This window comes from Ptychodera flava, assembly GCF_041260155.1.
Source record: "Ptychodera flava strain L36383 chromosome 23 unlocalized genomic scaffold, AS_Pfla_20210202 Scaffold_23__1_contigs__length_28996876_pilon, whole genome shotgun sequence".
NCBI classification, from domain to species: Eukaryota; Metazoa; Hemichordata; class Enteropneusta; family Ptychoderidae; genus Ptychodera; species Ptychodera flava.
The window spans coordinates 14,050,403-14,122,491 of record NW_027248277.1 but is presented as its reverse complement, the minus strand read 5'-3'; the positions used below and the strand labels follow the sequence as shown (position 1 = coordinate 14,122,491).

Below are 72,089 nucleotides of genomic sequence, written 5' to 3'. Positions count from 1 at the left end.
ATTATTTTTCCATACAGAAATGCTAACATCATCACAGTTGACTGGGAATTTGCAGTTCACAAGTTTGTTTTTGCACTCTTCCCAAGTCTTACAAGTCCACTGAGCTTTCCTTCATTGACCTTATGGAATCCTCTGACTCCAGTGACCCCTTTGCCTGGTTCATGTAGCTTCGTTAGTCCCTTCAATCTGCGTCTGGCTGTGCGTCGTCTATCCGGCTTGTCAAATGGATGATCCTAGAAAATGGACACGAGGAAAACCAAATAAACTGACATCTTAATGATTTGAAAGTGGCTTTATAATTTAAAACATCCTTTCCATAAAGTGTTGAACCACATTTTGGACAAGATTTGAAAATTTGGTAACTATCAGAGTCACAGGTAACATGAAACACACCCCTGTCCCTTTTTGTAGTCTGAACACCTAGATAGAAAACTAGATAGTACAAATGTACTTGTAGGGAAGTACATGCAAAGCTGGCATGGAAACAAAAATAACCTCAACTTGCAAACAGAGCATTAAGTAAACACACAGCTTGACAGAACTTATGCACTAGTCAAAGTCTACCTGGGGAAGGGAAATAGTGCAGCTTGTTAAAATTAACTCAATAACACTCTAGTACATGTTCCCTCACCCATGTATCATGAGCACAAGGTATGACACATAGGTATTCATTTGCAAAAATTAAAAAGGATGGAGGTACTGGGTTACAACAGATTTTTTTCAGAAAGTGTAAAGGTGACACAAGAGGCTTGACCAAAATATAGATAACATATCATTATCATGTAGAGTACAGTCTCCACTATTCTGTAGTGGGGTTTCCTTGAAGTGTGACACAAGCCCATTGCACCCATGTATGTACATGTATAGCTATTATGAACAAGACCTGTATAAGCATTGCAGTATGCCCTGGAGATGGGCTTTCAATGAAGTGTTGCATTACCATAAGTGTTATCTCTGAAATGTACGTTGGTGGGTCCATTGGCTGAGTACTTGGAGAAGAGGCAATCTCTAGTTCCTGCTGGGGATAAATGGAGGCTGACGACAATCTCACTGGAAAACCTCTGAAAGAGAAAATATAATCAAACATGATTTGTAACATATCAAAGGGTACTCCTATTTAAGTAAATAAAATGTACACATGTCAAGGTCGAGTCAACAAATGTAAAGTTTTGGACAATGTGCTTAAAAATATAAAGTTTTTCTTGGCATAAGGATAGGTTTAAAGGAATCAGTATGTATCATATAGTTGACAAATCATTTGTGTTATCATACAAAATAATTACACCTAACATGATGAGAGCATTTATGTAAACTTGTACCTGCAAGGGTCATAACGTACAACCATTTCTCCACATATCTTAGCAAAACTGGTCTCCAAGTCAACGCAGTTCGGGACACCATTTCTTGAACTTGAAAGTGATGCCAGACTTCCAAACAGACTCTCACACAGCTGACTGCTTACAGCACGTTGATTGTATGTCCGCCTTTTAACTAGCCCACACAATATCAGCTCAGCATCAATACTGGCAATGGTAGATTCCCAGAGTGCCTTAGGATAGCCATTCACAAACATTCCAGGAGGTGGAAAGGAATATATATCAACCATTGACAGCAGAGTTTCCCTGTATCTACCAGTAAACAAACAATAAAAAACAAACAAACACATGAAAACAGATAAAATAGTCATTTAAACTTGATATTTACAGAAGAACTTGCTATCAGCAGATGGGAAGAAAATTATTTTTTCTGACAAAATAATAAAAATGTACAAAGGTTTTACACCAACCTCATTTTCATTTTGAATCTTTCTACTGCAGGGATTCCTGGTTCATCCATTGAGTGAAACCATTCTCGAACAAGCTTGCACCATCTGGCAGAAGCACTGTAGCCTTTATGTTCCAATTGAGTCTGAACTTCCTCAGAAAAAGTAATGAGAGCAAAATCAGTACACTGCATATCCAAACTTTCTTGTAGCATGCCTAGTTTGAGAGAAGTGGTATTGTCAGCTGCTACTTCCAGGAAATGTTTTCTTTCAGCATCGCCAATGTTCCTTTTACATAGAGCAGACCTATGCCTGGTCAACAAGTGATGGGGGTCAATCTTCCTGACAAGGAGTTCATCTCTGTCTGTTGAATATTCTGGTATATAGAACCAATTTATTGGCATTCTTTCATCTATTTCAGGAATTAGCATACTGTGTTTGATCCTGGATTCATTTTTCCAATTTTTTACTTTTTCTGGAAATTTCCAATTGGCATACGAGACAAAGAGAGCTTGCTTTGGGTAAATTTTGCTGCACAGAATCCTTACACAATGAACAGAAAGACTGGGTGGTGACTTTGAACCTGTTGGAGTATCTATATCACCAGGAAGATGCAGGACATTCTTCAGACTACCCACCAAACATTCTTTGCGACCTGTCATAGTAACACTTTGGTGCTAGTGATCTTTCAAGTATTTCAGAATTACTTTAAGTTCTGAAATCGTCATCTTGCAAAGACTTTGACAGTTTTGTATTTGTTGTTTCAAATCTTCAACATCTTTGCAACTCCATTTCAATGTCTGATCTTTTAACAGTGTCAGAATATTGTGAGCATCAGTTTCACTCAACAAAGAATCTTCTTCTGTATCACTCCCCATGTGAAGATGGTAAATTTTGGGCACTTTGTATATCTGAAGCCAGCTCACTGTTGTTGACATCACCTTCAATACCTTCTTGGACAGCTGCTTCACCTTGAGCAGAACCTTGGTCATTTTCATTCTGTACATATTCTTCTTGTTGTTGATTCGTCTCACTCCCCATTTCCAAGTCATTGTTGTCTCCTAGTGAAATCACACACTCTGGAATTTCTTCCATTATTTGCTGAACATCTGTACTACCAACCTCTTCCACTGGTACATGTACTGATAGTTTGTGGTCATGGCTGTGAGTTAACTTCAAACATGCAAAGGCTGTCTGTGGAAGTTTATTACCTTGCGAAACTCTTATTACTCCAGCTCTCAAAGACATCCTCAATATTTGTTATGGTATTAATACTCTTCATTTCAGAGACAATTTCGATTTTTGTCTTGCGACAGACTTCCTTCCAAAACGCCTTTTGTAACTCTAGAATAGTTTGCGGGTTCCCATTGTTACTGGTCTGCAACAGTGGTAGGTACTGCCCATCGAAACTCTGCACTGGGCAGTGAATACCTTGGCTGTGACAATAATTCAAGACATCTTCCAAAATACTTCTAACGACACTTGTAGGCAAGCTGTACCCTTGAGGAAATAAACAATTGGTGTGCCGTGGGTCAGTGCTGAAGACCACAATCTGTCAGTATTGCATGCGACAAAAGCAATCACTTCTGTTGCTTTCTTCCTTGATAGTAGGTAGTGTTTCTTTAGATAACAGACTACTTCATCAAGAGTATCTTCAAGTTTTAGCAGTGGTAGGTCTTGCATCTTGGGGGTGGAGCATGTGACAAAGTTACCATGAATCACATCTGTTGTGTATGGGTTCAGATTCTCTTCTGATATGGTCACAGCATTGTCTTTAAAGCAACAAGAATGCACAGACGACAATTCAGCAATAACGCTGCAATATTCCTGGCTATTTTTTTTTATCATCTTCCTGATTTCTCTTGCTGTGATAGAAAGTTTAGTGGGACACCGTGTAGCATCACCTCCATAAATATGGTTCAATTCCTGCTGAACAAATGACCAGATTTCATCATCTTTCTCTACCCTGAATACCTTTGTTGTTTGCTCTGTCCATACACAAAACAGACACCACTGAATGCCTGGCTTGCACCTTATATGCGCTTGCACTTGTAGGTAGTAGCGTGGTGGTATTGAATTTGGCACTCTTCCACTCTTTGGGCACTTACACTCCACAGCTGCAATATCATTATGGTTCAGGTTATTATGAATAAATCCATCAGGTGATATAATCATATCAACATTTCCAACTTGTATCGGGAAGGCACCAACTTCTACAAGACAACATTCTGGATAAAGTGCAGGTAAGACCTTGGATGCCAAAGTAGCCAATGAACATACTTCATGTTTTGTGCCCCAGTCCATTGCTTCTTGGACAGATGTATCAGGAGGTGGCCTTTCAAAACCAAGAACAGCTTGCTGATAATGTTCTCTTTGACCTTTCAATCCTGCGCAGCCTACAGCATTGTATAGTGTGCTTGCGTAACCCTTACTTGTTTACGTGCCTGAAACCATAGTGACGATCTCTGTTTTATAAATGGGAGTCCTTGGTCAATAACATATTCAGCAAACTTCTCGAGGGGTTCTTCACCACAACCAAGAAAGAGATCGATATCATGCAGGGCATGGTACCTCCCACAGTGATCAATAGGAATAGTTGCCATTGTTGTCCATGTATTCCTATCAGAGAACAGTGCAGCACACATTTCAGCAATACTGTCTCGAAGCCTGTCACCAATGGCATTTGATTCTTTTAATTCCAGTATATTGGCCATCACTAAACTTATTGGATATTGGTATTTTGTTGATGTTTGGTCAACTGCTGCACGAGCTTTGAGCTTTTCTAAAGCATAGTTCTTCTTTTCAAGAGTATCTCTTGTGTCAGCTTTCTTCTTTGACAGCATTGTCAACAATGACCGTAAATGTTCCAAAATTATACTTGTGTTTACCTTGTTAGCGGTTGATTCTGTATCAGCAGACAATTTCTTTATGGTTTCTACAGATTGCACTTCCTGTTGGTGTTGTTGTTTTTGAACTGCAGGTGACAAACAACCAATTTCACTCTCTTTACCAAGAAGATTTATGTCCCCCTTGTCACCTGTAAGACCTGGAACCACCTTTTTCCCATCGAGGGAAATACAGATACTGGTATCTTCATGTACAACAGCAAGTTTGTTGATGATATTGGTACAAATTCCTGGAGGAATACTTCTAGGCCACTCACCATTATAAGGATCGAATGATTTCAGGACATCTTCATTCGGAATTGCAAGGATGATATCTGCTTCCTCTCCAGGAAAGTTGCCTTTTTCTTGTCTATTGAGTAAAATTGATCCCGCATGTTTCCATCCACATAGAAAGCGAAGTGGAGCTGCACCAAACTTATTGATAAACGTCTTCCAGAAAATTTTGCTTGTGAAATTGAACCGCATTTCTGTTAGAGAAGTTGAATTAAGAGCCTTCACTGTGTCCAAGAAAATGTAATAAGTTAAACTCCCTGGTTTAAATGAACCATTACTTATGGCGGATAGAAGCTCAAGGAGTAGATTGTCCCCTTCGACTTCATTGAGTATATTCAAGCAAGATTTCACCAAGTCATCTACAGAGTCATTGCTGTCAATACAACTTTCTGTAGATTTCTCTTTGCAAAAGCCTGTCTTCCTGTAATGAGCATAGTCCACATCTGATCTCTTATTATTTTGAGAAAGGTGCACAACTTCATCCTCACGAGCAGTACATGTATGTTTGGTATGCAGTGAACTCATGACAGTCATTTCTTCTGTGTCCTTAAGCTTGTGGTTAACATCATTATGTAACGAGACATTTTCACAATACGAGAACTTACACTTTGAAACACCAAAGCCACATTTATCACATATTTCACCACGGGAGAGATTGGAATGTGCATGACTTGTATCATCATTATGTGATTGGATATTTTCACAACTTGTGAAGGTAAAGTCAGGAATACCACAGCCACACTTTTCACACATTTCACCACCAGAGAGATGGGAATGTGTATGGCTAACATCTCTGACACTATTGTTTTCCTTGAAAGAACCACAAATGTCACACATTTCATATGCAACTAGTATAGAATGATGACATGAACTTCTGGATCCATATCAAATTCTGTTCACAGTTCCACATTGAGAACAAAGTATCCCATAAATTGTATCATCACCACAAGTCTGCAAAAACATCTGGCTTCCTGATTTTTATCTGACAAGATGTACAAATCAAACTTTGCTCAAGGTTGGCCTCTTCAGAATTTATCTCTATCCCGCTAAGATTTCCAGCTGAAGTAGCATGTGACTCTCCACTTCTGATACATTTTCTTACATCATTACATTTTACAGGTGTACTGTGGCATAATGGCGTATGGACCTCTGGTAGTTCAGCCAGTTGTTGCTCTGAAAAGTTACAAATAGTAAACATATGAAAGTTAATATGCTGATGGGTAAAGTGTAGTATTTTAAGGTCAGACAGCTTAATGTCATATTCTTGAATAAACCAAGACTATGAGAATACAAATCAAAATATGACTGGATATATAGCAAGTATCACTTTGTCACATATTTAAAAGATATGGGATTTCTAATGTTTTCTAATCTAATTCATCAAGGGATAAGAGGACAGAAACCATTGGCTATGTCAAGTAGAGAGTCTAGTCTTTATCTGTACCATTTTTGGTCGCTTGATGGAACATAAACAGCCAGTATCTCAGCATTTACATCTTGCACACTTTTTATTACAACAAAATCTACTTCAGTGTAGTTCCACCCTTATAACACTCTAACTTATAATGCTATATGAGCTTACCAAAAACGTCATCCAGTTTCTTTTTCTTTTTGCGTCTATCCAGAGAAAGGAAAAGGTTTGATTTTCTCTTTCTTGGTTGCCTGGCATGCTCTGTAGTAGGTAGAGAATACGTGTTACATATCAAAGGTTCTTCTTTGTCCAGCAACAGAGGGTGGGGCATGTGGCAAATTTCATAAGAATGATTTCCAAATAAACACACAGCACGGTACGCAGGGCTATCCAAATCCAAATATTCAACTCCAAAGTGGGGTCATTTATGCTGCATATGAAGAAAGTGTTCGTGCAAATGGAAGGTACAGAAAAGAAATTTTCATCTTTGAAAGTTTGAAATATTGGTGAGCCTTTAACAACTCTGTAAAAGTTAAAAACGGACATTGCCAACACTTACGATTACGTCTTTTACGCTATCACATACAAAATCCATGTACATGTATTAGAATAGGAAGTCATGATAGCCTGTTCACTTCGAAAACGGGAACGGTGATTTCTCTGCAAATTTTGTAAATTGGGGGCAGAAACTTTACAGAAGTGTAATCGAACATGAACCTCACTGAACGCGGCATCTTACACGACAGAATTTAGTGATTTTGTTGAGAAAACGGGTAAAATACTTACCGCCACTTCCACCGCCGTTGCTGTCGGCCATCTTGATTTACGCCCTCAACATGAAAATGTGTCCAAAGCTATCGTTTTAGATGACCAAACTTGCGGATTCCATTCCTGTAACTATCGTTTCCCTACCCAAGCTATCCGGCACGGTGTCAAAGCTATCATTTTCATTCAAAAGCTACACTTTCTTAGGTACCCCTGTTATACATATCCCGATTGTAGCTGACTAATATTATGTACTAATATCATTTTGTAGAAAATATCAATAATGTACTTTGGGGACAATTTTGTTGTTTTAGATCAGGATTTTGGTCAACAAAATCCCACTTTTTGTTAGGGACAGGTTTTACAAGAAGTCTGGAAGACTCCCGGCGATTTTCAAGTCTAATAGGTTTACAGTCGTAATTGTCGGTAGAAAATGATAGGTAAACTATGGGACTCGTTCATATCAATGTTACTTTTCACGATGCACATACAATGCAGTGCAGTTTGTGTATTTATGTGAACCTTTGGCCGCAGTTATCCTAAAAAGACCAACGTACGTAACGTTGTAGAAGAGGAAATTCACTTCTTTCACCCATTCTGGGCAGCAAAAGAGTTTAAAATACAGCGTAAAAACAAATTCACGATATTGTCGATAACAAACGTCGACCTTTCTACGGTAGTTGGCAATGAAAGTCGACGTCATAGTGAACTATAGGTCAAAGCGAGGTCGATCACTTTTAGCCAATAAAAACGCGGCGAGATGGGGCGTCATCTCATAAATCGCCGCTGATAGGCTGCTTCTTTGGGAACCACTGACTCCGTAAACGCAAACGTGATAATCGTCCAAGGGGTCAAAGAGTTGCCAAAGTACGCCCCAACCCGGAATTACTATTTCTCTTACCATGGGTGACTTTGAAAATTATTCCCTGTGGGTTTGTTGGTTTAAAAAGTCACAAATTCAAGTACTTCTAGGCGAACTTGGACACCCCCCTGAAAATGGTTGCACTTTGACAATATCATTCTATATATGTAGGGTGACAAGCGCAGCAGTTGTTCTTTTAAACAACGGCGCTGGCTAGTTTGCGGCGCTGTGTAACGCAACGCAACCCAAGACACAGAACTATACACGGTGCCAGCCTACCGTGCATTTGTGGTAGTTATATATAAAAGCTTAGTAGATATTTACATTACAGTTGTTTCTTAATTTAAAAAAAAATAGTGAAACAAAAACCTCATTATCAACAAGCACAACTTATTTCTCTTTTGAGACATAGATAGTTTTTGGACTTGATTGGAGCGCCCCGGTTTACCTGACCGAAGCGTCTCCGTTCTTTTTTTCCGTCTCGTGGTCGGGGTCATCCTGCGGATTCTCCAATGAAGTGGCCGCCATATTGCATTCATCTGCTCCCGATGAAAATTGATCAGGCTAGTCTTGGTCACGCACTTGGTCACTGATGACTGATGGGACGCTATTGTGGAAAACGCATTCCCTCGGTTGGTCGACCTTTTCCCCGCTGCTTCGGTGACAGAGATGTAATACGTTCGGGGCGATGAGCTTTCTGAACAAAATGTATCTTCAAAGAGATGGCTGGAGCTATGTCAGGGAAGAGTTTCATTTCAAGTTACCATTTCGGCAAGGGAAAACATAAAAACTTTCAAAATGGAAGCTGTCATTAGGACCATTTGCTTAACCATTTGAGAACTGTAATTTTTCCCACAAAAACTTTAGTACAAAATTTTATTTTTTTTATGATTTTTTCTATAACTTTTTATGATTTTGGACAAAATAGATATCACATTTCATTAGCCGGATTTCTGAGCAAAATTGTCTCAAAATTTAGAAAAAAACAATTGACTGGGGTAAAGTTTATAATGGCGACAAAATTTGACTTGAAATGATATAATAAAAAAAAAACACTATAAAAAAACACTGGCGGTTCTTCGCCTTTTCCAAATCATGTGAGCATCATATTGAATTGTTAGTTTCTCTGGACAATAAAAATCGCTATTGCTTCTGATTTATTTCACTTTATGCCCCATGCTTGTCCTAAAATACGTTACATGACTCTACATCATGTTATAAGTAAAATCTCTTTACTCACGGCCACGAATGATGCTGTCGTCGTCATGCTCTCCCCATATCATTTGTATTTTTGGGCACATTATAGTTTTCTAGTTTAAATAATTACACTAAAATAGAATACAAGATGAACACTACGTTTACGAAATTGAAAGGCTTCAGAAGAGCGCATCAGAGATTAGGAAGCTATTTCTTGCATAATAGAATGCTTCGTCCGCGTATAGTGCTGCTTGGAACTCAACCTTGACTACCCTTCTTTTTTATATGGTAAATAATGGGCAGCCATTTACGTAGTAAACTATCCCCTGTTGACTGATTATGATTTTGCTTTTATAATCAGTAATGCAGATAGGGGAGCTGAGACCTTGGCCACGGCTACCCGTGCAGGCCATTTAATTGTGACCTCCTATCAATTACCTGTATACTCCTGTAACACATTAACGTTACACTGTTCGATGTCACACCCCCCCCCTCTTACTCATTATCACTATCTCATATGCATGCCAAGCATACCTCGCACGACACCCATCAAGTTTCGCGTCACGCTACTAACCAAACACTAATGCTCACATCCTCTACAGTCTACGGCACAGTGAAGACTTCAATCTTCTTTCACCACGCAATGACGACGGAGAAAACTTGTCAGAACAGTTGGTAACTGGTTTGCAACGGCGAAGATTTACGCCAGCGTTATCAATTGGATCTGGAACGGCGTGCCAACACACAAAAAAAATAATATATAATATATATATATATATATATATATATATATATATATATATATATATATATATATATATATATATATATATATATATATATATCACTCATACGATGGTACACTGCTACAAAAGTTCGAAAGATACACGTCAATGTCACTTACAACTTAAATTGCACATTTATTATTACATCGTATGTCAACAATACAGATATCTGTCTTACGCTATACCCTATCTTGCTAAATGTTCAGTTCATACTCCGGAAAATAAGTCATTTGTACAAAGTATTTACCTTGGTCGAACACCGTTAAAAATGTACATGAAATATTATATTGAAACACGGTAAAGAAATGTGAATATGAATGTGTCCTTGAACAAAGCTCTGATCCGTTGAGAATAGGTAGTGAATACCTCGCCCGCGGACCGTATGATGACTGATCTAATAAGAAAATATTACATCTAACACGTCATTTTGTCGAGAGGAACACTGAAGAAGAAATTGCATCGAGTGATTTTAAAGATGCCTGCCGACAGTGAGTGACCTAATTAAAGACAATATTCGTTAACACTGATGGTAGACACATTTTAACGTTTGCAATGCCTGCGAACATTTTGTAATTTCAACTTCACTCGAAAACCATCACTTTGCGATAAATTTGAAGAATAATCATTTCATAGATCGCTTGTTATTCACAAATTGGATTTTAAAAACGTAAATCAACTTCATTTTTTTAACGAGTTTACAATACTGGCTAGTGTCAATTCTGAAAGCAAAATGTTTAATTTTATGTCGAGCTTGAGGATATGTATCTTAAGTCGTGATACCGAATCAATTGTGATATCAACAGCTTTAACACTTGTTTAGTGTCTGTAGGAACACTAACGCTAGACTTCAACATCACCCATCATAAATATAATTCATATTGATACAATATCTAAAATATGGTGTAGTGTCATAATGAAAATTCAACATAATAATGTGCCCAGATGTTTCACCGAAAGCTTGAGATTTTACAATTAAAAATATATGACTCTCATACAGACTAGGAGGTCACTAGTAACATGTCAAAATCCAATAATAGAACAATGCATAATACTATTTGCCCTTACTTTTCACAATGAACTAATTTCAGGGCATTAAATATAGTCTGATTACAGTCACAAGACGTTTGTGGAAATGCTACATTAACAAGTAAAGTAATTGCACTATGTACACATCTAGCAAGAAGAACATCTTGAAACCAGTATAAAACAGCGACAAAGATACATATTCTATAATTTCGCTACATTATATCTTCTTTACAGATGATTGAAGTACATATTTTTTTATTTTTGCTTGAGATATTTCAATTCTGCTTCCTCGATTTTTAATTGTTGTAGTATAAGAAAGTCTTGTTAATATACAGCTGGGATTATCCATTAATGTAAGTGATAAATGATCGATTAAACATTGATAAGGACACGACAGGATTGCTTACAAAATAACGTACCGCATGTTTCAAAGTCTACAAATTACAATCTCGGGCGAATTTCTGTCTTAAGGCTGGCACGAGACCTCCGCTTTGCACATTTTTGCTGCTATTCTACAGAGCAGATCACTATTATGAGTGCTATAGAATACATACTTTTCATAAACTGATCTTTTAAGTAGTGTGATTTTGGGGAAGGAAATGACAAATGACTCTATCTATGTGTTGTTATCTCGTAAAATGAATAGGACTGTCTTTTGAACGTCGTCTGTATTCCATTGTAAACAGACGATTTATTCCATAATTTTGTCACATGTTATGATAAATTTTAACACGGCAGTAGTTTCCGCGGAACTATCAAATATTTTGTAATGAAATGCTTTCGTCTTGTCTTTGGTCATGACCAAGACATAAACAGTAAACTTTCTTAGCAGCTTTTCTATACTTCGAATTGCACAGTAAATAGATGAAAGGATTGATTGAACTTTGAAACACAACTAACAATAATGAAATGTTAAGCGTTAATATATAGGCGCAACTATTTTCCAAAGGATTATCATAGAGATCTATCATAGTAGTAATCGTGATTGGAAAAACACAGACAAAATATACAACGGTCGTAACAAAAACAGTCCTAAAAACTCGTCGGTTCTCTTTCAAAAGTGACACCGGTTGAGGCATAGCAGATGACCTACTTCTTCTATTCATCTCTCTTGCGACTAACATGTACAATATTGACACTGCAATTACATTGATAAGAAAGAAAGCAGGCAGTATACAATAAAAGAAATAATCTATATGATAGGGAACATTAAACTTTAAGCAACTGATGATTGAATCAATCTCACCAAAAATACTAAGCAGCCAAGTTATGGAGACGCTGACTACAATTCTTCGCGTCTTTAAATATAAATGTGCCTTAAAAGGATGGCACACTGCAATGTATCGTTCAATAGCAATCAAAATAATAGAAAAGTTTGATTCCAGTACTGCGATCCAGAAGAAAACGTCTATGCAACTAGAAATGATACCGCCACCCATGTAGTTTAAATAAAGTGATTCGAATATAATGCTAGAAATGTGACAAAGTATATCTGAGATGGCTAAATTAATCAAGAAAATATTCGTTTTACTTTGCATTTCCTTGGTTTTACATATTACAATTACATATGAAAGATTGTTAAACAGCCCAAATATCGCAATTGCTAAATACAGGGAATCACAAAGTTCAGGCCAACAGTCTGAGCCATTTGCAAAATTGTCCATTTCATATTCTGAAAATTCATTCCAGGGAAAGTATGTGGAATCCATCCTTATAACCGCTTTTAACGATGTTGGCGATGCATAAAACAAAGGAAATTATATCTCTTCATATTTGCTTTTCACACATGAGAACTGTTATCACTGAACACAATAAAACAGTTAAGTGTCTTTAGATTGGTTACAAAGTAAACGTCCTTCATATGTCGTGTTGCCTCGGCGATCGTCACCGGTAGTCTTATAAACCTGGTAATTAGTCAATGGCACAAGACGCCGTCACTCCCTGAAAACAATTGATACAAAATAGCGCAGTTAAATGGACATTGATCTGACCGACAGTTATGCGCATACGCGAGTACACTGAATCTTGACGAATGGTCAAAAATGAACATTAATTGTTTTACTATACCTTAAACAGCACCGTTGTCAGTGTGTTATGAGGTTAATACGAAAGTACAACAAAGGATTCACCACACACATTGGCGCCTCTCATCGCTCCCCGCTTCTCGCCTGGTGATACGCTGCCTCACTGTCCTCGTTCATCCTTTGTAGTATTTTCGTAATGACCTCATTATTGTTATTCATACATCTTAAATTCGTGACTTGGGCGTCAAATGGTCTGAGTGTTGACGTTTTTTGTACATAATAGAAAGTGTGTCCGAGGACAGCTCATAGAGACCCCCTACATAATATATTTTGACAAAGGCTGGACTTTAATTTCTTCACTATAAAGGTGAACCAGTTCACTGTTAATTCTAGTGGAACGTTAACAAACGTTTCGTACAAAAATTGCTCAGTAAATAAACTCGTAATGAGTTTTTGAGGTCACCCGAAAGCAACCTAGTAGCTGACAGCGATCGCCATTACGAGTATCATGATACACGAGATTCATGGAAGTCTCGACCCTTACATGATGTATTGACCTTACTATTTTTTTAATGAATTTAGCAATTGGTCATGTTTTTCCCTACTTCCTACCACTTTCCAGATCCTGTTCCTCCGTTAACATGGTTAATGTCCAGGTGGATAGAGTTAGTCGAATTTTCATCGGCGATTTGTGATTTCCTAATAGAATATTGCAAATGTTCGTTATTTATCATTTTTCATGTTCTAACTTTCATGATGATCATTTCCATCATGTACGGCGCCAATTCTGTAAAATCCGGTAATCTGATCGAGAGGGATCCTTGTAGATATGGCGGCCAGTGAAGCTGAATATTTCTCGTAAATGAACGTTGACATGACCATAGTACTTCAGTACACCCATCGAGCAAGCGCCTGTTTCATGATAAATTTGATATATATTCTTTCTACGTTATGAGTATTGTGTTACGTGCAGAGAAAACGAACAAAAGGGTGAACTCAGCAGTTAACGTTTAAACAAAATTTATTACGAAAATAAAACTAATTGCTAAGTCAGGGATAGAGTACAAGCTTTAAAAGTGTACACACTACTTATCTCAGCTGGGACGGCAAAGCTCCAGTCTCAGAGTTGTAACAGTCAGTCGGATGAATGAACAGTCCTTTGGCTTGCAGGCTGGAAGCTGCACAAAGTACACAGTATAAATCCAGCGTTGGCAGTGAAGGTCTTGAAAAGTCTTGAGAATGACTACTGCTGGAGTTTAGTAACACACAAGAGACACGATCCCAAAAGTCTGACTGCAAGCCTGCTGTCCCAGTATTTATACTCATGTGCTTACATAAGCATATAAGAACAATCTATAACTTTTTATTGACATGCTAATCACTGTTCTAAAATTATCTCTCTTACACAACCAACTAAACTTCTAGAACATTCAAAACATGACTAATTGAATTCATGGTTGTGAGGTCATTAAGGGCAGTGACCTTGAGAATGTTCTAGACTAATTGAACTCATGTCATGATGAGTGTGGGGGAAATGACCTACATAACACACCCCCTCTTCAAAGAGAAAATTTTTCAAAGAAAAATCTTTCTTTTGCAAATGTAATCTTGAAAAAGATTTAAGTACTCATTTTTTTTTACTCTAAAGTAAAACTTCTTGAAAGTGAACAACAATAAACTCTAAATACGAGAGAGACAGTCTGCAATTAAATTGTCTCTGCCTTTGATATGTCTAATATCAAGATTAAACTCCTGTAACATTAAACTCCATCTTAGCAATCTCTGATTTTTGCCTTTAAATTTCTGCAGAAAAACAAGAGGGTTGTGATCAATATAAACCACTATTGGCTGATTTGAAGAAGTAACATAAACTTCAAAATGCTGTAAAGCTAATATCAAAGATAAACACTCTTTTTCAATTGTAGAGCAGTTTCTCTGGGATTTGTTAAATTTGCGTGAAAAGTAGCAAACAGTATGATCTACACCATGCACCTCTTGCAATAAAACAGCACCAGCAGCTGTATCACTAGCATCCACAGCTAATTTGAATGGCAAAGTGAAATCTGGTGCAGACAACACTGGAGCACTTTGCAGTATGGCTTTAAGTGTATCAAATGCCTGTTGGCAATGTTCTGACCAAACAAACTTACTTTCTTTTTAAGTAAGTTAGTCGAAGGCTCAGTAATTGTGGAGAAATTTGGACAGAATTTTCTGTAGTAACCAGCCATACCGAGAAAGCGCATCAGTTGTCATTTGCAGTTTGGTATGGGAAACTTGAAATGGCACTGATTTTGGCATCAACAGGTTTTACCTCATCCTGTCCTAGAGTATGTCCGAGGTAAGTTACCCTCGCACAACCAAACTCAGATTTGGCAAGGTTAATAGTCAACATTGCTTTGCTCAGTCTCTCACAGAACTTCCGCATGAGCTTGATGTGTTCCTCCCAGATGTCACTATACAGACGACGTCGTCAACGTAAGCTGCACACCCGTCTAGCCCGGATATGACGTCGTTGATCATCCGTTGGAACGTTGCCGGAGAGTTCTTCATTCCGAATGGCATCACCTTGTACTGGAACAATCCGTCTGGTGTAACAAAGGCGGATATTTCACGAGCACGATCCGTCAGAGGGACTTGCCAAAATCCCTTCAGTAGGTCGAATTTCGTCACATACTTGGCTTTTCCCACTCGGTCGATGCAGTCATCAATCCTCGGGATTGGGAAAGTGTCTGTCTTTGTTAAAGTGTTGACCTTCCTAGAGTCCGTGCACATATATACGATAACTGTGATCTGATTTGGGAACAAGTACGCACGGCGAACTCCAGTTACTTTTACTGGGTTCAATAAAGTCATTGTCCAGCAGGTATTTGACTTCTTCCTGGAGATATTTCGCTTTTGTTGGATTCAGTCTGTATGGATGTTGTTTTACAGGCTTACTGTCCCCAACATCAACGTCGTGATAGATGACGTTTAACCTCGTTAGAACATCTTGAAACAGGTGTTTATATTCATGGAGCAGTTCTTTCACCTGCTGTTGTTGTTCTGGCTGGAGGTGTGCCAACTTTGTAGACTCCAGCTTCTCCAGGATTTCTGAGTTCTGAAGCTTGACCGAGCCCAGCTTTGAGTTTAGAGTATTTTCACTCAAGTCAGTTTCAGTATCACTATCTTCATAATGGTTTGAACTGACTGCACTGACAGGCTTTGTTTTAGTAGGATTATCCCTATCCAAATATGGCTTAAGCATATTTATGTGACATAGCTGTTTTTGTTTTCGCCTGTCAGGTGTTATTATGATGTAATTTAAATCACTCAATTTCTTATCAATTAGATATGGCCCAAAGTAACGAGCATGGAGTGGTTTGCCAGGAACCGGAAGTAGAACAAGAACTTTTTGACCTGGTTCAAACTTCCGTTTTGAGGTGTTTTTATCATATTTGGTTTTCATTGACTGCTGAGATGACTCAAGATTTTCTCTGGCTAATTCACATGCTTTAGAGAGTTTTGTACGAAAATCTGACACATATTGTAAAATATTCAGACAATCATCGTCGTCTGATAGGAATTTCTCTTTAACGAGCTTAAGTTGGCCACGGACTGTATGTCCAAATACAAGCTCAAATGGGCTAAAACCAAGAGACTCTTGAATTGACTCTCTAACAGCAAAGAGCAGAAAATGAATTCCTTCATCCCACTGCTTCTCTGTGTCAAAACAGTAGGTCCTAATCATGTTTTTCAAAGTTTGATGAAATCGCTCAAGAGCACCCTGACTTTCTGGATGATAGGCGGATGACCTATACTGTTTAATGCCTAGCTGATCCATTACTTGTTGAAAAATACCAGACATAAAGTTGGAGCCTTGATCGGACTGGACACATTTGGGGAGGCCAAATAAAGTGAAAAATTTGACTAAAGCTCTCACTATAGTCTTTGCCTTTATATTTCTCAGTGGTATGGTTTCGGGGAACCGAGTTGATGTACACACTATTGTCAGCATGTACTCATTTCCTGATCTTGTTTTTGGTAGGGGCCCAACACAGTCTATGAGTATCCTACTAAATGGTTCTTGAAATGCAGGAATTGGCTGTAAAGGGGCCTTTGGAATGGTCTGATTCGGCTTTCCTACCATTTGACATGTGTGACAAGTTTTACAGAAATGTGCTACATCCTGCCTGAGATTAGGCCAATAAAAGTGACTGAGAATTTCATGATAAGTTTTCCTGACTCCTAAGTGACCAGCCCAGCGCGTTTCATGGGCCAGGCGCAATATTTCAGCACGATAGGGCTTTGGAACCACAATTTGATGTTTTATAGCCCAATCGTCATCAATCAAAACGTCTGGAGGTCTCCATTTACGCATGAGAATGCCAGATTTTGTATAATAGGAAACAGAGCTATCTGAAACTTTACCTTCATCATCTACCCTGTCAAACAAGGACAAAATATCTGGGTCTTTGTGTTGTTCTGCAATGAGATTTGATCTAGAAAATGTCTGACTTTGGTCAGCAGAAGTTTTACTGGAAGTTTCAAATCCACGAGGGATAACGGAATGATCCATGTCAAACACCTGACTGAGAAAGGTGTCATTTAAGTCAACATCTGTGACATTATTTTTGAGAGTATTTTGATTCTCAGAAGTTTTCTTTGACATGGCTCGAGTAATAGCACATGAAGGGAAAATGGGAATTTCTTCCTCTATTGGCTCTGGATTCTGATCTAAACTAGGATTATCAGTCACAAGTGGATTAGTAATGACCTTGTCCCCAGCAAGGTCGTTTCCAAGAAGAAGGTGAATCCCTTCAAAAGGCAAAAAAGGCCTAATACCTAAAGTCACAGGTCCAGAAACAAAGTCCGAAGACAAATAGACATTATGGAGAGGAACAGGAATAAAGTCATTGCAATCTACCCCCTTAATAAGAACTTTAGAACCTGAAAATGACTTTTCAGAAAACGGCAGGGTATCTGCCAACAAAAGAGACTGGGAAGCCCCGGTATCTCTTAAAATTTTGACAGGGGTAGCGGAAGAAAAATCACTAGAAAGTGATATAAAACCATCATGAATAAATGGTTCGAAAATACCCGTAATGCTATCTTGAGAAGAATTGACCTTGACCTCATTAATTGGGGATAAGAGGGGTTTAACCTCAGAAAATGTGTTGCACACATTATGAGACTCTAATTGAGTTGATGAAGAAATAAAGCCGGTGGGCTTAGATCCACTTTGACCTTCACGTTTTCTTTTCAATTTGAAACAATCTGACATTAAATGGCCGTCTTTCTTACAATAATTACAAGAAAGTGTACCGAACTGTTTGTCAGAAGGAGATTGAGACTTGGGATCTGATGATGTGGGAGTGTTACTTGAATTTTGTGAACTGTTGTCATTTGATTTTCTACTGTCCTTTGAGAAATTCTTGGATGAAAAGGACGAGTTAAATTTACCTGCATTGTTTCTGTAGGAAAAGGACAGGGATTGTTTGCTGAGAAATGAAGATTTGTGGGTCAATGAATAATCATCGGCCAAACGTGCAGCAACCTCCAATGTATCTGCCTTTTGTTCATTGATAAACGTCTTGATGTCACTCCGGATGCACCTTTTAAATTCCTCAATCAAAACAAGTTGTCGTAATTTGTCATAATTCTGACTGACCTTTTCAGAAGAACACCAACGATCAAACAGTTGTTCTTTTGTTCGAGCAAATTCAACATAAGTTTGATCCTTCACCTTCTCACGATCCCTAAATTTCTGACGGTAAGCTTCAGGCACCAACTCATAGCCCTTGAGAATTAATTCCTTCACAGAATCATAATTTGAAGCCTGCTCTACTGACAACTGAATATAAATTTCTCTGGCTTTACCCACCAAAGCACTCTGCAAAAGCATAGACCAGGACTCCTTAGGCCAATTCAGACTCTGAGCAATTTTCTCAAAATGAAGGAAATATTTATCAACATCCTTTTCTCGGAAAGGGGGAACTAACCTGAAATGCTTAGTTATGTCAAAACTGTCTGAAGGGAAGAATTTTCCTGACTGTCCAAGCTCTAAACGTTTTATTTCTACCTGTAATCGCTGTTCTTCTCATCGCAATTATTTTTCTCTCTGTCTTTCTTCATTTCTAATCTTTCCTGCCTTTCTTTTTCTTTCTGTCTTTCTTCCATTTGTAACTTTTCCTTTTCTAATTCCAATTTCTTAAGCTCCAAATCTGCCTGTATTTCTAATTCTAATTTTTTGAGTTCGAAGGAAGACTCAGGCTCATAATCTTTTAAGGCAGACTCCTCAAAATGGCCAGAATTAACTAAATGTTTTGCAATCTTGAACTGTATTTCTCGCTTGCGCATAGATCTTTTAACATCTACTTTAAGGAAATTTGCCAGTGCTATGAGGTTGTCTTTTCTGAGGGAATTAAATGTGTCCTGATCAAGGTCATCCATAAATTCGTCTGGCTTGAATTCCGCCATGATTAAATTCGCTGAGTTCACAGTATACAGTAGTTTTGAAAAGGCAGGCAAAATGTTGTCAAACGGCTCAAAATATTCGTATCCCGGACGAGCTCCCAATTTTGTTACGTGCAGAGAAAACGAACAAAAGGGTGAACTCAGCAGTTAATGTTTAAACAAAATTTATTACGAAAATAAAACTAATTGCTAAGTCAGGGATAGAGTACAAGCTTTAAAAGTGTACACACTACTTATCTCAGCTGGGACGGCAAAGCTCCAGTCTCAGAGTTGTAACAGTCAGTCGGATGAATGAACAGTCCTTTGGCTTGCAGGCTGGAAGCTGCACAAAGTACACAGTATAAATCCAGCGTTGGCAGTGAAGGTCTTGAAAAGTCTTGAGAATGACTACTGCTGGAGTTTAGTAACACACAAGAGACACGATCCCAAAAGTCTGACTGCAAGCCTGCTGTCCCAGTATTTATACTCATGTGCTTACATGAGCATATAAGAACAATCTAGAACTTTTTATTGACATGCTAATCACTGTTCTAAAATTATCTCTCTTACACAACCAACTAAACTTCTAGAACATTCAAAACATGACTATTGAATTTAAGGTTGTGAGGTCATTAAGGGCAGTGACCTTGAGAATGTTCTAGACTAATTGAACTCAGGTCATGATGAGTGTGAGGGAAATGACCTACATAACAGTATTGCTATCTATATATCTGAAACGAATCGTACCGGGAAATGAAGGCTGTGCCCATATAAGTCTGAGAGTGATTTGAGGGCAAGCAGAAAGGAAAGAACGCCCAAATAACGGACAAGGCGTTGCCTAGCTCTTTCAACGTGAATTTATCTCGCTCTAGACTGTTCCATTTGATTTTCTCTCGCCAACGTCAACATAACTAACGGTCAGCACGGAAAATGTTATTCTCATTATAATATCATCAAATCTTTGAATCCTACATTTGCTTCGAAGCTTAAGCGTGCGAGAGACTGGCTTACTGTGGAACATGGACAAATAAAATATGAAATGTAGAAGAACGATGACGGACGCGTTCCCCTATAGTGCATTGCGCATGCAAAAATGATGCTGAGCCAATCTCAAACCCGTTCCAAACCCGTTCACTTTTTTGTACCTTCAACTGTATAAGTAAATAGCCAGAAACAGACATCGATCATTGCCATGTCGATTACTTCTCTCAAATATGTTATGATATAAGAAAAATAACCGACCTTGTGGTCAAGATATCATGTAGGAGGTACAATGATGAAGCTGTCTTCTCTCTCTAGTACGATGTTGAAATCATCGTGCGTTGTTTTCTGCACGTTTCATATGGTCAAATATAAAGACAACTATAACATTTTAAAGAAAAATACTGTGATTAAAAGTGACACAAACTAATTTACATGTAATGCATACGGTCCCAGAATCATTCTTACGTTTTTGCGTCAAATATTCGTAAGCAATTGTTTATGATTACGTAGGCCTTGAGGAGTGATTGTCAGTCACTTGGCCCTATTTGGCCGATGCAAGTGTCTCGAATTGTAAATAAACACAGAAGGAACATAAACGATATACGTGTAACATGAACACAATTTGCTATTTTGGTACAAATATTTACCTTAGCGGATTCAAGTGTTCAGACAAATTGTTATACTTCAGGTATATAGAACACTTTAGATATAATAGACATTTAACTTTTTTGACACGCAACACTAATTGACCAGCCTTGATGAGCAAACTCTTCGGGACATTATTGTGAGCTAAACAAGTGCCATGATATATCTAGATGGTTTAGTATGCAATACATAATTTTTGCATGTAGAAACAAATTACCTGTTTTTATCAACCAAAGTCGTATAGCAAGTGATGCTAATAGACATGTAAAGGTCACAACACAGCTTAGTTGTGAAGTCTAGTCAATATGATTAATTAAGGCTATAGGTGTCTCGCCAAATTCATGATTTTTCAGTCTCAAGTTTGAGATTTTCTATGTGGTTGTGGAAGCACTGTTCATCAAGTTTAAAATGCATATAATTTTTGAAGTTTTCACACGCATTATATCAAGAATACAGTATATAATTGAAACTAACAACAGCAATAATAATAACAACGAGGAGAAGAAGAATGAAGATAAGAAAAACAATGAAACGAAAAAGAATAATAATGAAATGTGTTGCTAAAGGAGTTAAGTAAATATTAATTTTCTGTATGATTGAATTAACTCGCCCAACCATTGTTGAAGTATGACAAATTAATTTTTCAATTATGTTAGTCTTACTGGCTTGACGATCAATTCGAAGCAGATATTTTAATTCTCAATTTTCACGACCTAATATTACTGCCGACGTTACGTATTTATATCAACCTCTTTAAAATAAGTATTTATATATTTTAACCTCTATTTAAGTTATTAAGCAATGCCGTTTATCTCTGGAGTCGAAAATCAGTAACGATAACCACGGATGCACCAGGAAAAAGTATCTACAAGTAACTTGACTTGTGTTGGCACATGTCTTTACTTGTCATTGTGTTAGATCAAATTCACATAGTTGTTGGTTCATGAAATGGCGCATCACTTGATATAATAACGTTATCTTCTGCATATATCTGATATTGGCATCTTGTGAAAACAACTGATGAACCCCCTTATTATTCAAGTTGTACGTCCTTCCTGTTGAAAATTCGACTACGAGTCCAAAGTTGGAGTTTGTCAAGTAAAAGATTAGAGACTAATTTGACTGATTACGCGCCATGTACATGTAATCGCTGACGACGATCTACAATCAACTAAGCAACCTTTACCATTTTAAAAACAACGTAATGTAAGAACAACTTCATGATCAGGTACAATGGAGCTTTAATTGTGAATATTATCGCATTCTGGTGCTGAATATATAATTCATTTTTAGGATGCAAATCCCGAACTACTAAGGGTAGTTAAATTGCAAAGCCGGTAAAATTACGGAAAATATGCTGATCCATTGTTATTGGTAAAATGCAGAGCTAATACTGTCAGTTAGCAATTTGCATTTTTATTTTAAATTTCTTTGTCCTACGATAACAGAGGTATGAAAGATCAATTTTTCAATCGTTAAATTTTCATTACTTGTTTCACGATCTTTTCAAAGCATATATTTTAGTTGTTTATATTCAAGACTATTACTTATTTTCAGAGTCACTTACTTACACTGCCTTTTGTTTGCATGGAGTATGATTTACGCTTATAATAATTTCCATGAAATACAAGAGTATTGTTTTTATCAAAGCGCTTATTGTTTGCCTTTTTGATGGGGGCGGGATATGATGGTGTAACATTGACCAACTAGTACAATAGTAGCTACAGAATATATGACAAGTATGGCCCTATGAATTTCTTTTACTTTTTGCAAAATTAATTTTCCCTGACGCATTGCCGTGTCGTCTGAACAGACCAGAGGTATAGTGTCACAATTGTAAGCTTGTGAAAATAGGTAACAGTTAACATACTTTTTAATCTATTAATCTGCTCATATCTGGTACGCATAATGCAAACGTTCTAGCTAAAACAGAGAGAGAGAGAGAGAGAGAGAGAGAGAGAGAGAGAGAGAGAGAGAGAGAGAGAGAAGAGAGAGAGAGAGAGAGAGAGAGAGAGAGAGAGAGAGAGAGAGAGAGTACATAGGATTAACATACCTGCTATTGGGACGTTCCGTCCAACGGAAAGTACAAAATGAGTTGTAAACAGCAATGTGCTCCCTACTTCACCAGATCAAGAAACTTCACTGCATTCAGGGTTGTGATCGCCTGTGTCTGATAGTCGGCCGATCACTTTACAGTCAAGTGATTGTGTCTGAAAGCTATCAATTAATGACGTCACAACATTTATAATTTAAGGGGCGTATCTGTCTGGCAATGTTAATCGTCAATTTTAATAGTCCAGGATGCAATCTTAGGAAGACAGGCAAAGAATAACAAATCTATACCGTTTTCAAAGATAAGAAGAAACGTAAGAATATAACATATGTTAATACGTTTTTAAATGAATTATAATCCTGAAAGTACAAATTATTTTATATCATGCTACCATTCGCCATTCTGATTGGACGAGAGCCCATTCCAGCGATGCTAAAATACTGTTGTAGCATTGATAGCGATGGTAAAACGGGCCCCTAAACCAGCATTTTCGAAAAGTGCCCAGTCGGTGCATTTCAACGTATTTATCTAAACCATAGACCCTCGAGAAAAACCGAAACAGTCCGCGTTGTTTCAAAGACCGAAGACCGAATTTGATACATAGAAAAAGTGTGGGTCTGTAACTGACCTCTTGGATAAGTTGGGATCGATGATGAAAGATATCTCTGAAGCAGGACATTTTGGTGTGATGTACACAAATTATTTTATTAGGGCGACAGCGCATGCACCGTGCACTTTGCTTGAGTCGAGACGTGATATATCCTATCGCTCTTTAAAATGAAGTTACTATTATTCATACACTAATAAATTGAGACTTCCTCACAGTAACGGTATGTCAGATATTCTTTACCAAAGTTTAGGCTGTAACAGACTGGGTGTCCTAACGATGTAGACCAAGAAATTCAAAATAACAATGGGATAACTCCTGGCGACTGCGACGAAATTTGACATCAAATTGAATGAGCAGTGTCAGCGTACATCTTTCGCTGCATCGGCAACACAATCTGCACAACTGTTATGATCACAGTTGCAGTCATCGCACGTCTGGATTATTTAAAAAACTGCTGGTGCGATTAACGCTCAAATTATCAATCAAAAATAGATCCTGTTACTTCACTGTTCCACTTCTAAATGCCGCGACGGTCGCGTATGCAGTACAGAAATGGGACAAATTTAATTTTAGTATGCCAAAGAAAGCCAGGACTATTGTTCTAATGTAAATTTACAAAAAAAATTGTTACTTTTTGTTTTGATTTGAACTCTTGACTCGTTTTCTGTGTCTGCAGCAGCTATATTTTAACTAGCATAGTGTTCGTGTTGCATGCGAATAAAATACAATATCGGTATGAACGTAATGCGTATTTATCGTAGGATACTGTGTGAATGTACGTAATCCCAACTTATAACCAGGTGTGAACTGAATATGCTCACGCGTTTTACAACAGGTGCGTTAACAGTAATACGCTTCACAGAACAATCAGATATTTGTTATATCACTATATGTAGCAGATTTTATCAACTTTGCACAGTACTCTCAGAATTTAATCACTAATTACAAAACTTTATTTAATATAAAAATGAGCTCTTAATTAACTTGACTATGCTCAATGCTTTATGGGACAATCAGATATCCATCAGATCAACATTTGTAGCATGTTTCATTAAATTTAATGCTGTAATTTTAGAGTAATATCACTAATTACAAAGTTCATTAAATATACAAATGAGCCCTAAATTAACTTGACACTGTTCAATGTTTCATAGCACAATTAAATATTTATCAGAACAATATCTGTAGCACGTTTCACCAAATTTGGTGCCGTAATTTCAGAGTTATATACCTAATTACATAGTTTATTAAATATGCAAATGAACCCTTAATTAACTTCACACTACTAAATGCTTTACAACACAGTTAGATATCTGTCGGATCAGTATATGCAGCAGTTTTCGTCACATTTGATGCAGTTATTTCGGAGTTATATGACTAATTACAAAACTTCATAAAATATGCAAATGAGCTATTTGTTAACTTGACACTGCCAAATACTTCTCAGTACAATTAGATATTTATCAGATCAATATCTGTACCGATTTCACTGACTTAGGTGCCGTAATTTCAGAGTTAAATACCACTAATTACAAAGTTCATTAAATATGCAAATGAACCCTTAATTAACTTCACACTACTAAATGCTTTACATCACAGTTAGATATCAGTCGGATCAGTATCTGCAGCAGATTTCATCACATTTGGTGCACTTATATCGGAGTTATATGACTAATTACAAAACTTCATAAAATATGCAAATGAGCTATTTATTAACTTGACACTGCCCAATGCTTCCAAGTATAATTAGATATATATCAGATCAATATTTGTTGCAAGTATCATCAAGTTTGGTGCAGGAATTTCAGAGTTATGTCACTAATAACAAAAGTTCATTAAATATGCAAATGAATAGATAATTGACATGACACTCACAGTATCATCGTAATGTCTGAGATTGTCATCTGTGAAAAGTGTAATGAAATTTTGTGCAGGATTTCTTCATATATGTCTACACTGTCATTTCCTTCTCCATAGGGAAACCATTGTACGGAAAAAAATGATATTACATAACTTCATTAATATGCAAGCCACACTAACCAAATCTAATTTGTTCCTGCAAGTAATATATGGTTACCTGTCTACCAAATCTGACTCGAATCCGTACAGGCGTTTTTGAGTTATCGGGTTTTAAGATTGCGAAAGGCGTTTTGATCGTTCATGTGGTTTGCCCGCCATATTGGATTTTTTCAAAAATCGTGATTTAATCTTTAAAAATCTTCTTCTCTGAAACCAATACTCTGATTGAACTGAAATTAAAGCTTTGCTATCATGTTATTCATCTTTGACCTAATTCAGTATATTTTAGACAGTGCAACAAAGAAACACCTTGACTTATCTGCATGTCTACTTGTACTTATCGATTGCTGATCGCTAGGCCCCACCAAGGCTGCTTGCAGCTTTAAAGGTCTGGTGAAATGGTCCCGTTCGTGTGACTGAATATCTTCCAGAGGGTCAATAATATTACACTCGCAACAGAATTTCAACCTAAAAGTGCGCGCAAGTGTTAATTTTTTTGATATTTCTATGCGCGGCTTTCATGGGGTTATTTTGCGACACTCAGGTCACGCCCATAGCGGGGATAATGGTTGGCCGTCTGTGACGTCACAGGTGTGTTTATTTACATCGAATAGCGGTCCAACGCCGCCTTATCTCTGCCCGGTATCCGCTAACAAATTTACAGTGTTCGCGCTGCCCAGTCGCCACGTTCGCCAATGCGAATCGAAATCCGAAGTGGCGAAAAAAAAATTGATCCTAATTCGCCACAGCGGCGAAACTGATTTTTGTTTAAAAAATATGGTAAAATAAAGAGAAAACGTGGTTTTTTTAGTCTGTTGTTTAATCTGCGCTTTTCTCTCCGCGATTCGCAAAAACTATGTCTACTTCCGTATTATTGCTTTCTTTCCGTTGTACGTATTAGCAATCGAGCCAAGTCTCGCGAGAGATTTGACGTCATTTAGTCTAGTGCACAGCATGCATAAATAGCTCTCGCGAGAATTGAAACTTAGACATACGCAATCGAGCCCTCGCGATAAATTTGACGTCATTTTGTGTAGTGTACAGCGGGCATAGGAACGCCCGCTCGCGAGAATTGAAACTTTTGCTATACATAGCAGACGTACGCATTTTAATCGAGGCAACAAGGTTCGGTGTTGCAGTTGTTTACAGGTTAGATGTTCTGTTTTGCATTTAATCACGGTCTAGATCTTCTGTGTTGTGGTCATTTAAATCACCGTCTTAAACATTCCATCCTGCGGTCGATTTACATCGCGGTCCTCGTGGTCTGGTATTCCCCGTTGTTCTTCAATTTAATTGCCGTCCCAACGACGCGTTCCATGTTTGTATCATGGAGGACTCTACCTCCATGATTTGTATCACGATCTCTACGTTCCATGTTGTTGTTCGTTTTAATGGTAGTCTCAACATACAGTGTTGCTGTTCATGCAGCTGATTTGCATCGTCGTCCCAACCTTCCGTGTTGTAGTTTTAGTGCATTTTAATCACGGTGCCATCTACGTTTTAAGTTACTGTCGATTTGCATTGCGGTCCCGACGTTCCGTGCTGCAGACAAGTGCATTTTAATGGCAGTCACAACGTTCAGTGTTGGTGTTCATGCAGTTGATTTGCATTGCGGTCCCAACCTTCTGTGTAGTAAGTAGCGAGGCAGGGTCAGCCGAGAGACCATGGCCGATCGCACGAACCAGCAGAGACAAGCACATTATGGTTCAAACATTCAACGCTTAACGGGAACTCGAAAAAGTTTACAGTTGAGCCGTTCATGTTCTTGCCGCTGTCACAGCTACCAAAAGAACAACGTTTTCCCAAAGTGAAGGAGGACACTGTCCTGCTCATCTAAGCGGAAACCCTAGAAGTTACCCCCCGTAGGGAGCTTACGGAGGTGTGAAATACTTTACTTCCCGTTATGAGATACGGCGTCGGGCAAACTTCGGAAAGCCGAAAAAAGTCGACTGGAGAGGCTCGGGGGACACACCCACGTTGCATTTTTCTTTTGCCATATTTCATAATCACGCGCGCTAAACGAAAAAAAGAAATGAATCTTACTGTTTTATAGACCATCAACTGTATTTCTGTGATTTTGCAACATGGGCATTTCACCAGACCTTTAATTTGCTATGTTGTTACTAATTTTCAAGTAATATAATACAGTGTCTCCTAAATACCTGACTGCGTAATTGCAATTACACCTGTCTAAGGGAGCATTCGTTATTTACGGGGAGGGGGCGGTGGAATTTGAGCGACAAATGAAACATAAAAAGCGACCCCCCCCCTCCATATCAAATTTCTAAAATTTGACCCCCCCTCAATTCATCAATTGTAAAATGTGACCCCCCCCCCACCACCCATGGCCAGGAAAAAAAATCATCAGATTTTGATTCATTAACCCTTCGCACCCTGTGGCCCCGGCCCGAAAAAGTTTCCTCACATACTAGAGAATCAACATTTTTGGTGAAATGCCAAAATCAAATTTTTTGCACACACATGAACTTGTAATCGCTATAGTCTAAACAAGTACACTAATGTCAATAATGAAGAGTAAATAAATACACAGAAATTACCTAGTTTTATATTGGAAAAAAATTATTCATAGTTTCCATATAGACAAGATAGTGAATCAACATTTCTGTGACATTCCAAAATCAAATTTCTTGCACAAACATCCACTTGTTACCACCCTAGTCTAATCAAGTAAATTAATATCAATAATCAAGCGTACATAAATACACAGATTTAACTAGTTTTGTAATGTAAAAGAAATTATTCATAGCTTCTCATAGATTATGTATGGAGGACCTGTGTATTTTCTATTTTGCCTGGGAGTTCTTGTGTGTTATCACTGTACACTGTATACCTAGGGAGTCCAAGACGGGAACTTCCAGAGAGTGTTTTACGTTGCATGCTGCACTGGCACAGGAAGGTTTGAGTGTCAGCGTGTGCTTTTTAAGTCAGATATTTCTCTATTTTGAGTCTTACTCAAGTCAGCAGATATGTAAAGAAGCCGGTGAGTGGCAGAGATCGAATTTTATGCGGATCGGACTGTTTATTTAAACCCTACGCCATCCTCTAGTTTAGTCGATGGAACGAACATAGCTCACACAAGTGAAAGCCGTGCCGTATATTTGCAATATACGCACTGCGCGCTGAGATGATAATATCACCACAAGTTGAAAGCTGATCTTTCTGCAGCAAATTGTGTGTTAACTGTGAACTTTATTCCGTTTATGAGTTCAGTAAGATGTCTGAGATTGTCATGAGAACATTATTTATGATTGTTCCACTGAACTTTTGTCGATGCGTGGAGTTAGCAGAGGAAGACTTCAGATTAGTTCGGCATGTCCCGACCGGAAGTAAACAAAGATCTAAGATGGCTGCGCCGGTGGTAGCTGAACTGGACGCTGCTTAGCAGTGACGTGTGTTGTCGCCGACTTTCATGTGCAGACATTACACGGGACTTACAATTGTGCTCATCATCGAACATTAGTTAAAGTCGAGTGTGAACTATTTGTGTTTCCCAGCCGCGTGGGCAAGTCTGAGGTACCTCTGCGGTAATGTTAAGTTTTCCATAGATATTGTTAAGCATTTAGAAAGGGTTCGAACAGAGTTTTTGTTCTGAAAGTGTGTTCGACTCCTGCCGTCGGGAGGTCGATCAGTACGGTCACTGTTACCATGGAGTAATATTTATAGTTTTGAAGTACGGTTTTACTATTTTATATGTAGACCCCGATATTTGACACAATATAGTAATATACAAAAGTTGTTTGTTACATTATATGACTGTGTGTTGGTTCCTCATTTCATGCCCCATGCTGTGTAGCCCTGCGTACAGTTGTGTGCACGTGTGTTCCAAGCATTATATGGCCTCTACCAAAGCCCTGCAATGGTCTTTGAACAGACTTGAGGTCTCTGCGGCCTGGATCTGGACCGCAATGAAGACTAAACGGTCTTTTTGGCCGAAATTCTGCTCTATTGGGGCAAAATCCTTTCCCTGCCTACCTTTACTTCCTAACCAATCCCAGAAAAGATGCGATTGACTTCTCCTAACGTCCAAAACCGCTCATTTTCTGAAACATATCATACTCAACAAGTTGTTTACCCATGGAGATCCCCATTTTGAATCTCGCTGAAGAGACGCAAGTTTAATCTCCACACACCGTTGCAGGTCTGTTGTGGAGGCCGTATACGCCAGGAACACACAGACCTGTACTCAGGGCTACATGCTCTGTTGCTGCTCTAGAGAGGTTAACGCCAGTCTCGGACTTGTTGGCCCTGCTAGAGAAATAAATTTGGCTGAGCTTCGATCGGTTATTATTCTGTCGTCTCGAAACATCGGTTACACAAGCAACATTTTGGTGAAATTCCAAAGTCAATTTTGTTTTCCAAAACTCAATACAAACCTTTGTAAAATTTGACCCCCCCCCTTCAATCATTGATTGTAAAATTTGACCCCGCCCCCTAAAAAGCGGTTTTGTAAAAGTCACCCCCTGATTTCCACCGCCCCCCCCGTAAATAACGAATGCTCCCTAACTTCGCTGGCGTCCAGCTTATAACGAGAACGCTTCATAAGTTCGGTTTTTAGCTGAACCTAAACTAACATTATCATCACGGCAGAAATATGCATAGCTCTGTATGCTAGTAAAATGCATCATGATCAGACGCATGCTCATTTGTACATGTACGCGGGGCCTTTGAAAAAAAGCCGTCTTATCTTGCCAGTAACGATTTGATCAATTCTGTTTTAGCAAAGCTTTAAAAACGTCTCATCACCAGTCGTCATTGCGTTGTTAACCATCCTTTTTATATAATCAAGAATTAGATGTGTCCTGATCTGGCAAGATACTGCCTGTTGGCAAAATATGATTTAAATGATGCTCTTCGCTTTTGTTTTGAGATTAATACTGTATTTCAGCTATGTCTTGAGACTAAAGGAGACCCAGCCTAAGATTGAGGCGCATGTTTGACCTAAATTCTTCAAGCTCATCATTCCATTCCTTTATTATTGTTTTAAATACCCGTAATGTGTACATATATAAATTGGCCACGTTCAGGACATCTAAATAACGTTACTTTCCAGTAAATATTGTAAGTTATAACCATCAGGAGGATTAGGCATCTCAAGGAACCACTCATAGATATACAACTCAATCTTGAATACTATCATTCCCCTACGCAAAGGTCCCATGCCTGACCATGAAGGTTAATGAGTACATTCCTCGAATTTGTGGTGACACCTTTATTGCCTGCAAATTAGATTAATTCTCACAGTTGAAAATGATTGCAGTAAACTTAAGCAAAGTGGTGAGCACTTCCTTCATTTCAGTTGAAAAAATACGGTGGAACCACAACCAGTGTTGAACATCTTTGTTGGTCTGTACATATGCCCATCCTCACGTTGTAAACGAATGAATGAAACTCGACAGTGTTTATCGCCACCATTGCTCTGCAACACATACCTCACAATTGAATAGAATACGCCTAAGGCAAGATAGCGGAAATACGCCGTTGAATTCATTACACTCAACATCAAACTTGATTTAATGAAGTTAGATCACAGAGTTCGTGAAAAGGTTTAGTATATTGCATTGTATAGGCCATAAGTCGATGAACCCTCTTCTGTGTAGCGATGGACAGCTCTGCATTCGCTTTCGTCGATAGAAATATGTTTACTTAGCAATCCATTCAATTAAAGTTAACAAAAACACACTGTTGTGGATATATTGTTGTAGATAGTAGGACTGTATTTGTTTGTATTCCTTGCGAAGCCAAATAACTATCTTGTCAGAATTTGTTGATTAAGTGATCAATTATGCACGAGAGTCGTTCCTCTTATGTTTACAGTCTTTATGAAAACTACACGAGAAGTGAAATATGTCCTCATATGTAATACACAATAGTTTTGATAAAACGAAACAATTAAAAAGTTAGAAAAAATAAATGTCCGCGTGAACGGCACCAAATCAACAGAGAAAATACGACTTACAGTAAAATCAAGCGGCCATGAAAACATCAGGAGTATTAGATATTTGAAATATCTCATGCTTTTCGAACTATCCCTTGAAGCCTTTGGCATGAACTTTGCCGCGGCGAATGTCGTCTGCTACACTTTGAATAATATGAACCTGTGCTCATGCGGTGTATCCTCGTACAAGGCACCGTCCCCAGCACTTTATTTTCTTTCTTATGACTTTCAATTTCTGTTTTAATCTTTTCCTGGTGATAGAGAAAGCAGAACTTCTGGTTCATGAAGCAATCACTGTAACATTCACAGGACGGTTGTGACAGGAAATGTCTTTACACTCAACCATCTCATACATGTGTAAGACATGTATAAGACAAACAATTGTTGCCACAGTACTCTAGCTGCTGATAGATTGATAATCAGAGACAGAAACAATGAAAATTACTATTATTATTATTGACTATTCGTCAATATTGGGGCAAAGGGTATCATAATATCAATGATTCGTGGAGCCTACTTCGTGAGATCCTACCTCGTGAGATCCATAATTTTAGTTTCCTGAATAGAATGTAATGTATCTTGGATGTGAGTCGGAGTCGTATTCAAACCAAACACCTTCCCTTTTTAATAATAATAATTCAGCTTTGTCTAGCTGAATTGAGACAGTATTTTTTATTACTTGCGGTAGATTTGCGTTGTAGATATTTGTCTTTGGCACTAACTGTTCAAATTGTTTTGTGAATACCTTCGATCTAGTATAGTGATGTTGCAATAAACTTGTCTTATTTGAATCATTCTGATATAGCGATCGTGTCGCTATAAAACAAATTATACACAATTAATTTCGACACATCGCCTGCTTCGTTTTCACAATCATGGACGAGTGCTATTGTTGTGTATCCCAATTAAAGTCCCTAGATGTCATAAATTGCTTTTATAAAGTTCGATCTGTTTGTGCGGCTATTTTCCTTGAGTGAAATGAATTATTGATTGTGATGATAATTTGCGAAATTCTACTTCAGTGAATACAGGCAGTTTATTCGCAATCCGTCGGGAATACAATACAGTCGACTTGACTCTTATTGCGTACGTCTCTCATTCACGTTTTAGAGTACCATGTTAAAGGTATACTGTCATCTGTTCAAATTTTACCAAAGTTACCATGGAAAGAGAAAATCTAACAAATCACAGATTTAAGCGGGTTGCCACTTTTTAAAAACAGCGCCTCACATTACAATTTTGAATACCAAGGAACGCCCCTTTGACCATATATGGGCATATTCAGATTACAAGTGACTATACACCTTCAAAATTAGAGACTTCATATATATTCGCTTCGAAGCAAAGCAAAATTACTCTGAACATTTACACTTCTAACTGTATAATTTTACTGACATTAAAATAGACAACTTCTGCTAAAAATGTGTAAACCAATTTGTTGCAGTACTCGCACTAGTCTACTGGTAAGAAAGATTACAAACAGCTTTCATTTTTTTCTCAATTTTATACGTCCTCAAAGTAATTTTAGAAGAATATTCGTTTGATTATAATAATATTGGTTGTCGTAAGTCACGTGTCGTACTCAGTGATGCATGAGTCTACCTTTATGTGTTTCTACAATGAGTATAATTAACTTCCACTAAGGACCACTAAGAACAACAATCCGCAAAAAAAACCAAAAAAAAACCAACTAATTTGGTGTCATAAATAATCAGGCGATCAATAAATTTCTTCAAATTATCACGGTAAATTCAACACATGTTTTCATGTCCTCAAGCTCGACTGCGCCCTCACGTTCTTGTAATATCCACGGTATTACTTGATGTCGGGGGAAGAGAGAGAGAGAGAGAGAGAGAGAGAGAGAGAGAGAGGAGAGAGAGAGAGAGAGAGAGAGAGAGAGAGAGAGAGAGAGAGACTGAATGATTTTAGGTCGATGTAACATCGAGAAGTGAACCGATTACGTAATTATTAAATAATAGAGCGTGAAATTAAAATTTAATCAAGTTAAATTCAAACTTGGTTTTCTTTCCAAGGCCCACATAAATCCGGCTGAATAGGACTATATATATATATATATATATATATATATATATATATATATATATATATATATATATATATATATATATATATATATATATATATATATATATATATATATATACATATATATATATATAATCGCAATCATACCAATCCATAATCCAATAACACTAGGTCAAAATTTGTAAGACAATAGTTGTAAACATAGACACAAAACAGCACAGAACAGACAGTAAATAGACGGTACAAACAAAGTCAAATTCATGAAAGAAAGATATATGGACCTCTGGCCAAAAGACCAAGAAGTGATGTCAGGTGTTTCGAAAATAGTAAGCGCATCCTGCCCCACATGTGGCACCCGCCATATATCAATCTGTAAGTCAGATAGGTAGTGGTCACTAACTAAGGCCCAATGTCACCGATGCCATCAGTGATCATTTGTCGAAGAGAGATATTGTATTTATCTACCAGCTTGCGATACCTGCCAAAAAAGCGTTTGAATGTAGAGACAAGTCTTGCTCTGGTGTAACCTTGATTTAACAGTTTGAAAGAGAGATGGCCATGTCTCTCTACAAAATCACCATATGAACTGCATGCTCTTGCATATCGTATAAGCTGGGAAATGTATACCCCATAAGCAGGTGAGAGTGGAATATTACTGATGAGGTGTGGAAAATTAATTATACTAAAGTTGAAATCATCTCTCTTGTCATATAGCCTAGTAGAAAGGTGACCATTGGAGTCAAATTCAAGTAAAATGTCCAGATATGAAGCAGAAGAGGCCGTTTATATATATATATATATATATATATATATATATATATATATATATATATATATATATATATATATATCAGTGATATTTCATCTAAAAATGATGATCTTTTCTATTTGTTAGACTTGTATGTTGAGCCATCATGGTTTCGTTAATTCCAGATTTAAAAAATTATTTTCAGTTGGTAAAATTCGACAGGGCGAGTCCTCCAGATTTTAGACAGGACAGACTTGTGTGGGCGCTCTTGCGCTCCGCGACCGCCTAGACGCCCTCACGTACAGCGGTGAATCTTAAACTGCATTGATTGTCCGGTTTCACTTTCCTGGCGAACTTCAGAAGATCGATCATCCCGACGTCTTCTAGGACAATGGGTTTTACCTAGAGGTGCTCAATAGTTATCAAATAATTGTACACCATGACTTGATGATGGCCAGAACATGGGTTTTATGGGCCCAGAGTTCTTCAGTCTCGCCAGATTTCTCGTGATCCGATACAATAAGACGTCGCAAAGGTTTTTGAAGGCATTGCAGCAACCAATCACATTAAGCTCTAAAACTTAGCTTCATAGTAAATGTTGTTGGTCGTAACATACAATGTAGAGTTTATTAGAGGAAGTGAACTTTCTATAACACAATTAATTTGATTGAACAAAATGTCTGAAAAACTCAAAATCGTACATACTCGCATTAATACAAGCTTCAAATATGTGACAAAGTCGCGCAAATATCGTAATCAGTTACAACTTTGAGTGTGTAATGAAGCAGTAAAATTGTGATCAGTTACAATATACGGCTAGTTTTCAATCGGATTCGAACCCACAACGAACGGCATCAGTCGCCTAGCGGAGAGGCCACAGAGAGAACCGCTCGGCTTAATCTCCACTCCCAAAAAAAGAGTGGTTCTATAGCCGGTTAAGTTGTTACATTTCTCTGACTGAGACCACTCAACACGTTGTAGAGTTCGTGAAGCACTCACGCACGCATGCTCACTATCACACATCGCACATACACACTTTATCGAAGCGAAGAAACGAATTTCGTCGCTTTAACTGTGCGAACGATAACCTCGGGGACAATACTGTCCACCAGCAGTGTTACCAACCCAGGGTAGAAAATACGGCTAGAGTGTGTAATGAAGCAGTAAAATTGTAATCAGTTACAACCTTGAGTGTGTAATGAAGCAGTAAAATTTTACTCCACTATGTGCCCTTCATGATTGAAAAACCGAAGCTTTCCTAAAAGCTAGGAGTCAGGTCAAGGCAAATGGGCAGTAACTGAGTGATTGTCGTGAAATCGTCATCTGTCAAATTAATAATATTGTTACCTTTGGTAAAGTCAACATTTGGACATCTAGATAAGCAGGGCGGCCTTTCACATATCGTATATTATTAAAAGAAACTACAGGTATTTTAATTTCGCTACGAAACAGCTGGCGCCAGAGGCAGGCGCTGAATGAGGTAAGTTGATATGCTTAACAAAGCGTTTTTTACACACAAAAAGGCGGTGCCTGACTGGAGTTTATGTATTTCAATCGGTCAAATTAGACCTTCGCAAGATCCCAGCACTAGTGGTGTACTAATGTCCACTGGAGCTCAGAGATGAAACTAACTTTCAAGAAGCAAGAAAGAAAATGGGGAAGATGAAGGAAAGTTTTCAATAATTAAGATCTTTGCTCAAACCAAGTCAAATTAAAAGCATTAGAAATTTCAAATCACATTTTTTTTGATCGCACGTTTGTCAAATACACCTGTGAATTCATATTAAAGCACTACAGACATTGCTGTTTTTGACTGAAAACACACAAAGAATATTGCAATATTTGAACATCGGAAGCTGAGTCACTAACATTATAGACACACATTGCATTTCTGTCTCTTACATATACTCTCGGTCAGTGTATATATTGAAAATATGAAAAACTGCTCCTCTTATTCAACTCCTTGATAAATCTTTCATTGCCCCTGCTATCAGAGACAGTAGCCGAGCTCAACTCATCAGCAATGTTCGATCATGAATGCAAAACCCGCCCTCTAACACCCATATGCAGTGAACACAACAAAGTGAACTTTTGACCTATTATGAGAAAATAAAACAACTTCATGTGGTATCTCATTCACAAACATCCGGTCATAAGCTCAGATAATCGCATGCAACCGCTTTGGCGCCAGTTTCCAAATTCAAATGCATGCTAATTGTCAATTACCATTCTTGATATGAACTTCAAGGTAACTAGTGAACGAACCGTATCATTGTCCAGTAGCGTAGAATGGATATACAAAGGTTGGCTGGAAGGCTCAGCATCTTTGCAATGTGCGTTGGTGAGACAAACTGTCAACTGTAGCCCACGTCAAAATACAAGCCTACGAATACGGGTGAGTACCGATCGCCTTTTGATACACCACTTTCATCTAATCTGAAGGTAGTGATCCCTCAAGTTGTTTCTTTTTTCCTTAGAAGATCGACACTTGTCTTGCAAAACCTGCCCTTACACTAACGGATATTTGGATACATAAAGCAGTTTGCGTTGAAGCATTAGCATTAGACGAACTAGACATATCGTCTAAATCGAGCTGTTGCCAACACTGTCGGGTGCAACTAACAGCTAAGTGGTAACATGAGCAGATGATTTAAAAAATCAACTCTGCAAAAGTTGAAACATTGTCTAGCAGACAGTCAGACGTCGTCAAAACAACACCACCACATATGTCCAAGCACTGTTATCACTGTTATCAGTGATAAGACATGGTACACTAACCACATGAAATCGTTCCGTAACGAGAGATACCAAAACGAGACCGAGTTGTCAAAATTTGTATGGAATTGATAAGGCATCCAGCTACTCTAACATAAGCAAGCGATGTGATCTTTGTATATCAGAAAAGCTGCACATTATCAATGCTGACAAATCCACACTGTTAAACAAACGCTCTGAGTTGGTTTCAAAATGTCGCCACCAAAACAAATATTATTTATCGACTTTTACCACCACTTACAAATAGAATGATTTGTCCCAATCACATATGTAAGAGTGACAAGCTAGTAATCCTTTCACTTCTATCTGAGGATTGCAGGATGCATGAAAATTAAGTAATAGATTTCATTACTTTGTACTTGAAGTAATCTGTTTATTTATTTATAACACTCTGCTTAGCATCGATCACTGTAATTTCCCACGACATGCACAATGATTTTATACTTATATATATATATATATATATATATATATATATATAATATATATATTATATATATATATATATATATATATATATATATATATATATATATATATATATATATATATATATATATATATATATATATAAACATTTATAGTCGGTCAAAGATTCGCAGTACTAGCTCTTTAGTGTCAGACTAGACAGAAGTGAGCGGGAGCTCTGGCGCCCTTGACTTCAACGCCGCGTACGTACACCACTGAATCTATCTTAATATATAATGTTCCGAGTCGGTCTCAGATTCTTTGTTTCTACCTCTATAGATTCCATGTACAATGATTTATGTTGGCCGAGAGTTCTCCAGACTTGCTAGTTTCCTCGTGAGTCGATACAATAGGACTCGGCATTTTTTTGAAAGCATAGTTGTTGGTTGTAACCAATGTAAAATAAAATTAACTGTCGCCAAAACAAATAGTATGATTTAATGAAAAGGTGTTACATACTTAGCATCGTACATATTCGAAATGCCAAAAGATTCAAATATTCTAATAAATTAAACATAGTTTTGACTAAAGCAGTCAAAATGTCCGTCAAGGACAAAGCGTCATCGTGACGCCTTTAAGAAGTATTTGACGCAATTTACATGCAGCTTGGTATTTCACTCCACTCTGTGTTTTGCATAGTTGAAATATCGCAGCTGTCTGCTGTTACAAAAGTCAGGTCAAGGAAGATTGGCAGTAACTAAGAGAAGTTATTGACAGCGTCCTCTATTAATATGACTTGCAGCCTACGACGGAAAATTGTTACATTTTGTAAAGTAAACATTTTGACGTTAAGATAAGCCAGGTGGCTTTTCACAATCACATCGCATAATATTTAAAGAAACTACGAGTTATTTTAACTTAGGTACAAAAGGGTAGGGGTCAGAGGCGGGCACTGAGTGATTCAAATCGATATGTGTTTAGCAAAGCGTGTATTCGTAACCAAACGACGGTGTCTAACTGGGGTTTATATATTTCAATCGGTCAAATCGTACGTGATCGTACGAATGCCAACTGTCGCTGGAAGGGAAAGTCGATCCTTAAAAACTTGAAAGAAAAGTGGGGAAGACGAAAAGCCTTTCAGTAGTTAAGGCCAGTCGTCGCTCAAAGATATGCCAATGTTCAAAAATACTGGCAATGTAACATTGCTCTTTCGTCGGCATTAGATATTTACAACGTCTGCGCATAACCTCCCTGCCTTCATAACACAGCAAATGTTGCAAAGGTACCGTCTTAAAAGCAACAAACTACTCGCTGTCTAGGCCGAGCTAGGCCCTAACCTTGCTATGTCGAATATCCTTGGATATCCATACTGTTGAATTTTCGCATGCAATTATTTAATTCATAATTTCTGACGTCTAGATAATTCCGTTGTGTTTATTGCTGTGTATGTGATATGTCACCGTTTTCGTATCGCACTTTCACTTAATATGCAGATTTCGTACCATCCGGGTTACGGTGGATCGTTCCATACCTTGGTTGTCCCAATAACTGGTCGCCCTATTGCTCTCCACTGAACAATGTGTTGACCGTGGTATAAAAAACAACCTCAAATTTCTCCAATAATCGACGGAAACAGGGAGCAGAAGGCATTCTTTTCCTGTGTTTGCGAATAAAAAGCGTTTACATTTTCCGGATCAATAATATGCCAAAGTTAATCTAGAAAAAATCTTTTCCCGTTTGTCAAAAACCCAGCTACGTGAGATAATGTATTCAAGACACAATGGTCTGAACTTTGCATCCTCTTACCTATACTCATGGTCCCATACGGGCAAAGTTTATCATCATATACACGAAACCGACGTCCATTTCACCATGTATTTACTCCATGACGTGCTTTGTCGGGCGGGCTCATTATTTGTATTAAAAGGTAATGACCGTTGAAAGACGAGGACGATGTTCATTGATTCAATGTGTTGTTCAGCGTGTCAACAGAAAATTTCCACCTTTGATGTAGTTAACGCTGTAACGCTACGATAATACCAGTAGATTGACAAAATCACATCGTATTTGATAAGACGAAAGGTAATTCCAACATATAGTATAGCAGGGGTCACAGCCGGGCCAGGGGCTGAATAAGCAGGTTGATATACTCAACGAAACGTCCATTATTCGCCAAACAACGTTAGAGACTGCAGTTCCAATATTCAAATCCATCACACCCTTATCTTGCAGGTATATATATATATATATATATATATATATATATATATATATATATATATATATATATATATATATATATATATATATATATATATATATATATATATATTTGTATATATATATATACGTCGAAGTATACAGATGTCCTCGTGAGAAATTACATATATATATATATATATATTATATATATATATATATATATATATATATATATATATATATATATATATATATATATATATATATATCGAAGTATACAGATGTCCTCGTGGGAAATTACAGTGCTCAATGCTCAATGCTAAGCAGAGCGTTATGATTACTTCAGGTACTAAGTATATACTAAGTATATATATATATATATATATATATATATATATATATATATATATATATATATATATCTGATATATATATGTATACAGAGTTCGCGTTTACGCAAAAATCGTGCGTATTTACGCATTGAAATTGACTCTTTACGCATTTTTCTCATCGTAATGCGTTTTCTATACGCAAAGAATAACACCGAAAGCACTCCCCACGACTAAGCTTAGGCGACAACCAGACGAAATTTGTTGCAACACATTTCTGTCAATCACTCATTTTGTGTGGAAAGTTTCGGATTCTCTGGGCGTTGTCTGAAAAATCGGCATCGTAGTCCACACGTTATCACGTTAGGCACGTTATCATGTCAGCTGTGCCTATGAATTACATTGCTAATTTTCAGGCGAACGATAGTTTCTGAAAGTGAGTGATTGACAGAAATGTTGCGACAAATTATATAAGTGCCACCGTGCATTACGTTCGCGTCTCGCTGTTCCCAAATTTTGATCAAGCGCACATGCAGCATGGCATCGAAGCAGACAAATCTGTTTTCTTTCAACTTTGCTCTACGAGTCCGTGAAAAAATGATTCATCGGTAGAGCTCGTCGGAATCCCGATAAATTTTGAACACTGCAGAAGTGTCTGGATGTAACTGCAGAGTTCGCGTTTACGCAAAAATCGTGCGTATTTACGCATTGAAATTGACTCTGTACGCATTTTTCACATCGTAATGCGTTTTCTATACGCAAAGAATAACACCGAAAGCACTCTCCACGACTAAGCTTAGGCGACAACCAGACGAAATTTGTTGCAACACATTTCTGTCAATTACTCATTTTGTGTGGAAAGTTTCGGATTCTCTGGGCGTTGTCTGAAAAATCGGCATCGTAGTCCACACGTTATCACGTTAGGCACGTTATCATGTCAGCTGTGCCTATGAATTACATTGCTAATTTTCAGGCGAACGATAGTTTCTGAAAGTGAGTGATTGACAGAAATGTTGCGACAAATTATATAAGTGCCAACCGTGCATTACGTTCGCGTCTCGCTGTTCCCAAATTTTGATCAAGCGCACATGCAGCATGGCATCGAAGCAGACAAATCTGTTTTCTTTCAACTTTGCTCTACGAGTCCGTGAAAAAAATGATTCATCGGTAGAGCTCGTCGGAATCCCGATAAATTTGAACACTGCAGAAGTGTCTGGATGGTAACTGGTCGTTCAGGCACCAAGTCGTTTCGGCCCAAGTCGTTTCGGCCTCTCAATTTCCGGCCCAAGTCACTTCGGCACTGCAACCCAAGACGTTTCGGCATCTGTGTTTCGATTTTTTTTTCAAACTATTCAGTAATTGACTGATCCGTCATATTCGTAAGCGTGACTTTGCGTTCTGACCAGTACTTTATGTGCATTTTGTGTGAATTTTGCCGTGCTGTTTCGTCACCGCTTTCAAACTTTTGCCGTGTCGGCGGCTATTGATATCGATAAACTTGTGTCACAGATTTGAAAATGATATGAAGTTTTTTCTTACGGTCTCTTCCCATGTTCTCACAAATATTAAAGCATGTACGTGAATGTTAGTTGACACTGTACTTTTTAGAACTTTGATTTGTAAGATTACGCTCCAGCACTAGTTCCCACAGGTAGCCTTCAGCGGTGCCGAAACGTCTAGGGTTGCGGTGCCGAAACGTCGGACAAAGGGCCTGAAATTCGAAGGCCGAAACGTCTTGGGCCGAAACGACTTGGTGCCGAAACGTCCAGAAACCGTCTGGATAAGCTGCCATAACTCTAACTTTTGGGTTGCCCGATGTGTTTTGACGGTCGCATGTCTAACCTTCGCTGTTATGTTTCAACATTGTTCAAGTTGTTGTTAAACTGTTTACATTAAAATAATGATACATCGTACAATCCGAATATGTTGTGTAGGTTTATTCAACGGCACATTGTATTTTGCAGTCAGTTTTTTCATCAATCGAGTGCGGAAGTGAAATTACGCACTCAAATCCAGCCATTACGCAATTTTAGCAGACTAATGCGTATGCCGTACGCGAGGAGAAAAAAGTCACCGCGAACACTGTTATGTATATATATATATATATATATATATATATATAATATATATATATATATATATATATATATATATATATATATATATATATACAGATAGTTTTCAATCGGATTCGAACCCACAACATACGGCATCAGTCGCCTAGCTGAGAGGCCACAGACAGAACCACTTGGCTAAATCTCCACTCCCAAAAAAGAGTGGTTCAATAGCCGGCTAAGTTGTTACATTTTTCTGACTGAGACCGCTCAACACGTTGTAGATTTCGTGAAGCACTCACGCACGCATGCTCAATATCATACATCGCACATACACACTTTATCGAAGCGAAGAAACGAATTTTATATATATATATATATATATATATATATATATTATATATATATATATATATATATATATATATATATATATATATATATATATATATATACATATATACTATATATATAACATTTATAGTCGGTCAAATTTAAGATTGGCAGTACGTGCTCTTTAGTTTCAGACTAGACAGACGTGTGCGGCCGGTCTGGCCGCCTGTTACGTCAACGCCGCGTACGTACACCACTGAATCTATCTTTATATATAGTGTTCCGAGTCGGTCTCATTTCTTTCTTTCTACCTCCATAGATTTTATATACAATGATTTATGTGGGCCGAGAGTTCTCCAGACTTGCTGGTTTCCTCGTGAGTCGATACAATAGGACGCGGCAACAGTCTAAATATAACTCCGAAGCGTAGCTTTATAAGAAAAGGTTGTTGGTTGTAACCAATGTATAATCAAATTAACTGTCGCCAAAACAAACAGTATGGTTAATGAAAAAGTGGTACATACTTAGCATCGTACATAGTCGAAATGCCAAAAGATTTAAAAATTCTAATAAATTACAACATAGTTTTGAATAAAGCAGTCAAAATGTCCGTCAAGGACAAAGCGTCATCGTGACACCTTTACATGCGGCTTGGTATTTTACTCCACTCTGTGTTTTGCATTGTTGAAATATCGCAGCTGTCTGCTGTTACAAAAGGTCAGGTCAAGGAAGATTGGCAGTAACTAAGAGAAGTTATTGACAGCGTCCTATATTAATATGACATACAGCCTAACGACGGAAAATTGTTACTTTTTGTAAAGTAAACATTTTGACGTGAAGATAAGCCAGGCAGCTTTTCACGATCACATCGCATAATATTAAAAGAGACTACGGGTTATTTTAACTTAGCTCCAAAAAACAGGGGTCAGAGGCGGGCACTGAGTGATTTTTTTTCAAGTCGATATGTGTTTAACAAAGCGTGTATTCGTAACCAAATGATGGTGTCTAACTGTGGTTTATATATTTCAATCGGTCAAATCGTACATGATCGAACGAATGCCAACTGTCACTGGAAGGGAAAATCGACTCACAAAAACTTGAAAGAAAAGTGGGGAGACGAAAAAATCTTTCAGTTAGTTAAGGCCAGTCGTCGCCCAAGACATGCCAATATTAAAAATAGTGGCATTGTAACATTGCTTTTTCGTCGACATTATATATTTACAACCTCTGCGCATAACCTCTCTGCCTTCATAACACAGCAAATGTTGCAAAGGTCTTAACAGCAACAAAGTATTCGCTGTCTAGGCCGAGCTAGACCCTTACCTTGCTATGTAAAAAATTATTGGATATCCATTCTGTTGAATTTTCCCATGCAATTATTTAATTCATAATTTCTAATGTCTAGATAATTCAGTTGTGTTTATTCCTGTATATGTGATATGTCACCGTTTTCGTATCGCAATTTTATTTAATACGCAGATAACTGTTCGGCCTATTACCCTCCACTGAACAATTTGTTGATCATGGTATAATAGCAACCTCAGATAAACGACAGAAACAGAGAGCGGAAGGCATTCTTTTTAAATTATTTTTGTCCTTTAGTTTGCGAATGAAAAGCTTTTACATTTTCGGATCAAGAATATGCCAAAGATAAGCTAGGAAAAATCTTTTCCTGTCTGTCAGAAAGATTATATATTCCAGACGCCATGGTCTGAACTTCCAGTTGCATATACTCATACTCAAAAGGTTCCCTACGGGCAATGATTTATAAAGATATACGAGAAACCGACGTACATTTTACCTGGTATTTACTCCATGAGGTACTTTGCCTGGCTGGGCTCATTATTTGTATTTAAAAGGTATCAATCATTGAAAGACGAGGAGGACGCTCATTGATTAAATAAATTCAGTTACAGTGTTCTCTCTTTAAATGTTGCTAAGCCTGGAAATAGAAAATTTCCACCTTTGGTCTACTCAACACTGTAATGCCATGATAATCCTAGTGAGTGGCCTTTCAAAATCACATCGACTAGACGAAAGGTCACTTCAACATACAGTATGGCAGGGTCACAGGCGGGGGAGGGGCTGAGTGAGGCAGGTTGATATACTCAACAAAACGTTCATTATTCGCAAACAACGTTAGAGATCCAGTTCCAATATTCAAATGTCGCGTGCCCTTGTCTGGCAGGGATCGTTACTGATCAGCATTTCATGATATATTGGAGCCAACTGCACTAGAAAGGAAATTAAGGGAGTAATCTCGGACCTTAAATTACACCTAATGTAGTTTTATTCACAATTTTCAACAGAGTCTGACTAATATAAAATGATAAAAGCGATAAGTGCTGCTGAGTAATGTCCCTGTATAAATTTCCTGACGAATACAAATAACAGAAAGCATCATTGAAGCAGCATATGTTACCAAAACTCATTTTAAAAGTGGAAACTTAATGAATGAAAATAATTATTTGCTACGTGAAATAAAAATTGAAGCAGAGCCTTGTTTACACTACGCGTAACTGCTGTTTGTACAAGCCTTAGCATACACAATGCTGTGAGATGGTGACAAAGGCACGTGTTTTCTTATTGACATTGATCAACATAAACCGGACCAATTATAATCACAGATATTGTAAATATACAAGGTCATAAGTCACATACAAACTCTGTGTACCGACATATGCACGTTTGATGGCAGTTATATTGCCATCAATCGCAAAGTCTGACTAAAGCAGATATTTGAAAACAGATACAATGTGAACGTTCTACTGCTTTCTAACTTACAGCAATACGAATTCGAGTGTGCTCTTACTCTAGTTTGTGAAAGGTTTTTATATTCAAGTATATTTTAGGGTGGAGACAGAAAATCGCTGCCGTTGCTGATATGGCAAGATAAGCCGAGCGGCTTTTTAAACTTAAATTGTATTTGATTAAAATAAACTGGCTATTTCTACATACCGCATAACAGGGGATCACAGGCGGGATGTGGTAGGTCAACATACTAAAGAAATTAGTCTTTTTTATCCATTTTTCGTCGGGTCTTTCAAAAACAAACAAATTGCCCATAAGATATCCAAGATGTTTTTTTTCCCAGAGAGAGAGAGAGAGAGAGAGAGAGAGAAGAGAGAGAGAGAGAGAGGGGGGGGGGGAGTCCGCAAGGGATATGTTGTCACTGATGTAAAACGCATAATAGGGAAGGGGCTGTTTCTAGATTAAAAACTACCCTGCTTAGTAATGTTAGCAAACGTCTAGGAGTCTTTGCTTCAGGAAAAGTGCACCATTGAATCGTCAGGTGTAGAAAAATCAAACAAACACACGATAAACTCTGTACCTTTGGCAATAGCAACAGTGGCAGTAGTTTTTACTGTAAAGTATTCTTAAGGTAGAATGTGCCGTGACGCCTGACTCACTTGGAAATGTGAGGAGATTATGAAGTTTACATTATCTTATATTTGTAAAATGTCGCAAAAGTCTATATCTCTCAATGGGTCAGATTTAGGAAGATTTTCTGTAACTCAGTGAAGTTATTGACAGCTTCCTATATTTAAATTACATGCAGCCTAACGACGGAAAGTTTTTACTTTTTGTGGAGTCAATATTTTGAAGTGAAGATAAGCCAGTCGGCTTTTCACAATCATATCGCATATTACTAAATTAAATTATTGGTTATTTTAACTTAGCTACAAAATAGTAGGATCATTAGAGGGCTCTGAATGATTTAAGTCGATGTGTGTTTAACAAAAGCGTGTATTCATCACCAAACGACGGTGCCTGACTGTAGTTTATATATTTCAATCAGTCAAGTGGTACCTGATCTCAGTTACTTATAGTGTACGAATGTCAATTGTTGCTTGAAAGGATAATAGATTTAAAAAAAACCCTTGAAGATGCGAAGAAATAGTGGAAGTGTAAAATGGCATTTTCGTCTGCATTAGATATCTAGAATATCTGCGAATGACCTCTCTGCGTTCATAGTATTTGTAAATGTTTTAGACGTTGCTGAAGGAGAAATTATGTTCCTCATACACTAACAGTCTACAGCAATGTTCTTCAAAATGATCCATTTTGATACAAAATATGCCACAGGAAAGGTTCAGGACACCACTGTTATTGAGTGCTAACACATGAACAGGAAGCTTACATACATGTCAACCCCCTACATCTTCGCCCTTATTCCAATGCTACCCATGTACACTTCAAAGTCATTCGACACTGAGAGAGAGAGAGAGAGAGAGAGAGAGAGAGAGAGAGAGAGAGAGAGAGAGAGAGAGACACAGAGAGAGAAACAGAGAGAGAGTGATCAATGAGGATATCCTAGCTAGAGATTGAAATACACACATTGTAACAAGTTACTTGCTGTGTTGGCCAAGCTATAGATCTTTACCTTGTTATGCCAAAACTCCTTGGATACCCATACTGTTGATTTTCAAATGCAAATGATAACTTTCTACTTTCTGATGCCTACATAATCCTGTTCTGTTTATTTCAGTATATATAAGATATCAATGTTTTCGTATGCAATTTTATTGTAATACGCAGATTCCGTATCATTCAGGTTACGGTGGAACGTTTCGTGCCTTGATCGACCCAATAACCCACGCCCTATTGCTCTTCCCTATCAATTTTTTGATTGAGGTTTTATATAAACAACCTCTAATCCCTCCAGTAAACGATAGTAAACGATAGAAACAAGGAGAAGAAGGGGTTTTTATGAATTTATGTTTGTTCTTGTGTTTGCGAATGAACAGTTTCTACATTTTCCGGATCAAAGGATATGCCATAGTTAATCTAGGAAATGTCTTTTCATGTTTGCCAATAACCCGGCTACGTGAGATTATGTATTCCAGACACAATGGTCTGAACTTAGCATGCTCTTACTCATACTACAAGAAACTGACGCACATTTTACCAGGTATTTACAACATGACCTGCTTTGCTAGGTGGGCTCGTTATTTGCTTTTAAAAGGCAGTAGCCTTTGATAGAAGAGAAGGGTGTGCATTAATTGGAAAAAGTCCGTTACAGCCTTATCTATTGTTCAGCCTGGCAACAGAAAATTTTCAACTTGAGTATAGTCAACACTGTAATGGCATGGTAATCCTAGTAGCAATTCAAAATAACATCGTATTTGATTAAAATAAAGGTCACTTCAACATACAGTATGGCAGGGTCACAGGAGGGGCTGAGTGAGGCAGGTTGATATACTCAACAAAATGTTCATTTTTCGCCAAACAAAGTGACAGACCACGATCCAATATTCCAACTGGAATTTAGGCTTGCCTTTATCTGGCAGGGATCTTTACCGGTCGCCTTTATTGAAGCCAACTGGATCTAACGTTAAAAACACCCTTAGAAAATGGGAAAATGTGACGAAAACTTTCGTAGGTGAAGTGGTTGGAATCTGTAGGCGGACAAAATTTTCCTTCGAGTGACTTGTATTTTCTGATGGAATCGATTTTTAATGTTGTGTGATCTATTGGGTTTTTTTTCAGGAATACAATTTGTTTTTCAAATTGCTCGAAAAAATCCAGAACAACGAGAGATTCAATGAGAGAGCGAGAGAGAGAGAGAGAGAGAGAGAGAGAGAGAGAGAGAGAGAGAGAGAGAGAGAGAGAGAGAGAGAGAGAGAGAGAGAGAGAGAGAGAGAGAGAGAGAGAGAGAGAGAGAGAGCGAGAGAGAGAGAGAGAGAGAGAGAGAGAGAGAGAGAGAGAGAGAGAGAGAGAGAGAGAGGGAGAGAGAGAGAGCGAGAGAGACAGACAGACAGACAGACAGACAGACAGACAGACAGACAGACAGAGACAGACAGACAGACAAACAGACAGACAAACAGACAGACAGACAGACAGACAGACAGACAGACAGACAGACAGACAGACAGACAGACAGACAGAGTGTCTGTGTGTGTTAGAGACCCCAAGGGATATGTTATCATGAATGTGAAACGCCCACCCAGATTAATATCTTAGTAAGTCAACAATTCTTAGATATTTCTGCAGAACGTATTTCATATGTAAATCTTAACTTAGCTTTTGACCATGCATCAATAATCCCATAGTGCTTACCTTTTCCTGTATTGGATACCGCCGTCTTCGTTTCATCCTGGTTACTATTGATCGCTCCGTATCTAGATCACCAACATTAATTTTTGACCTATTGCATTAAATTACCAACTTATGATATGCATATCATAGATTACGGTAAAAAAAGGCTTAAATTCCAAAATATGCATCTCAAGATTGATAGAAGAGTATAGTTACATTAAATATTTTTTTTATTCTCCGTGTTTGAAACATTAATAGCTAGAAATTATTCAGGGTTCTGATATACGCTGAAGTAAACCCAGTAACGAAGATCTACGAGAAGCTATTTGCTCTTTTACGACTCGATCAAGCCTCCTATCTATTATATGATCGTGTCTGGACCCGATCATGACTTGCCATGATAAACGTTTTATCATGTTGCTGTGGAAGACATCAAAACAACTTAGAAAGGGGAGTGTAAACATGGCACATTTCCAGACCAGCATTTTTATCAAGTGCAGCAAAAGTAGAAACGCGCAGTGTGATGAAGTGGATAAGGAAAATATATTTGTCTCAAAAAATAACCAAAAGATTTAATTTGGCGTTAGGAAGATTAAAAAGACGAAAGTTCAATTTTGCCCATACAGTTAACAGTGGTTGGCAGCCATTTTGAATTCCAAGCGTTGATAAATATTTTTGAAAAGTGTTTGTCTAGTACCACACTTTGCGCGGGAAATCTCTCATTTTGCTACTGACTTTAAAAGATTATGGCATAAGATTTACTCATCAAAAACTAAGCAAAAGTTTAAATGGTTTGATTTCGAGGCGAAGAGCACTTTCAAAAATAAGAAATGACAATTCCAACAACATCTCCTTTCAAGACCAATTTCCACAAACACGCCAATGGGTCTCCCGCAAGCCCTTTTGCGTTTTGCAATTTAGTTAATGTTTAATTGTTAAACCATTCATGGAATATGTTGAAAAAAAATCACTAAAGCAACCAATTGCATGATATTTGACGAGCTGTAAGTCTAGATCATGGTCTATAAACTGAAATTGTAATGTTGTACGAACAAATGTTGTTGTCAAGCACGTTTCTTTGTATCAACGGGAACGGTAGAATATTAACATTTCGTCTGTCTGATGGAACGCTTCATGGTTCTTATCTCCTTCAAATTTTAATCGAATCCAAATAAAATAAATCGTTGATAGTTGCCATGGTAAAAGAAAAACAAACAATCATTTAAAAAGTACAAACAATCACATCAAAGCTATGTGCCAGTTACATAAAAGAGCCCGAGAAAGATTTATAACATAGTTTGGCTACTGATAGTTATCAGCCGCTCCGTGAGGCCGACCGACGCTTTGCAGCTCGCTGTTAATTTTATTCTAGGCTGACTGGAAGATCATAATCGAAACAATATTGAAGAAACGTTGTAGTGCCCATGGTTTCAAATTATAAGAATGCGTGAAATTGCTGTAAATGGCGTGGAACAAGCAATAATATTTTCATTGCCCCTTCGACCCTCGTACAGTCTTTCTCTTTGCTGCCAATACACAATTATATTGAAACCCCGCATAAAACACCATGAGGTGAAGTCATCTAGTTTCAAACGACTTTTTGGTGATTACTTTAGATGATTTTCGGAAGAAACTATGACAAGCATTCTGCGCATTACAAAGAAATTGGTCGCGGAGTAACGCTATGGTTTATGGGGGCTTCAAATCACTCTAAGTTGGAAGGGGGTACGTGAATCTTTTGAGAGATTATTCGGGTATAATATGAGCATAGATGCACATACACGTTCTAAATGCAGTGAGTGTTTGTTGTCAAACATTGTAGCAGTGCACGCTTTGCCTTGTTGACTGCCGTGACTGTCACCAATCGGTACGACACACATACTCGATTAAATTAGAAACCGTCGCTTGACCCCCGCATGACCTCGGATTCTTAGAGCCATGGGAACCATTCTTTTTCACTCGTTTGCAGTCCCCCCATAATTTAAGTGGTGTACAATCAGCAGCTGGCATCAATGTAAGATGTAAAATGTTACATAAAGACAATACCACTGAGACTATATCTTTTATTTATTACTATACTTTTGAAGATGAAAGTTGTCGTTCAGTAAGATTAGCACAGAATTTTGCTCCTATTATGTCCTTCCGACTTCGGTTTACTCGTTTGAATTGACACTTAAGCCTTTCTTCAATTAAAAGGACAATCATTGAACTTCTTTTGCAATGGGTCATATTTAGGAAATTTGCCAAAACTCAGTGAATTTAATTGACAGCTTGCTATATTTAAATAACATGCAACCTAACGACGGAAATATTTTACCTTTGTGAAGTCAAAATTTTCAGGTCAAGATAAAGCAGGCGGCTTTTCACAATCACATCGCATAATATTAAAGGAAATCATGGGCTATTTCAACTTAGCCACAAAATAGTAGTGGTCAGAGGAGGGCACTGAATGATTCAAGTCGATGTGTGCTTAACAAAGCATACATTCGTCACCAAACGACTGTGCCTGACTGTAGTTTATATATTTTAATCAGTCAAATGCTACCTGATCTCAGTCGCTTATAGTGTACGAATGCCAACAGTTGCTTTTGAGGAAAATAGATTCTCAAAAAACCTGAAATAAAAGTGGGGAAGATGTGAAGAAATCGATTGTGCAGTTTAGCTCGTAGTTCAAAGACATGCTAATATTAAAAAAAAGGAATTGTAACATTGCTTTTTCTTCGGCATTGAATATTTACAACGTCTGCGAATGACGTCTTTGCGTTCATGCTAATTTTAAAGTAAATTTTCCCTTTCTGCGTTCATTGTAAATCAAATTTGTAAATGTTTTAGACGTTGCTGAAGGAGAAATTATGTTCCTCATACACTAACAGTCTACAGCAATGTTCTTCAAAATGATCCATTTTGATACAAAATATGCCACAGGAAAGGTTCAGCACACTAAGCACATTATTGAGTGCAAACACACAAACACAAAGCTTACATGTCAACTCACTTCATCTGAACGGCGTCCTGAGCTATAGGGTGAAATACACGCATTGTAACAAGTTACTTGCTGTGTTGGCCAAGCTATATCTTTACCTTGTTATGTCAAAAATCCTTGGATACCCATACTGTTAACTTTTCTCGTGCAAATGATAACTTATTAATTTCTGATGCCTAACTAACTTCTTACTTTCTGATGCCTACATAATTCTGATCTGTTTATTACTGTATATAAGAGATATCACCGTTTTCGTATTGCAGTTTTATTGTAATACGCACATTCCGTATCATCCACGATACGGAGGAACGTTTCGTGCCTTGGTCGCCCGAATAACCGTTCGGCCTTTTGCTGTCCCTTGACAAATTTGTCGATTGTGGTATTATAAAAACCGTTACCTTAAATACCTCCACTAAACGACAGAAACGGGGAGGAGAAGGCGTTCTTGTAAATGTATTGTTTGTTCATGCGTTTGCGAATGAACAGATTTTACATTTTCGAATTAGAGGATATGCCAAAGTTAATCTAGGAAATATCTTTATATGTTTGCCAATAACCCAGCTACGTGAGATTATATATTGCAGACACAATGGTATGAACTTTAGCATGCTCTTACTCAAAGAGTCCATATGGGCAAAGTGTTATCGTCATGTACAAGACATTGACGTACATTTTACTAGATATTTACTCCATGACGTGCTTTGTCTGGGGTGAGGGGTGGGCTCAAAGACGAGGAAGACATTCATTGATTCAATGAAGTCAGTTACAGCGTTTTCTCTTCAAATGTTGTTCAGTCTGGCAACACAAAATTTCCACCTTTGGTGTAGTCAACCTGTTATGGCATGATAATCCTAGTGCCTTTTCAAACATTGTATTATATTAAACTAAGGTCATTTCAGCATACAGAATAGCAGGGGTCACAGTTAAGGCAGGGTGCTGAACAACGCAGGTTAATATACTCGACAAAACGTTCATTTTCCGTCAAACAATGTGAGAGACTAACAGACAATTCAAATATTCGAACCGACTTGCCCTTATCCGGAAGGGATCTTTACTGCTCGGCCTTTCATGATGTTTTGGAGCGAACTTGATCTAGAAAGCAAATTGACTTACAGTGTTAATTAACTTGTGTGTGTGTGTGTGTGTGTGTGTGTGTGTGTGTGTGTGTGTGTGTGTGTGTTAGAGACCATATGTGATATGTTATCCTGAATGTGAAACGTCCATCGGATTAATATCTTTGTAAGTCAACAATTCTTACATATTTCTGCAGAACGTATTTCATATTTAAATCTTAGTTTAGCTTTTGGACCATGCATTAATATCCCATAGTTCTAACTTTTCCTTTATTAGATACCGGCGTCTTCGATTCATCCTGGTTACCATTGATCGCTCCGTATCTAGATCGCCAACATTAATTTTTGACCTATTGCATTAAAATTACCAACTTATGATATGAATATGTAGATTACGGTAAAATTCCAAAGTTTTCTTCTCAAGATTGATATAGAGGTACACATAAAATATGTTTTGTTCTCCGTGTTGGAAACATTAATAGCTTGAATATTTTCAGGGTTCTGATATACGCTGAAGTAAACCTAAGTATGTAACCTTTCCTGTTTTTCTTCTGTAACCAAGATCTACGAGATGCTATATTGCAGGCACTGCAGTCTGAACTTTGACACGCTTTTGCTCTTTTACGACTCGATCAAGCCTCCTATCTATTCTATGATCGTGTCTGGACCCGATCATGACTTGCCATGATACACGTTTTATCATGTTGCTGTGGAAGACATCAAAACAACTTAGAAAGGGGAAGTGTAAACATGGCACATTTCCAGACCAGCATTTTTATCAAGTGCAGCAAAAGTAGAAACGCGCAGTGTGATGAAGTGGATAAGGAAAATATATTTGTCTCAAAGACAGTTTGACGTCAGCTTAGACATCGAGGGTAAAATAAACCAAGAGGCTTAATTTTGCGGTAGAAAAAAAGTTGAAAGTTCAATTTTGCCCATACAGTTAACAGGGGTTGGCAGCCATTTTGAATTCCAAGCGTCGATAAATATTTTTGTAAAGTGTTTGTCTAGTACCAAACTTTGCACTTATTTACTACTGACTTCAAAATATTATGGAATAAGATTTACTCATCAAAAACTAAGCAAAAGTTTAAATGCTTTGATTTCGAGGCGAAGAGCACTTTCAAAAATAAGAAATGACAATTCCAACAACATCTCCCTTCAAGACCAATTTCTACAAACACGCCCGTGGGTCTCCCGCAAGCCCTTTTGCGTTTGGCGATATAGTTAATGTTTAACTGTTATTTAACTGTTATTCATGGAATATGTTGAAAAAATTACTAAGAAACCAATTGCATGACATTTGACGAGCTGTAAGTCCAGATCCAGGTATATAAACTGACATTGTAATGTTGTACAAACAAAGGTTCTTGTCAACCACATCTCTTTGTATCAACGGGAACAGTAGAATATTACAATTTGTCTGTCTGATGATGAAGTTCAGGTTATTATCATCCTTAAAATTTTACTCGAATCCAATAAAACAAGGCAGTATTGCTGAAGGCAATGAGTACTTGGGCCGTGATAGAGTAATTTTGAGGACAATATATACTACTATTCAAATATGGTCTTGAATTTCCTCCTGTCAATTAGGCATTTGATTAACTGGTTATTAAACGAAGCAATGGCATGACAACGGCAAAATATGTCTAGCAACTTTGTGGAGTTTGAGGCAGGGGTTCTTTATTTATAGTGGAAATTGCTTAAACTCCTTAAATATTCAAATTACAGCAAATTTCTTTTGTTCTCGATGGTAGATGTCTAATATTTAGATGGGCATATTTAGATTTCTACCCTATAGCTATCCCTATATACCAAAAATCGGACATCCAGCTCTATTGGCTTGCTCAGAATTAGATATGCGCATAATTAATGAGGTACAATATGTGGTGTCATAAGGTGTCCCATCATACCAAATATGAAGGGTGTAGCACTTGTGGTTACTGAGTTGTGGACAAATATATATATATATTTGAGGTCAAAGGTCATTGAGGTCACGTCACATTTTGTCAAAATAATTGTATTGCTAAGTTATTCCTATATACCAAAAATCAGACCTCTAGCTTTATTGGCTCGCTCAAAATTAGATATGCGCATAATTAATGAGGTACAATATGTGGCGTCATAAGGTGTCCCATCATACCAAATATGAAAGGTTTAGCACTTGTGGTTACTGAGTTATGGACAATAATGTATATTTGAGGTCAAAGGTCACCAAGGTAACATGATATTTTGTCAAAATGTCTGAGATATCTGCGTGAACCGATGGACTCACTGATGGACTCACGGACGGATATGACCCAATCTATAAGCCCCCTGGACTTTATCCGTGGGGACAAAAAACTGTGTCACTGCATCCTTTAGGCAATATGAATACGATGAGAAACTAAATTTTATTTTTCTTGGCCTTATACATGGGAGTCTATGGAGAACTGCCTTATACCTATACATGGGAGTCTATGGAGGTGTAAACTAAAACGTCGTCTAACACGGCCAAATTCGATCGCATTGTGAAACAAATCGACGTGCATCTGTATGGGGTTGGGTACTATTCTTGTGCAAAGTTTGAAAGAAATTGACCAGGGCATGTCTGAGATATCTGCGTGAACGGACAGACGGACGGACTGACATGACCAAACCTATAACTCCCCCAGGACTTCGTCCGTGGGCACTAAAAACAACGCAACAGTTATTACAGCTACACCGGCGGTAGGTTCATATCCAGAGCCCCGTACGGTCTGCCGCCGTCGCTTGAAAACAATCTCCAGCTAATCTCATAAACCTGGCCATATGGGCAACTGCGTATGGGCAGCTGGATACTTGACTTCCTGGAGAAGGCGAGCTGTCACGTTCAAGCTCAGGATTATTTGTCGATCAAATTCAGTAGATTTACCTTACCTAGATGAAATTTTGTCTATAGGCTGAAATTTCGCCGAAGTTTGACAAAATTGCATCGATTTTTCAGGTTCATATCCGACATTTTTGAGTTTTGAGTGCAGACAGAAATAAGTTTTGAGGCAACATGGCTGCGACCCCATGTTGACCCTAGTCCTGCGTACGATGCTATGTGCTACAGCTAACACACAGCATCGTACGCAGGCTAGCGAGAGAGTTGCCGACATCGACGGTTATTTACGAGAAGTGAATAAAAGACTGTCATTTTTGGAAGCGATCGAGTAGCTGAGGTAGGCTGGGATACGACTTGGGCCCAAGAACGCTGAATTTTGGCAGTAATTTGGCTTTTTACGTCAAGTCCCAAAATGGATTTGAAGTCACCGACCCTACGTACGGGTCTTTGCAGGGCTGTGGTGAGCGGGGCGATTAGCTGTAGCGGAACACGCAGCATCGTACGCAGGGCTAGTTGACCCCAAGTGAAAATGTGTTCGCGATCAAATCTTCCTATATTTTTTTCAGAATTTTCGACAAAATCATTGCTTCTTAAATCTTTTGTAAAATATAAAATACTAAAATAAAAATGCGATGTGCCATGTCTCCAGATTTCTAAAATATCGTTCGTTGACCGTTCGACGGAATACTCATTTCGCAAACTTGTGACGCAGTTGAAATTCAATACTGACCGCCAAATAATCTTAATGAGACGAGATCATTCTAGACATCCTCCAAATTATCCAACCATTCGCGTTAGAGTTCAGCTCGCTTAGAGTATCATAACATTCTTCGGCCTTCGTTTAGATCGACCCTAATCTCTCCCATTTAGGAAATAAATACACAAGCTACCTTGACAAAACTTCGTGCACCATCCAGGACCAAACGCACTACAAATCTGTCTTGACGTCATCATCTCCTTACATGGTAATCGGCATACCCGTATTTTTAGCAAAGGAGACACAGAATACGTCGGAGTATTCAGTTTCAAAACGTATTACATTGTGTGATGTTGTCAAAAAAAGGTAATGTTACTGCAGTGGTATAAATTACAAAACACAAAAGTTCAAATCAGTTTATTTTGGACTGGCTTTACCCAACATTTCATATTGTTTCTTATGCCAGATTTGACCACGTGCTTACTGGCGACCCCTTACATGCAAATTTTGTGTCAAATGGTGTGTTCTCCTGGAAAAACAAACGTACGATTTTATATATGAAGGAGGCGAAATTGCCCTCAAAACTCGAAACCACCCCTTTATGGGGTGTACCTAGCTATTTTGAACGAGCTTCTCGAATCTGCAGCTCTATTTCGAAATGATGGTCTGGTTTTCTCAGCTCAAGGATAAGTGTTCTCCATCGCTGTGGGCATTACTATTCTCAACTGGGGGTACAGTTTCCAGTCGTAATGTTTTTCATTGTGTCCGGGATATAAAACCTTTCCTTTTCACACTTGTACTTTGATTAACACTAGTCCACATCTTGTCAGCGATTAAACATGTTTCAAGTTTAAATGTTAATTCTGGTCTCGAGCCCTCTTGTTCGACCAAACTGAAATTACCCCTCCCACTTTGGCTCGTCCAGTGGGTGTAGCAAGGGTCGTGCCATCGCCTAGGAAACGGAGGGTGCATTAATTGTTGCATTTCGATGCACATTTTGATTATATTCAGAAGATTTTGTGGCAAAAACTCAGATAGAGAAGCATTAATATTCAATCTCACTTATTCAAGACTGGCTGAGAGCAGCACTTCCATTCAGTTAACATCATTACGCCATTTATTATGCCAAGAAAGATGAAGCCAAGACATTTTGCCCTCCCTGGTCTCAGCCAGAAATGGTTATACCTTACAGAGTTTTTTCCCACGGAATGAAAACAAATGTACTTGGGCTGAGGCCCAAGTACAATAAATCGTTGATAGTTGTCATGGTAAAAGAAAAACAAACAGTTATTTAAAAAGTACGAACAAACACATCAAAGCTATGCGCCAGTTACATCAAAGAGAAAGAGTTATAGCATAGTTTGGCTGCTGATAGTTACCGGCCGCTACGTGAGGCCGACCGAGGCTGTGCAATTCGCTGTTAATTTTATTTTTGTCTGACTTGAAGATCATAAGTCGAAACAATAAGGAATAAACGCTGTATTACCCCTGGTTTCAAGATATAACAATGCATTGAATTGCTCCAAATGGTGTTGAACTATCAAAATGCCCTCACTTCCCCTGTGACCCTCTTCCAGTCGTTCTATTTCCGCCAATGCTCTATTATATTGGAACTTTGAGTAATATATCATGAGGTGAAATCACCTAGTTTCAAACGACTTCAGTGATTACTGTGGATTTGTTTGGAAGAAAAGATGACAAGCATTCTGCGCATTAGAAAAAAAACATTGATCGGGAAGTTAAGCTATGTTTATGGGGACTTCAATTTAATATGAGTTAGAAGGGGTACTTGAATCTTTTGATTAATTATTTGGTGATATTATAAACGTAGATGTATATACACGTTCTAATTGCAGTGCTAGTGTACGGCGTCACACATTGTAACTGTGCACGCTTTGCCTTGTTGACTACCGTGACTATCACCAATCTGTACGACACCACATACTCGATTAAATCAGAAACCGTCGCTTGACCCCCGCATGACCTCGGATTCTTAGAGTCATGGGAACCATTTTTTTTCACTCGTTGGTTGTCAACCCATAATTTAAGTGATGTACAATCAGCAGCTGGCATCAATGTAAGATGTAAAATGTTACATAAAGACAATACCACTGAGACTGTATCTTTTATTTATTAATATACTTTTGAAGATGAAAGTTGTTGCTCAATAAACGTAGCACAGAACTTTGCTCCTATCCTGTCCTTCCAACTTCGGTTTACTCGTTTGAATTGACACTTCAGCCTTTCTTCGAAAAAAAGGACAATCATTGAACTCCTCTCTCAATGGTCAGATTTAGGAAATGAGCCGTAACTCAGTGAGTTTATTGACAGCTTCCTATATTTAAATAACATGTAGCCTAACGACGGAAATGTTTTACTTTTCTGAAGTCAAACATTTTGAGGTCAAGATAAAGCAGGCGGCCTTTCACAATTACATCGCATAATATTAAAAGAAATTATGGGCTATTTCAACTTAGCTACAAAACAGTAGGGTTAGAGGAGGGCACTGAATGATTCAAGCCGATGTGTGCTTAACAGAGCATACATTCGTCACCAAACGACTGTGCCTGACTGTAGTTTATATATTTCAATCAGTCAAATGCTACCTGATCTCAGCGTTCTCTCTTCAAATGTTGCTCAGCCTGGTAACACAATTTCCACCTTTGATGTAGTCAACACTGTATTGCCATGATAATCCTAGTGGCTTTTCAAAATCACATCGTATTTGATTAAACTAAAGGTCATTTCAACCTACAGTATAGCATGGGTCGCAGGCTTAGGAGCAGGCTGAATAAGGCACGTTGATATACTAAAAAAAACCCGTTCATTTTTCACCAAACAACATGCGAGAATACGATTCCAATATTCCAATCCGACGTGCCCTTATCTGGCGGGCCTCTTTACTGATTAGCCCTTCATGATGTATTGAAGCCAAATGGAAATACAAAGGAAATTAACTTTAAAAATCTGTTATCAGGTGGAAAATGTGACGAAAACTTTCGAATGTGAAGTGTTTAGAATATGTTGGCGGACAAAAGTTTCTTTCGAGTGACTTGCTGCATTTTGGAGTGAAGGGGAATGTACTTTCTGATGTAATCGCCCTTTTCTAATTTTGTAATTGCCTTATTTGCAAATAAAAAAATAGAGGAATAAGCTTGGAGTCTCTTTTTACTTTAGTATGTCCATTTTTTAGGATTCATCCATTGTTATTTTCGTTTCCTTCCATTTATTGTCTGGCCTTTCAAAAATATAAACCAATTGCTCGAAAGAACCAAAAATGTTAATGTTTCAATGAGAGAAGAGAGAGAGAGAGAGAGAGAGAGAGAGAGAGAGGAGAGAGAGAGAGAGAGAGAGAGAGAGAGAGAGAGAGAGAGAGAATGTTAAGACCATAAGGGATAATTTATGTTATCATAAATGTAAAATGCCCACCCAGATCTTAGTCAGTCAACAATTCTTAGATATCTATGCAGAACGTGTTTTCACAGTAAATCCTAGCTTTATAAGGACCATAAGGGATAATTTATGTTATCATAAATGTAAAATGCCCACCCAGATCAATATCTTAGTAAGTCAACAATTCTTAGATATCTGTGCAGAACGTTTTTCACAGGTAAATCCTAGCTTTATAAGGATCATCTATTAATAATCCCATAGTGCTTACCTTTTTTCGGTTTGAGATTCCGCTGTCTTCGTACTATCACCCGATTGATCACCCCGTATCTAGGTCGCCATCAGTAACATTTTGACCAATTGCTCTCAATTACCAACTTATAATATTTGAATCGTTGATAAAGGTAAAAAGGCTGAAATTGCAACGTATACTTTCTAAAAATGGATATGAAGAGATCCACAAAGTATATCTCTTTTTTCATGTTTGCAACATTAATATCTTTTATATTTTCTGACTTCTGGATACGCTAAAGTAAACTCAGCAAAAAACTTCCAAACAATATCTACGAGATGATATATTTCAGCCACTGCGGTGTACACTTTAACACGGTCCTCCCCTTTGTTGACTTGATGAAGCCGCCTATTTATCACTGGGGTTAAGGTAGCATTCATTCCTTCTCTCCATCTGATGAAGGAGGCTGTTGTCTTCGAAAGGTCATGCTAAATTCAACTACAGGTGATCTCAGTGTGCTACCTAAGTCCCAGTCATTATCTTATCAGATCAACATGACCCTGTCACATATCTATTTTTCACTATGATCTTGTCTGAACACGATCAAGACATGCCTTTAGACGAGTTTTATTATGTTGCCAGGGTAGACATCAAAACAACTTTGATAGGGACAAGGTACACGTGGCACACTTCCAGGCCGGCATTTTATCGAGTGGGGGAAAAGTCTGAAAGATACTTTGAATTTCACGTCAGCTTAAACATTGCAGGCAAATCTATCTATCTGGCATAGTATCAAATCATCGAGTTGAAATTCAGTTGTTTCAATGCCATGACAACATAATAAAACAAACAAACAGCACGTCTGAACATGACGCCAGCTGACCCCACCCCCATCGCCAATATGACAGGCTTCCAAAAGTATACTCAAATATGTAAAAAAAATCAAACAAAGGCACGCCCATAAAACGCACGGCGTCCAATCAGCAATGATACTTTCCTATTTGCAGTTGAGCTGGCGAATCATCTAATGGCAATTAGCGCCACCACATCTCTGAGTCACAATGCACCAAGCCTATAAAGCGAAGTGGTGATGACATGAACGTCCATTGCGACGAAGACAAACGACACAAAATGAGGTAAGAAGGTATGCGCTTTTATAACATTCGGTTTATCTCGTTCCTAACAACGCATTATCTTTGCGATGGATAGTTCATGTACCTTCGTGTTGTAAATGTCAAGTCACTTTTTTACAGTTATTTAGTAATCCCTAAGTACGCTTGTTTGAGCTACCAATATTTGTTCGGTCATGAGGTTTTGACAGAATGCCGGTTGAAGTTTATTTCATTGAAGGACAATAATCACGGTTCATTAAAAGAACTAGAATGCTGTTCAAAAGCTATAACATAAAGCTGTAGTGTCTGACGAAGTTTACCATTAGGTCTGCTGTCATTACTCAGTGAATTCATGAAAACAAATCAAAAGAATGCAAATTGAAATTATTGTAATTTACATCTCTGTTATTGTTTTAGATGGAAATGCCGTATATTTACAAGTTGTAAACGGCAAGTAAGGGTCGCGAGGTGATTCCTTCGCCAAATTAGCTAATCTTCAACCCAGAAGTCTTACATCCTCCAGAAAATACTTAGCAAAACTTTATAACCTCATTGTAACATGATAAAGTTAAATACAACTTGACAATGCCGTTATTTAAGGTGCGAAATAGGGACGAGAATCAAAACCTTACGTAGCGCAAATCTTCTTGTTGAGAATATAAATCCTGGCTCCTGCGAATCAGATTTCCAGATTCCAGTTAAGCATAAAATAATAACATTGTATGCCTAGTTTTCGTGTGAAGCTTCCAATCACGGAAGCACAGAGAATATTGAATAATTTATTTTGTTTTCAATTTATTTCAGAGCGAACGTTTTGACATTGACTGTCCTTTACGTGACCATTCTACGGCAAGTTACATTTGCCACAGGTAATATTAAGTCTCATTAAATTTGTTACACATGCATCGTGATCATTTCATAATCACGGCAAAATTAAGCGGAAGTGTAAATGCTAACCCACCTATCCTGTAGTATTGTTTGTTGTCGAGCGTCAAATACACGTCCGGGCTGCAATTTCTTATGTTTACTGTTTGTCTCGTGTCACAATATGGACGACTAATCATTCAGTCCGCGTGTGTTCCACAAAGACATTACATAAGATAACTTGCAGTCCCTCCATTTTTGGAACGTGTTCCTCTCTCGTCACTCTTCATTTCCGTTAATTAGGACGTGTTCAAGTTAATCTAAGCTAGCTAGCGCCCGAAAATGAAAGATTTCCTAACCTTTGCTGAAACCTTCTTCGAGCAAATTTTCAACGACCACTTTCAAAATCAAGGCTAAAAGCGAAGGTCGCTTGCAAATTTTGGTACTGGATAAATAAATCACCCAAAATTACCGCTATTTGGGAGGCAAAATGGCCGCCACCCCTGTTTTAGGTTATGGGAAATTCCCGATTTAAAAAAAAAACTAAGCTGTTGAAAGCTTCAAAACTTGCCCTACAAGTTGTTTCGGCCACATAACTATTGTAGATTTAAGAGTCCGACTATTGTCCCCGGGGTGCATTCTACCTTAAAGCAACAAAGAGCTTACGTATCGCAATTTCCCCTCCCTGCATGCGTCATGAGCACGTGACCGCCACTCGTGTCAGTTAGTAACGCTCCTCAGGACTAAACTAAACTAAAGTTCTCGTTACATTTAGGGGTTTTGCGTAAAAATTGCGTATTCTCACACGACACATGGCAGATATTCCAGCGAAATGAGAGACATTCATCTCAGCAAATTTGTTGCATGTTCCTATTTAAAGTGTATCATATACTCACAAAATGTCGACCAGATATATAAACTCTGACTTTATTGACTGTTGTGGTTTGCGATCGGTAGATTAGCTTGTTCGTGAGCACAGCTCTCTATGAGTTTGTTACTTGATCGACAAATCATGCTGACGTAACAAAAATAATTTAGAAAGAAAACGCCTTTGTGCTTTTGATTTACTTTTCCATGATCCAAAAGGGATTGTTTAAATTGTATTTATTTCTCTGGTTTCCCATGAAAGTTACTTTCACTCCCAAGCAAAGTGGCCAACAAAGTTAATAGCTTTCTGTAAATAATCAGTGCACAATTTTTTTTAATGAAAGCTAGACGCTGTGCACGCTTTATTGTTGTGAACAATTAAGTCATGCAGAGCAGATTGGAAAAATATAATACTTTAGATCTTTACGATTCAGTAGTGTTTTTTTTTTTTTTTTTTTTTTTGCCATTTTGAGTCGAGTTTGATTTCGTCGACACTGTCACTAAGTTTGCCACACAGTACCCCTTACGGTATTATGCTTGCTGTCAACGCTAAGACGAAAATTAAATCGCACCACTATAAAGCCTTTTTCTATTATGTTATGAAATAATCGTGAATTTGGTACGTTTGACATCAGATTTGGCATCCGGAGCACTCACTGTCAAGAACGGCGCCATAGACTGTACTGGTCCTCCATCTGTCACGTTTGACCTACACGTGTTGCGATATTGGCGGGGTTGGTGGTGCAATTGCCGAAGTTAATTTTTACTACGTTGACGGAGACAATTTCGAGGAAGTAGGTGCGACAAAATCAGCAGCGCATGATGCGACTTTAAGCACGACTGTCGCTGCAGGGGGTGATCACACATTCACCGACGAATCAATTTCCCTTGTGGACGATGGGGAGCTGTGGAGATTATACTCATCTTTGTGCCGTCATCACAGTAACTGGTGACACTGATACTACAAAACGATGATTCATGTATAATCCTTGCTGTTGATGCGGCCGAGTACTGACAATTGTCCAGGCAAGTATTTCAAACATCCTGAGGGTCTTACATTGTTAAAATCAATTTTATCACTGCAATGTATGAATACATGTCAATCAAATACATCTATTTAACTTTTATTTATATCTATGCGGGTCTTTATGTATGAGTTGGTATGCCTGCTTCTATTTCAATTTATCAAATATATTGAGCTATGCCATTCCTCTTTACTAGTGCTGCTTGCGTCTTGTGCGTTGAATACTTATGTTTGTCGCTTTCACGATATTTTTCTAGATCAGAAATTTGTTGTGTCCGTCCGATATAATACCTACCCAAATGTCTTTGTTGATGCTCTTGTTATCATTTTGGGAGATTGTAGGCCTTGGAGCTGAATTTGTCAATGTTGGTTTTAACAGAGAGTACATCTCTTCATTTCTCGATATTTAGCCCTTCGATGTCGCTGTCATGTTTCCATTGTGCAAGCATGAAAACCATGTGGAACTTGGTCTAACATGTTCTACTACGAGCGCGTCCACTGAAAACTTTGCCGTGCCGATGTCGACTTTTCAGAGAAAAAAATAAGTTCGTTGAAATGCGCCCTCAAATAGGTTGCTAACAGCCATGTTTGCAAGGAAGCCTTGATAATAACAGAGCAAATGTTACAGCATCAGTCGTTTGCTCGATAGTGAATTTTTTAATCTTTATCGGTATAGTTCAAAACCTCTTGTAAATAACTCAATATAGTAATTCAAAGAACACTCATTTCTCCAAAACTAACATTATTCTGTTTGAAATCTATATAGTTGTATTAGAGGCATGGGTCATAGCCTGGTAACACGATAATTTTATTCGAGATATACGAAGTTTAAGATTTGAGCCATAAAATATGCGAATTTTGAGAAATTCGTTAAGTGGAAAGAATGGTATATTTGACACAATATTTTATCGACAGTATCGAAGATCACGATCCCTCGAATGTCAATCGTCATTGAACATGGCATAAGTATGATAATTTTATTTTTTTTTATTAAAATCCATCAATGAAAACTTTTCAGAACGCTAAAAAAACTTGTAACATGAACCTAATAGAAGTAAAATGTCCTGTTTTCTTGGCGTAGAAAGCAAATACATAACTGCAACGTAGCCACGAAAACTATCTGCTCATAAATCATTGTTTTTTACATTTAAAATATCTCAAATTGCCTGTCTTCAATTTAGAGGGAAAAAGACAAACTTTTGGTCGCGAACGCAGTAGCTGGATCATCTTTAACTAGTACGATTAGTGCAGAACTGATTCTGTTGCCTACACTTGCAGTGACATTTTATCAAACTGAGCCGTGACTGAAACGTAGGATATTGCTAAGCGACAATGACTCACAAACGATGTCTTAAAGAGCCGCCCCATTAAATCCAATTTTCTGCTGATCCATATCACGAACTAGTAATTTAAATGCTTTCGTAATAAATGTTCGGTCTCGATGCTCGCTGTTTTTCTCGACGTTACAGAAGTAGGTGTCTCGAATACATGTTTTTATTTTAGGAGACTTAACGAACACTCTGTAGCCTCGTTAAAATACTATATCGTTCTACAGTGCTAATGAATACTCATTTTCTCAATTTTCGTGTCCATCTGCTCTACAACAATAACAGCTTAATTATGTAGAAACATATGTCACTAACGTAATATTTCTGATTACAGACACACAAACTACTGTACCGCCAGCGCAAACCAGTGGCGGGACACCGTGCAGCACGTGTACTGATGATCCACCAGGTATGAGAATTAGAATACACAATTTTCATGACTTTACATCCCATGTAGGTTTTGTAACCACATATTGGGTCAACCACATTTAGTGAAACAATATATTCTGCCCTCAACTACCAGAATTAAATAAACACTTGGTGGGATTTGGCATTGCGCCCAGTAACCCAGCGAAGACGTCACAGTCAAAACTAAGCATTTCACATGCACCTTGTGCGATTCTTTTCGGTGGAACGTGTTGCTCAAAGGTTACGACTCAAGATCATGTAGAGACAATAGGCACTGATTATTATTATATGTAGTACTCGCTGATCTCACAAATTATTGCCCACTCGTAAATTCCTAATAAGAAGTAGAGCCATGTGTTTTAAATAGTAGACCTTGGTGTTTATCGGTAAAAAACAAGCAATGCGTTTATTAGTACTTGTAAGCAACACTATCAGCAGTTTTATTTTTTCTTTCTGTAGGTTCAACAGCATCGACAAATACCACAGAATCTGTGACTGGTGAGGGAAACCAGGATACTTTCAGAAACTTATTTGCGGGCGAAATTTCCAGACGTAGTTTTCTTTCATGACTAACTTTGCTATGTTGTCTCTTATATTTTAATGTATCTGTGCCATGAATGCTAGCATGTATCTATTGTTTTTTCGAAGAACTATACCAAGCCGTTTACAATAGGTAAAATGTAGGAAGGCTATCCTCAAATTAAGACAATTGATCTAGATTATGGAACTGTGTCTTAAGTTGAGAAGAACTTTGGCTGAGTGGTTAAATCCCGCATTTTCATAAAGTGCTTTATACTTTAATTGTAAATTAAAAAAACAAATAATAACAGAATGAACCTAGCTGTTTCTAGTATTTGACAAGATGACGTGGCAGTAAAATTTCTAAGCAATTTGACTGAGCAAGTTGACTTCAATGAGTATAAATTTTCTCACTCTTCAGAGAGTTCAGCACATGCCTTCTCAGTTGGCAGATATCTAATGGTGCCAAGTTTGATCGCTGCAATGGTGGCAATTCTTTGAAAACAGTCAGAGGTAAATATTAAGTTCTTCTGTAATTGTTGATCTGTTACGCCTGGACTAAACGTTTCCTGGCCGAGCCCATTTCATACAGCATAAAACCTGCGACATAAGCAACAAGTGTACACTTAGCAACCTTCACAACTTCGCAGTTCCGTAAAGAAACTTGAAAAACTTATTTCAAGTTGCATAGCGTATTTCTTTCAAATTTTATATCAAAACCTGTCTTCTGCCAACAGGTTGCTTCGCCATAGCCGATTTGGATGAAGATCTGAACTTCCTTGGACTCATGTGTTGTTTGCAGATTGATGCCCCATAACTCTGGTCGTTGACCCTGGAAAATCAGGAAAACTCGTGCAACTCGCCTTGCTGTATCTTCAATGACGATTATCCGAAACCCCTGCTCCAGTCAGGCTTTGTGAACGTGTTACCTTGGTTTTCACTTTCTATTCATAAAAAGAGCGTACCGGAAAATAGGATCAGAAAGGCTTTTGCTAAGTAAAATGATGGACTCCCTGATTTTCTGATTGTTAATGTGATAACGTAATACCTTGTATTTCAAGTGTTGAACTCCCCTACAATAGACACATACCAGCACCGACTATTGACTACAACAAATTTATCGTCAACTTTATCCCCTATCAACAAGTGACCTTGACGATCTCATCCAGTAATCGGTGAAAAATACTTTCTCTGATCGAGTTCTCTTGTTCGATCAAAAATGAAAACTACAGTTCAACATGTACATGTCAACAGAAATATATAATGCAATAATGACAACTGATGTTGGGGGCGCTATGACGGTGCTATGGATGACATCAATGATGCTAGACATTGCTCTTTGGTGCATAGTATAAACCATTTGATGAACGACTCCGTACCTGAAAGCCTTCCTGTTGGTTAGAAAATTTATACCATTTCTCAGAATTTTTGGTGAACACAATTGCAAGTTTGTGCACTTTTGAACAGACGTTCCGCATATTCCAGCATAGTTATGTTCACACGTAATTTACTATGCCACGCCTATGAGGAACGTGTTGTTGACAAACTCGTCATGTTATCTGTAATGACTTCAGTTTACCGTGAATAAAGAGAATAAAAAAATGTATTTACTGTGTTACGCTTTGATAGCCATTTGAGTGCATGTAAGTGTCTTAATATAACGTCTTGAAGATTCTACGTAAAACCAGGCAGAGCAGATTACCAGTCTCTTCTAAGGGAATTTGTCGGTCGCCAATAGCACAGATTTAAGTTCAGGGGTAAGGTCAGGTTTTTGACGGCCCAGCTGATTACTTTACCAAATTCATTTCAAAATTTCATTCAAAGAAACCTTTGCTGCTGACACCTATCTAATGACCAAACTTTGTTGACAGACATGTACATGTATCCATGGTCACGATAATTAAGGGTAGAGGTCAGTGACAGGTGAGGAAAGTAGATATTTGTTTATCTGGTTGAAAAGTGTTCACCTTAACGACAGAAAAGTGCGACCAGCTTGAAGCCGGGCATTTGACGTCATGCTAAATTCTGCGACTTTGCTGAAGCACATCGTGCACGGTAGCTAAACAACTATTATTTCAACTCGTACCCTAATGGATGTACGAGATGTGCTATGGATTTATATAGATTTTATGTTAAACAAAGCGTTAATTGTTCACCACATACGATGCTGGAAAGGTTATATATTGTAAAACATTTTCAGTCGGTCAAAAATTTAGTTTGGTTCCCTTACCCATTTCTACCGCTGGCTGCGCTGCTAACGAAAATAGGGTCAGGTATGGGCTATTGTAAGCATGGCTATCATTGGTCAATAGTACCAGTGCAGTGATTGCGTTGAATTTATTTCCAACTTGGAGCTACCTTCGAATTTAGATTTCGTATGCCCATGGAGTAATTTTACCTCCATAGTTTCCCGAACCAAGCATCCTATGTCGACATTTGAGTGGGAAACGAAAAATCTTTTATTTTTGAGTCACTGCTGTACATGCCAAAAGTCACCATGGTCACCAGGTCACGTCTGAGAAAAAGGTCATAGACAAGAATCATCTTTTCACCACTAAATGCCATCATAGAAGTACAGAGTCGGAGACTTAAAAGTGAAGCTGTGCAAACAACGTTCGATATTTTGTCATCTAATTAAAGCTTGTCACCGTACATGCCGTATATGCAGTCAAAATTTCTGACTGAAACATTAGCCTGTACCACAGGTTATCGTAACGTTGCTGGATAGTCGTTCGAGGCGGGCGGCCGCAGGTCGCCGTTTACTTGGAAAAAAAAGAAAGGTCAGACATCGATTTCAGACAAGCAGCCAGAAAGAAACAAAAGAAACAATCTGGCGTCAAATAAATGATCCTCGACTATCACAAAAACCTCAAATGTTTATTGCTCCAGTATGGCCGGCCTAGAAATGTTACATGTGCCGAAATTTGGCAATATTCACTTCCTGGGGATTCCGCACACTTGCCCTGTATCCGCCATACTGAATTCGAACTACCTTACCCACAATTCAATGCGAAGTCCAATTAAGTCAGTATGGCGGATACAGGGCAAGTTGTGCGGAATCCCCAGGAAGTGAATATTGCCAAATTTTCGGCACATGTAACATTTCTAGCCGGCCATACTGGAGCAATAAACATTTGAAGGTATTTGTGATAGTCGAGGATCATTTATTTGACGCCAGATTGTTTCTTTTGTTTCTTTCTGGCTGCTTGTCTGAAATCGATGTCTGACCTGTCTTTTTTTTCCAAGTAAACGGCGACCTGCGCCCGCCCGCCTCGAACGACTATCCAAGCAACGTTACGATAACCTGTGGCCTGTACCTGATCCTATTTTCGTTAGCAGCGCAGCCAGCGATAGAAATGAGGCAGGGGACCAGACTATCAAAAATTGACAGCACGAGCTCTTTGGTGTTTAGACAAGACAGACGCCGTGTGCGGGCGCTCCTGTTCTTTGCTATTCACTTGGCACCAGAACACTGCTGAATCTTATATAAATATGTTCAGTTTTTGGTCTTTCATTTCTTGGCTCATTTGTATATCAATTAGGCCTACTACCTTTTTGAGCAATTAATTTTACTACCGGTGCTCATAAATTATCAAACAATGTGACAGCCTGAGATTACGAAGATGTGTACGATGGATTTGTGTTGGCCCGAACTTCTTCAGTCATGCCAGGTACCTTGCGTATTCTGCACTAAACGACGATGCCTGACAATGGTTTCAATAGGTCAAATCTTACCTGCGCAAGATCTCGGGCACTAATAGCGTACGAGTGCCCATAGTCTGGTTCCCTGACCCATTTTCCCCGGTAGAGGGCGTGGGGAAATATAGGGTCAGGTACCGGCTAATGTTAACATGGACGCTATTGGGTTAAAATAAAACAAGCTATGATTGGATGAAAGTAACACTTGTAACTTTTTCCCATCTTTCTTGGGTTTCGCACTTTCAGGCTCACTTGACACCAACTTCTTGTTTGTACCACAAAGCCGTGGAGGTAGAAAGAAAGACTTTTTACCTCCGTGATTTAGCCACTGTGATTTAGCACACCTCTTAATACTTTTAGAACGTCGACATGATGCCTGGCATTTTTCACGAAATTCGGACACCATTCTATCCATCAAAATCAATCGTCGTTCACAGTTCCAACAAAGTTTGCTTTCAATTAGCTGTGATATCGCAGCAGTACTTGTGGCGTGTATCGAATGTGCTCGGGTCATTGGGGTCACGCCACAGTCGGCGATGACCTCAATGACCCTACCGCGTTCGATATACGCAACAAGCACTGCTGCGATATCACAGCCAGCCATATCACCTCTATTTCCCCGTACTTCTGGATTAATCCTTTCAGTTTATGTTTCCCGTCTCGTGTGCCAATGTTTTTGGTTCGGATACCAGTGTTCGAACATAATTCTGATCCAGTCGAATTTTGACCGGCGTTTTCATGGTAGCAGCCATATTTGTTGTAGCATGTTCTGTCAGGTGACTACCCTCCGCCATTTTGAACAAAATTATGTTCAAGATGGCTACCCGGTACCTGACCCTATATTTCCCACGCCGTCTACCGGGAAATGGGTCAGGGTACCAGACTACGAGTGCCAACAGGAGATGGAAGGAAAATATATTCTCAAAAATTTAAATAAAAGTGGGAAAGATGAAGGAAATCTTCAAGAAGGTAGGGTCGTTGCTCGAGTCAAAAATTACTAAAATTAAAAATAATGGAATTGCCAGCATCGCTTTTTATCGTCATTAAATATTTACAGTGTCTGTAAAATCACCTCTCTGTTTTTATAGTAAAGAAAATGTGGTAAAGGTCTTGTCAATTCCTGAAGGATAAGTTTTATTCCTCATGTACTAACAGTTGACAGCGATGAACAAAAATAGTTCTTCAAAATTGTCCAGTTTGGACTGAATATGCTCAGGAAATGTTTAAGACACTTCTGTTATTAACTGAAAACACACTAACACAGAAATTACATGTCGACTCGCTTCCTCTGATTGATGTCCTCGTGAAGATAAAAAGACTTCTCCACCTTCAACCGTCTTTCGGACACTGAGAGAAACCCTAGCTAGACAGTGCAATACAAAGATCGCAACGAGTCACTTGCTACGAAGGCCAAACTACACCTTTACCTTGCTATGTTAAACAACCTTTGATATCGAGACTGTTGATTTTTCAATAGCAAATATTAACTTCATAATTTCTGATGCATGAATAATTCGGTAGTGTTTATCCATATATATATATGAGTTTTCACCATTGTCGCATTGTCGTTTTATTTTAATACGCACATTTCGTATCATCCGGGTTACCGTGGATCGTTCCGTACCTTTGTCGCCCTAATGCGCGTTCCCCCTCCTGCTCTCCACTGACCAATTTGTTGGCTGTGGTGTTACAAAAAGACGCAAATTCCCCAGTACACGACAAAGCAGGGAGAAGAAGGCATCCTTGAAAATTGTTTGTGCGTTCAAATGTTTGCAAAGGCGTGAGTTCTACATTTTTGGATTAAAGGTCGTGCCAAAATTAATCCAGGAAAAATCCTTTCCGGCTCTCTCAATAACCAAGCTTTGCAAGATAATGTGTTCCAAACACAAAGGTCTGAACTTTACTGTGCTTTACAATTACAAACATGGTCCGACATTGGTAATGCGATATCCTCATTGACAAGAAACTAACATACATGTTAATGGTATGTAGTTTTCTTTTCATTAATGCTTTGCGGGGCAAAAACACTAAGATTATTTGCTTTTGAAATGTAGCCGAGGCTGCGAGACGAGCAGGGCGGGCACTGATTCAATAAAGTTCGTGACAGCCTTCTTTCTAAATAACATTCAGCCTGGCGACAGAAAATTGCTGCCTTTGGTGTTAAAAAAACGTTACGGCTGGATAATCACAGCGGCTTTTCAATATCGTACCGTATCTCATTAAGAAAGAAAATCATATATACTGTATAGCATTTGTTTCGGGGAAAGGGGGGGGGGTAATTAAAGCAAGTTCATATGCTTGACAAGGCGTTTATTGTTTACCAAAGTGACGTATCAGACTGCGTTTTTATCATTCCTATTGGACATGCCTTGTCCGAGAGCAGTCGCTAGCCATTCGTGGT

At 38.2% G+C, this 72,089-nt stretch overlaps 1 protein-coding gene and 1 long non-coding RNA gene across 2 annotated transcripts in view; one reads left to right on the top strand and one right to left on the bottom strand.

Moving 5' to 3' along the window:
• The window catches only part of LOC139124315 (uncharacterized), a 3,044-nt gene extending 398 nt beyond the window's left edge, over nucleotides 1–2,646 (bottom strand). The window contains exons 1-4 of the mRNA XM_070690454.1: nucleotides 1,787–2,646; nucleotides 1,320–1,628; nucleotides 941–1,061; nucleotides 1–233 (exon numbers count right to left, since the gene is read on the bottom strand). The exon at nucleotides 1–233 is cut by the window's left edge and continues 398 nt beyond it. Coding sequence (XP_070546555.1) covers nucleotides 57–233; nucleotides 941–1,061; nucleotides 1,320–1,628; nucleotides 1,787–2,424 — 1,245 coding nt within the window. The 5' untranslated portion in view covers nucleotides 2,425–2,646 and the 3' untranslated portion in view covers nucleotides 1–56. The remainder of the gene's footprint in view (nucleotides 234–940; nucleotides 1,062–1,319; nucleotides 1,629–1,786) is intronic.
• A 34,018-nt stretch (nucleotides 2,647–36,664) lies between these two features.
• LOC139123965 (uncharacterized) lies at nucleotides 36,665–67,614 on the top strand. The gene is made up of 8 exons (XR_011549806.1): nucleotides 36,665–36,899; nucleotides 60,875–61,003; nucleotides 61,784–61,848; nucleotides 63,346–63,736; nucleotides 65,397–65,471; nucleotides 65,930–65,968; nucleotides 66,411–66,502; nucleotides 66,727–67,614. It is a non-coding gene; the product is annotated as an uncharacterized lncRNA (long non-coding RNA).
• Nucleotides 67,615–72,089: the final 4,475 nt, after the last annotated feature.